Raw genomic sequence first — 72,089 nt, forward strand, 5'->3', positions numbered from 1 at the left:
AAATATCAATTTCCTAATTGGAAAGGATCCTTATTCCCTAAAATGACATGACTGGTCATTAAGCCAAGTCTTGTGGAAATGACCTCCCACTTAGGCTAGGCTTTCAGCTTCCCTTAAAGAGGACTGGAGCAGTTGCCCCGGTCTGGGCCATACTGTTGTTTTGCAGGTCACACCTGTGCTACACATTCACGTTGTTTCGAATATTTCATACAATTTCACACAGTTGTCATAGCCCCTGATGTTTCCGTCCAAATCCCTTCCAGGTCAGAACACCTGGCCATCAGAAGCATATGGGATCATGGGTCCTGCCTGCTGCTTTATTTTAAGACCCAGTGTTGCCCACCGGCTCTCCAACGAGTGTCAGAGTAAAGCAGCAGTATACCATATTGATTAGTCTTTCAAACTTTTCCGCCAGGATGACAGTCCACGTCCCAATTAATAATGCTTATCCAAGTCTCCCTGACCTTCGGAATGACAGCTTCCTGGCTTTGGGGAGGACTCTAGCTGTCTGGTGACATCATCCTCCCCTGGTGAGCAGACGCTACCCTCCCCTGGAGGAAGGACTGGCACAAATGACTTGAGGCTGTTATTGCAGGATCAATGACCTGAGCATAGGGGGTAAACTCCCCTAGAGAATTGGATTCAAGAGACTTGAAGCTTCCCAGGAATCTGAAAGAAGTGGCATTTAGGTTTTCATGGCCCACTAGAGCTGGTTAAAAGGTCAGAAATAAAAGGTTATTGACCTGGGAGATTTTCTTGAGAGAAGGAGGGCAGCGTGACTGCAGCCCCTGGGTCCTTCCAACTCAGGGATCATAAAGGCGTTTGTAGGTTGCTGACTCCAGAGAAAATTAAAGTAGGGAAATGATGGGAAAATGGACTCTACATTTTATTTGATTTTTACCGACGTTAGTAGGTGATGCTCTGCTTCCAGAAAGAATAGGAATATACTTTGTTTGTGTTGGTTTGTCTTGGGTTTTATATTCAAGTCTGCATTGGGACTTGCTGAGATCCACAGAGTTCGGTTCCTGGTCTCCAAGTAAGGAAAGAAGTGTATATCTCACCGGTTCTCTATTATCTCCTAAAAATTACCCCATTGACTTGCAACCAGAACACAGCAAACATAAAACTCTCTTTAGCTTTGATCAAGACGACATACCAGTCATCTGAGACTGCATTTGACGGCGTGGATGTCCAAGAGGAAGTGAACTCGTAAACTGGGTCATGGAATCGGAGAAGAGGAAACAGAAAAAGCTCACTGATCAAAAAGCCATCACAGCAACTAAGATTAAACGTCTCCAGACATGACACTGGACACCCTTTGGGAAAGGTTAGCCTTGCGGAAAGTGCAGCTGTATATTTCCTTAGCATGTTTGAAAAGTTCTCCAGGTCAGAATAATCAGGAGCCTGTGAAAATGCCACTTTCCCTCAGAATCAACAGCAACCTGGAAAAGCCCCGGTCTCGCAATTTATTACACTCAGCCGGAGCCATTAACATGCAGCTTCGCACACTTCTTGGATTTTGACACTGGTTGAACTTGTTTTTCTGGTCCCCTGGGGCAAAAAAACAAGCAATAGCCAACAGTTATTTCACCTTTCCGAATGTCCTTGCCTCTCCCAAACTATTCCCCCAGCAGCATGCAGTACCTGAGCTCATATTCAGAAAAGGGAGACAAATGGCGGTCTGACCCAGCTCAGCGGACAATGGGGCCGTTGGTCACGGACAGCTGGCCACCAGTGACCGGATCAAGAGCAACAAACCCACTCGCACAGGTCTCTGAGCGATCACTCAGGGGACTGACTTCAGGCCGAGTTAGGCTTGAATCAAGGGGCTTGTTAGGGCCTCTCGGTCTGCCCTCAGTCTCCAACCTTAAAGTTTCCCTGTGCCTTTTGATGGTTTCTGAATCGTGCACGATGTCCAAATGCAAGCTTTTCCCTTGGGTACATTAGCAGTGCCAAGGGGCAAAAAGTAAATCTCTTGTTTGCATAGCACTCTATCATGTATATTAGTCGCGTAGATGTCATTCCCATAGCAGCACATCTAGGAAGCTTTACGAGACACAGCCATTCGTGTGTACGTTCACTGCATTCCCTTCTTTCCTCCAGGCATAAAAAGAGAAGCGGTCTTTCTCATCCAGCTCAGTGCATCCGTGGTGTGGAATGAGGGAAATGCATAGAGAGCTGGAGAAAAGCAATGGATGAGCCAGGAAACCAAGGGAGAAGGGAAGGGCTGGCCCAGCTGGGTGGGGGAGAGCTGTTGCTTGCTGGTTGATTGGGGTTATTTTTTCTGGTCAGGAGTTCAGAGTGAGAAGAGAAGGGGGGGTGTGAAGGAACGGCCCCTTTCTGCCAAGCACCCAGGAGTGGCTGAAATAAGAAGACAAGACTTTGAAGATAATCCGGCATACCTTAAGTGTGTCTTTTCTTCTGTCCTTTTGTAGTTTCTCCAGGCATAAGTTAAACATGAACTTAGTTTTATCTTTCTGTTAAGCAACTCTTTCTTTAAACCGCGCCAAGAGTGAGCCACATGGGGCCCCAGTTATAATCAAGTTATCCTGGGAACCAGTAGTAGAAAACAAAGTTCAAATAGGAGGCTGTGGTCATAGCCGACGAGAGGCCCATTCAGGACAGGGACACATTTTTGCCGACATTGCCCATTCTTAACCACTGATAAGAGTAACACCTACATGACTGCTACCCCTTGATGTATTTGAAAGATAAAAGTGTGCCATACCGACAGTGAGCGTATCGTTACACCGATAAAAGTGTTCAATCAACCAGATGTCTGCCTTCGAGTAAACAGAAGATCTAGATGATTAACTGGAATTTTCTTTTCATCTGGAGGTTTGCTGTGAGGGAGAGGTGCTCACTGACATTTCGAGTGTCAAAACCCCGGTAGGTCCGGTGCAAGGCATGCTGGTATCTCAGCAGAGAAATCCACTGAGAATAAAAAGACCAAGTAAGATAGATGACAGGATGGGTCCCCTGGGAGAAAGGAGGGCCACAATCCACGTCACAAGGTTCAAGAAGCACAGTGAGGGCGCCTGGGTGGCACAGCGGTTAAGCGTCTGCCTTCGGCTCAGGGCGTGATCCCGGCGTTATGGGATCGAGCCCCACATCAGGCTCCTCTGCTATGAGCCTGCTTCTTCCTCTCCCACTCCCCCTGCTTGGTGTTCCCTCTCTCGCTGGCTGTCTCTATCTCTGTCGTAAATAAAATCTTTAAAAAAAAAAAAAAAAAGAAGCACAGTGAGCTCAGACTCAGTGCTGGAGGTGGAGTATTTGACATAGTGACCAGGCTTCATGTTTTAACATCTTCACTCTCCTGAATACCAAAAAAATAGTTTTAGTAGTAACCATGAAATAACAGATGGCAAAATAACGATGGCCAGAAAGGAGGCAAAGACAGTTAAACTGTCCTGCGTATAATTGTGCCTCCAAAAATCATCATAATAAAAATACCGTGGAAGTATATAAAAGGCAAAAATGAATGTAATAATACTTCCTATTTTACGTTAGCATATATTTTGGAAAAAGAAACGTGTAAGTACACATGGGTCTGTTACAGTCTATTTCAGTAATGAATCTCACATTCACAATGCATCCCTGTTTAAAATTTTAAACACAAATAAAAGCTCCAACTGATCTTGTTTCTTCATGTTTGCAATCCTGATGCCATCACTGTTTATTTTGAAGCTGCTGTTTAAATGCAGCAATATCTGGTATCACGGGTTGGCGACTCGAACTTGTGACCTAAGCCCAGCGCAAATGGTTTTTTGTTTTTTTTTTTTAAAGATTTTATTTATTCGACAGAGATAGAGACAGCCAGCGAGAGGGAACACAAGCAGGGGGAGTAGGAGAGGAAGAAGCAGGCTCATAGCGGAGGAGCCTGATGTGGGGCTCGATCCCATAAGGCCGGGATCACACCCTGAGCCGAAGGCAGATGCTTAACTGCTGTGCCACCCAGGCGCCCCCCAGCGCAAATGGTTTTGAATTGCTATGAATGTAGGAAACAAACATCAGTTTCCACCTGTGTTGAGGTCCAGCTGGATAGCTAGGAGTCCTCAGAATCAAATCCCATGTTTTCATGGGATATGTATTAAAAGATCATAATATTAAAATGTGTATTACACCACTGTATTAAACTATAATGTGTATTAAACATATGCTCATTTGACACAAATTATTGATTTTTTAATAATTTTATACTAATATTGTTTAGAACTTGGAAAATGTACCACCTTATTTTTTGCACCCTTGGGGAATTGATTCCACTGCCCTGCCCTGAAAATGCAACTATGCAGGCTCCGGCTGGCCTCATCCTGGCTATTCTGACGAAAGACGCCTAGCCTCAGGAATTTCTTGGTAATGTCAAGATGGAGGAAATGGAGTCTAACTCAAAAACTGGGCACACACAATGCAAGTTGTGAAGTTACTGCTTATTAGGCACTCAAGACTGACTCCACTCCTTACATACTCATCGGAATGAGATGTTTAATTTTCTGCCATGTTTGGTCCAGATGGCTCAGGCCCAAGGGGGTGGAGCAGGCCCCTGGGGAAAGTTCTTTGAGCTGAAGTCGAGGCAGGCTAACTCGGGCAGAGCCAGCTTGGAATGGTCCTTCAGGAAGTGTTTTATCAATATCAGACGATGAGTCGAAGACTGCCAAAGCTTCCGCAGTCAAGCAAGTATGTTCACATTATTATTCCCAAGTGTGTTATTTCTAAAGTCGATGTTAATTTTGGGAAGCCCTCATCTGTCTCTTGCACCAAAGAACTGAAGAAATGAAAGGCACAAAGAGAAAGATGGCATGGCACACCATTTCTTCGGCTGCTGTTCCTTGGATTTCTCATGTGGCTACTTTCGAAAAACTTGAGAGCTTTCCCAAGCTGTTATGGGACAGCTGGGCTTCTGGAATCACCCACGCAGCAGGTTCCTGAGCATACCTTGACTTGTAAGGATTGGGACCACCATTTACTGGGCACTAGGTTCCAGGTACTGTGCTAAGCTACATCTGCAAAAGTAATAATAATTGGTCTTTTTGGTACAGATCTACAAAGAGGTCGTTCGCCATCACAAATAAGGGCAAGCAGACAGAAAAGAGCTCAAGGGAATTAGTCATCATCCCAGCTGATAGATATAATCACACCAAAGTATGTCAGAGTCAGGAAATACCAAAAGGTTAAGAAGATTACAAAGGGCAAGGATGACTATAATTACTTACGTTTAACTGAATAGTATAATTGAATCACATAATTCATTTCCATTATTTAAGTTCCTGGCTTAAGAGTGGGATGTGACTATGAATGGGGAATGACCTGTACTCCAGTCTTTGCTAGACAAAGATTACTGGGGAACAGCGGGGTGGTAAATAAGGCTCTCCTGCTCATCTGCCGCCCCCTGAAAATTCTGTGACAAAAGGCAGCGCTGACATTGTAAACTACAATAGGACCAGCCTTTGACTGCTCTAGGGTGTAAAGGATTCTAGGAAGCAACCAGCAAAGCAACCATTTGTATGACAATGCACCTCATCAGGGCTGTGTGTTAGGAAGAGGAGGCCCATGGGAATTGGAGTCTCCATTCACAGGTTTTGGACCCCAGCAAGGTCTCTGCCTCTGAGATCCTGTCTGTAAAATAGTGATGAGTCCTACTTAGCGCACAGGTCACTGGCGAGGATTCCATGCAATGACGCGTGTGAATGCATTTGTGGTGGGTCGTGCAGCCTACAAAAGGAAGAGATCAGCAGCCGCAAATGTATTTCACCTTCCATCCCAAGCGCATGCTAATAACCACAGTTTTTCTGAGCAATCGACAATATCAAATTCAAAATACTCCTTAATAGGACAACTATTTTAGGCAATGCAGTCTTCCTCCTGGTTTTTTTGAAATTATCCTTTATGAGAAAGGTTTAGTCATTTTGCCGTCATGCAATCTGCTTTTAATCTTGCTATGATATTCCGTGGGGCCAAACGCAGAAACAAGAACCTAGCCAAGCAGTGGGAGACTTCACCAGACTCTTGCATTGCTTCAGTCCCACGGAGACCTCTGAGAGAATGCCACAGGTTTCGGGGAGTAGAAGTGAAGGAAATGGAGGAAAAACGGGGGTAGGGGAGGGAGGGGTTGTTTTCCAGCTCTGTGGAAATACCCCCAGCCAGGATAAAAAGTCTCAGAACCTTCTTCAGAGTCCAGAAAAGCAACAGATCAGTGTCCACCTGAGCCCACCACCCCATTCAGTCCTCAGTTCTACTGTTCTTTGACCAGAGTCCAGTTGGAAAGCCCACCCACTGGGCCATAGGACTTGGTGCATTCTGCTGCAGCCCATGGCCTAGAGAGCATTATCAGCCTCAGAAGAGCATGCTTAGTTAGGGAGGGCTGGCTTCCCGAAGAGTAGGCATTTGCTTAAGCCTCAAAGCTCGTTGCATAGATTAGTAGGCAATTTGCTTACCTTGTCAACCATTTGGGCTAGCTCCTTGTTTTGGTGTCCGTGTGCCTTGGTGTTTTGTGCTCATTTGTTTGTGTAGCAGGAGAAGCTGGGGGGGGGGGTTGTAAGCATGGGTGTGTGCGAGGAGGGGGGGTCTCTTGATAAATTATTTCAAATAACGGTTCATTTCAAATAATCTATTTTTAATATAAACTAACACTTTCATTTAGAGGCAATGGGCCACTAACTACATCATATTTCCAGTTCTCCCAAATTCTGCGTGTAAGACTTTTGACCACAGTCACATTTTCTGACCTCCATTTTGCCTTCATACCATAAACATCATCTTGCCTGGGAATATATATTATAGGACAAAGGAAAATAAGTCAGATACTGGACCCTGATTCTCTGTTGTTATTCACCCAACACGATGTGCCCAACACAGATGCCCTAGGATTTAAACAGAGGCATGCACATGTTGGGAAGGAGACCCTGGTTTCTCTTCAACCCCCTCAATTACTCAGCAGGCGGCAAAAGGTAGCCCACTCACCTAGCAGTGACAGAGCTAAGCCCAAAGTTATCATTACAACCATCTTGAGAGTCCTAGAGGAAGGCTCAATACTTGGAAGAGAAACAAAGCATCAGTAGGGCAACTGATTGCCTGTGTTTGAATCCTACTTTTGTTCCTTACTAGCTATTACCCTCAGGCAAGTGCTTAATCTCTTCGCACCTCAGTTTCTCCATCAGTAAATTGGGAACAATCACAGTTGTTTGTTTGTTTTTTTGTTTTTTTTTTAATGTGGTTGTGAGGAGTCACTGATTTAATACTTGTAAAGCAATCAAAACAGTACCTGGGGCATCTGGGTGGCTCAGCAATTAAGCGTCAGACTCTTAATTTTGGCTCAGGTCATGATCTCAGGGTCATGAGATGGAGCCCCATATTGGGCTGGGCATGAAGCCTGCTTAAGATTGTCTCTCTCCCTCTCCCTCTGCCCCACCCCTCCCCCCACCCCCACCTAGCTCACACTCTCTCTAAAAAAAATAAAAATTAAAAAAATTAAAAGAGTACCTAAGTTATAGTAAATGCTCAGTAACCATTACTTATTCTTATTCTTGTTATAATTAGAAAAATATACTATTCAATAATTATACCCCCCCCAAAAAAATCCCCCTCCTATCTCTCTAACCAAAGGGACTAAAACTCAAAAAGGTAGTAATAGGGAAAAATAAGATTTCTGAGCTTATGGGAATATTCAACATGGTAGCCATGATCTTAAAACTCTGTGTAACAGAAGTAAACCCAGACAGAAATTAGCCTTGTGAAAGCAGAGTTCTGAAAAGGAGATACCCATCCCTGCATTTGCCCACTCGGAATTCTGTTGTTGGCTTTCATCATCCTGGAGGATCTACCAAAATCAGACACCCCAATGTAATATTACCTAAGAGTTCTTTAACTCCTGATTTTATGAGGACAAGAAAATATTTTGTTGGGAACAAAAGAACCCACTCTCTGTGAGAATTATGTACAGTTTGGGTATTAGACATTTGTGTGTATTTAATATAAACATAAATGGTATGCAACTGTTCAGTTTTAATATTTCGGTTTTCATTTCTCTTTAGTGCAAAACCAGGAGCAAACCTTTCCTGGCGGGAACCAGGGTGGTTTCCCTAGTGGGAACCAGCGTTAAACAGCACTGGTCCCACCTGGAGCCTCTTCTGTGTTGTCCAAGTTGACTGACAGTGCTGCCTGGTGCACTCCACTGCTTAGGGGCTCTAGTTTCCAACAACATGGAGATCTCAGTTTTCATTTCTTGTTAACCCCAGGAATGGCTGGAAAATGTTAGAGGTGCTGCTCCCCGATTAAGTACTCTCTATCTGTCCTATTGTGTTATTCAGCAAAGGGAAGGGGTGGCAGTTCAATACCTCTTTAGTAAGAAAGAATTTCATTAAGGTGGAAGCTAAGAGCAGATCTCTCATTGTGCAAAGATAGGCTGCCATGACCTCTAGAGCTCTGTTGAGGATCCTTCTGGTCACAATATTGGGATGTTACAATTTTATTTTTCTGGGCCTGATATTGTATGAGTTGCTTGCCTTTCAGGCAGGGTCTCTCCCAGCTTTTTCCTTTCCAGGCTTATGTCAAGGAGAAAAGCTTTCCTAGGTCTTTGTTCCAGATTCACCGCTGGAACCAGACAGTTCCCAAGTTCTCCAAAGAGGCCCTGTAAATCTCAGGGTTTTCAATTTGGAGGACCCTTGAACTTAAGTCCGTGTTCCCATCCTCAGATTTAGCTAAGATGGGGGTGGGAGGCAGGTAGCTGAATTTGATTTAGAAGCGATATGAGCATGGGGCTCAGTCGGTGAAGCAGCTGCCTTTGCTCAGGTCATGATCTCAGGGTCCTGGGATGGAGCCCAAAACTGGGCTCCCCATTCAGTGGCCCCATGCTTCTCCCTCTCTGTCTGCACCCCCCCCCGGCTCATGCTCTCTTTCAAATAAATAAATAAAATCTTAGGAAAAAAAAAAAAAAGAAGCAGTATGAGCCAGACCTCAACTCCATGCTTGAACAAGTTTGTCACTGAAAAGATCAAAAGTAAAGACAATAAAATGGAGAAAAAATAGTCTTTCCAACACATGAAAAAACAACTAGACATCCACATGCAAAAATATGAATCAGATATAGACCTTATACCCTTCACAAAATCAATTCAAAATGGATCATAGACAGAGATGTAAAATAAAATGCAAAACTATAAAACTCCTAGAAGATATCATAGGAGAAAATCTAGACAACCTTGAGTTTGGTGATGACTTTTTAGATATGTCACCAAAAGCATGATCTATGACAGAGCTGCTAAGCTGAACTTCATTAAAATTAAAAACTTGTAATCTGAGAAAAATACTATCAAGAGAATGAAAAGATAAGCCACAGACTGGGGAGAAAATATTTCCAAAAGATATATTGGATAAAGAACTGTTATGCAAAATACACAAAGAACTCTTATAATTCAACAATAAGAAAACAAACAACCTGATTAAAAAATGGGCCAAAGACCTTAACAGACACCTCACCAAAGAACATATATAGATGGCAAGTAAGCACACAAAAAGATGGTCTACATCGTATGTCACCAGAGAAATGTAAATTAAAATCGCAGTGAACTACTAATACACATGTATTAGCATGACCAAAATGCAGAACACTGACAACACCAAATGCTGGTGAGGATGTGGAGCCTCAGGAACTCTCATTCATTGCTGGTGGGAATGCTAATTGGTACATCCACTTTGGAAGACAACTCAGCAATTTCTTACAAAACTAAACATTCTCTTACCCTACGATGCAGCAATCATGATCCTTGGTTTTTATATAAAGTAATGAAAACGTATGACCATACAGAAACCTGACATAGGTATTTGCAGCAGCTTTGTTCATGATTGTCAGAACTTGGAAGCAACTGAGTGCCTGAATGGCTCAGTCAGTTGGGTGTCTGCCCTCAGCTCAGGTTGTAATCTCAGGATCTTGGGATGGAGTCCTGCATCCCTGCATAGGGCTCCCTGCTCAGCGGGAAGTCTGCTTCTCTCTCCCTCTGCCCCTCCCCCTGCTTGTGCTCTCATGCTCTCTCTCTCTCTCTCTCAAATAAACAAATAAAATCTTAAAAAAAACAAAAACAAAAACCTGAGAAGCAGCTAAAACGTCCTTCAGTTGGTGAACAGATAAATAAACTGAGGTATAAACAAAAATGAACTATTACTCAGTGCTGAAAAGAAATTAGCTCTCAGGGCGCGAAAAAATATATAAAGGAAACTTAAATGCATATTACCAAGTGAAAGAAACAATCCGAAAAGTCTGCATACTATATGATCCCAAGCATATGTCATTCTAGAAAAGGCAAAACAAAAAAACAAACAAACAAACAAAAAAAACTATGGAGACAGTAAAAGGATCAGTGGTTGCCAGGAGTTAATGAAAGGGTGGGGGTTAGGGTAATGAACAGGCAGAGCACAAAGGACTTTTAAGGCAGTAGCGAAAATACCCCCTGTGATAGTGTAGTGGGGTCACATACACATTTGTCCAAACCCATAGAATGCACCACTCTAAGGACGAACCCTGGCGTAAGCTACGAGCTTTGGGTGATAACGATGTGTCACTGTAGGCTCCTCGTCTGTAACCAGTGTGCCTCTCTGGTGGGGGATATGATATGGGAGAGGCTATGCCTGCGTGAGGAAGCAGGAGAATCTCGGCATCTTCCTCTTAATTTTGCTGTGAACCTAAAACTTCTCTAAAAAAAATTAAGTCTTTTTTTAAAAAATCAAAATTTGACCTCGCTCTTGAGCTTGAGGCCCTAAGCCGAATGGTTCATCCCTCTCCTCTCTTGTAAGGTCGGTGCATGTTCCCGTACAAATCATCCCCAAGAAAGCCTGTGTAGCAGAAATGGGGATAAAGTAGTGTTTCTTAGCATTTTGAAGAACATAAAACAATAGACTCATTCTCCAGGAAAATTGTACATCACCTATTTGCATGAAATTTTGGGAAGCTATGCTTCCATTACTCCTGTGGCCATCTTGGGCCCCAGAGGTCTGCAGGACTCAAACAAGAGGTGGGAAATCAGAGTTGGGGACATAAAGTATTTGCTACCCTGGGACAAATGGGAAGCTAGCCCCCACCCGTACTCCAAAGCAAGTCTGCCATCCTCTTCTGTACTTGGTTGATTCTTCCTGGAACCCAGCCGTGAAAGACCTCCACTCACAGTAGCAATGGATTTGGTGGCCCACAAGTTTTAGGAAAAGCAATACTGTGATCACCCCACTCTAGAACGAGTCTTCTGTAAGAATCTTCTCAGGGACTTGTGCTGAGGAGAAAGAGCCTTGAACATCCCCGGCCGGCCCAGCACAGAAGGCTTAAGTGACAGTCCTTGGAAACTTTCACTCTCATGCAATCAATCAAGTTCTTATGAAACACATACTCTGTCTCCAGCACACCCTGGGTACTATGAGAAATGGGGCATTTCCCAAAAATGTGTAAGGCACAGTCCCTAACCGCAAACACATTAAAATCTCTTATGGGACTACAAAACAAATACATATCATTTTCTGAGAGAGAGAGAGGGAGGGAGAGGGAGAACGTATTGGAGAGGGAGTGGGGGTGGGGCAGGGAGAGAGAGAAACCAGGTGGTCAAAGGTTCCTCAGAGCCTGAGTGCAGAATATTTTACAAAGGCCAGTGTGCTACCAGAGCTAAAGGCTCATAGACCATAAAAACTCTTCCAGGAAAAAGTGGGGCTTAAACCAGATTTATTTTATGTGTCCCTGTAACTACTGTTCTCCTCAAAATAGACTTTCTTCTACCCACCTCCACCTTCCTCCACTAGAATCCACCTCTCAAGTATTGTCGTAGCAACCCGCTTACTGATTAACACTAACAAGCCCAATAGGCCAGCACGCACACCGACGCTGAAACTCAGACCTGTGGCTCTGAGCTTGTTATACCATCACAGAATTTCAAGGAAAAAGGGGACTGTAGAGGCCACCTAGTCCAAACTCTCTTCTGTTGCTTAGGAATGAGACGTCTGGGGACACATTCTCCAAACGTCTTAGGAGAGTAAACCTGGTAGCTGTGGAAGTCTGGCCAACAAAGTCAGCCTTGTGCCCATGAAGAAGCAGGAGATCTTAGCACACAAAGCACACCAGAACAACCTCACCGGAGTGAGCAGAATGCAATCACCTCAAAGATTCAGGTCGTCATAGTTCTAAATGGTGTAACTATGGCCACACATTGAATTATCCCTTCAACCAACCAAAGGTCACCCGACCAGCCATATGTAGTCATTAGGCCTAAATTTCAAAGTCAGTGTGGAGTTTTGATAGTTCGTACCCATGCAAGTTGTAGCCCAATGAAGAACTCCTTGAGGGTGAGGATGGAGTCTCATGTATTTGGGCATCTCTAGGCCTGGTACAATGCCTCACACTCAGTGGACAGCTCAGCATGGTTTTGGTGAACTGAACTGAAATGCACAAACTAAATTGTACTGAATAATACAGAATGCAACATCATGAGTGAGAACAGTATCACGCACAGAAAATGTGACCATGGGACACCTGGCTGGCTCGGTCGGTGGAGCGTGCAACTTTTGATTTCAAGGTTGTAAGTTCGAGCCCCACATTGGATGTAGAGATTACTGAAAAATAAAAAACATGTATTTTCAAAATAAATAAATAAGAAGAAAACATGACTGCTTTGGAAAGAAATGTTGAGTAAATCACCTGCCCTCCTCAACTCCCGAACCACTTTGGGATCTCTCAATCCAGAGAGAAATATCCATTTCAAATTTGATGAGCTAAAGATACTAATTCCTTCTGGAAATAACATTATAATAATAATATCAATATAGAATAATAATAGGATTGGGACACCTGGGTGGCTCAGTCAGTTACTAAGCATCTGCCTTCAGCTTGGGTCGTGATCCCAGGGTTCTGGGATCCAGACTCTCATTGGGCTCTCTGCTCAGCTGGAAGCCTGCTTCTCCCTCTGCCTGCCCCTCCCATTGCTTGTGCTCTCTCTCTCTCTGTCTTTCTCTGATAAATAAATAAAATCTTAATTATTCTATTCTTCTTTTTTTAAAGTTATGATCAATAAGTATAGAAATGGGATTGGATCTTCTTGGAAGAAGTAGAAATTGAGCTGGGTTTCAAAGGATAGGTAAGATTTTATATCACTATTTGGGTAGAAAAAAAGGAAGAAAGGTGGGAAGATACTATCCAAAGTGTAGGAAGAAAACAAGGACAGAGTGATGTCACAGCAGTGAGGAGGAGGTAGGGCTTCGGGGAGGGAGCTGGAAAAGTTTTGATGGCAACAGATGCAGGAAATTAGACAAGGACTGAACTTACCATCGAATGTACAAATTAGGAGGCCAGAATTGACTTTAGCAGGGGCAATAAGATCAGCTTGGATGGAAGCCAGATTGCAGTGACCAGGACAGGAATAGCAGCCAGAGGCCCCGAGAGGAGACCTGCTTGTAGGTCAGTTGATGAAGGCTGCCTGGGTAGGCACAGAGCAGAATGAAGGAGGGTTCTATGCAATACGAGAAACTTGAGCTTCTTCAGGCGGAAGTGGCAGGAGCCCGTGAAGTCGGAGAGGTTGGGAGTGCAAGAGAAAGAGGAACAGTGTGGATGGAGGGGGATTTGCCTTAGAAAGAGGAAAGAACAGAGAGTCTGGGTGCCTCAGTCGGTTGGGCATCTGCCTTCAGCTTAGGTCATGATCCCAGGGTCCTGGGATGGAACACCGCATAGGGCTCCCTGCTCGGTGGGGAGCCTGCTTCTCTCTGTCCCTCTGCCTGCAGCTCCCCCTGCTTGTTCCCTCTCTCTCTGTGTGTGCCAAGTAAATAAAATCTTAAAGAAAAAAAAAAAGGAAAGAACATGTACACAAAACATCCTGCATATTGGCAACTACCCTCTTTCCATAGCCCATGCACAGATTTTCAAGAAAAAATTAGTTTTGTGTTTTTGCCTTTTAAAAAATGGCAAAACAACAAAACTCATAGTGAGTGAGGACGTATTCTGTGTCAGGCTTTGCGATAGATAGATAATCTGACACTCGGTCATTAGAAAAAGTCTCAGACACTCAGCTGGCTATGGAGGTGAGATGCCAGCCGGGTGACATCTGGTCAGTTCTGTGAGATGAGTTCAGGGCATCAAAAGTGCTTGTGTGGCGGAGCCCTGGCAGAGCGGCCAGCCCACGCCATCTGCACACCGACCATTCCAGGATGGCGAAGAAGAGAGCGCTGAAGTCCCTGGCATTCCCCCAGTGACCTCCTTCTCCGAAAGTCAACTTCTAAGTCGGGCAACTCAGTCACAAAATATTAGCCTCTTTTCTTTCATCTCGTGGAGGAAAATAAAACAGCCTTAGGTATTCTCGACTGGCTTATTCAGGGAACACTTACAAAGCACCTGCTTTATGTCAGGCCACCTCAGGTCGCTTCTGCTGCATAACAACGGCCCCCAAAACAGCAAGCGTGTGTTATTTCTCATGACCTGCGTGCCCAGGTAAAAATCAGGGATTCTGATGAAGGGATAGTACTGCTACAAAGGTGAGAGTAGCCATTTCTGCTCAGGGAGTTCAGGGAAAGCTCTGAAAAGAGAAGCACTTGATGGAGGTCTCAGACCTCAGACATGGGGTACAAGTTCATCAGGCAAAGAAGGAAAGGGGTGGCACTTTTGAAGGAACAGAAACAGCATGTAGAGTGTAGAGCAATGGAAACACCAGAGCAAGTTTGGGGAACTGTCCAGAAATGTATGAGGAGAACACAGGGTGGTAGATGATACAGGAGAAGTGAGAGCAGTCCCATCTTGAGAGATGGTAAGCAAAGCAAGAGTTTTCTTGCTGAACTAAGGGAAAGATGGTGGAGAGTAGGAGACCTTTCTGAGAACTGTTTTGAAGTAGACATGACAGTTGGATGCGGAAAGTCAGTGGGGGGCAGGGTGACGAATCCCAGGTTTTGATCTGTGTTCATGGATGGACAGTAGTACTGTTAGCATAGAAATACAGGAAGAGGAGAACAAGACTAACAGTGATGAATTTGTGGTGCCTCTGGGACATCCTGGAATGGCTGTTCAATGAGTGGTTGTATGCACTGGTTCATAGTTCAAAAAGAAAGTTCTGGGCTGAGAATTTAATTTGCAAGCTGTCAGCATATGTAGTGCTTTAGGGCTATTAGAAAGAATGGAGATCTTAATCATGGATCATCCCAGCTGGCCAAAAAAAAAAAAAAAAGGAAAAGGAAAAGAAGAAGAAAGTAATTTCTTTTTTAAAAAATGAACAATCATTTTCGAATTCTTTTTCTCTTCCCAACAAAGGACTTAGCCAAGGGTCTGTTTCAAGCGATCATCTTTCTCCTTGAATGCAATGGGTAATTCATGAGGCTCTGAAAAATACAGCTGCAGTTTTGCCAATAATTTCCTGTGGCTGTGTAAACAGTACCATATTCTCTGAAGCTTTTTCCTCCTTCAAAAAGGTAAGCCCTGCTTTGCCAATAAGGAGAGGCGGAACAATGTACTCGGTCCCCAAATTCTTTTAGAAGAGTCTTCAGGTATTAACTGTTGTCCTACTTTGGTTCCTTCTTCCCTGGAGAACCGGGTTAGGAAGACGTTCAGGGCAAGCGGCCAGATGCAGTTAGTGGTCATTCCTGGGTAGCTGATAAACAGGGAGAAAGGGGACGATGGTGAATCCTAGCAGCACCGTCCTCCCCCCAACTTCCCGCCCCCCCCCCAAGCATTTCCCAACCTTGTAGTAACTGTTCGCTACTGTTTGAGGAATTATCTGCACCAAAAAGAAAAACAGGCACAGTTTGCCATCAAGTACGTTTGGGGAATACCAGACACTAAATCTTCTCTTAGAAAATTGCAAGAGTGAAGAAATTTGTTTAGCCTTAAGTCAGTGTTTCCCCCCACCTTTAGCTGGCCCAGGAAACTTCATTTCGCGGAGCTCTGATTATGATCTTACGGTCTTCAGAAACACCAACACACGTTTTGGGAAACACTGTCTCCAAGGCGTTCGGCCACCGGCCCTACAGACACCCTAGCTTCCCTCCTGGCGTCTCTGCCCGGGCTGACTCGGATCTGTAAAAGGAGGCGCACGTGTCCCCATCTGCACAGACCCGGGGACAGGATGTCAGCTCTGAGCGGTCTCTCCCTATTTAAATTCTGAATCCAAGGGGCCAAAGCAGCTGCCTCCCCTCCCCCAAACCTGCCCTGCTCTGGAGGGATTCCTATTGAAGAGGAAATCCACCATTTCCTGCCCTAGCAGCGCCTCTGCTCAAGTGGGCCTTTGACCTGCTGAATTGGGGGTCTGTCTCTGGGATTTTTCCAGGACAGAGGAAAAAAACTCCTCTTAGAAAAGATTCTTTGTCCTTGAGTAGCGCACCTCTAGGGAAAAAGGAAAAACGAACAGTCAGATTTTTGTAGCCTTATTTTCTATTTTATTTCATATATTAAGTCTATGAGAAGTACTTTAAAAAAAAAAAAAAAAGCCAAAGCAAAATCCAGTTCAGGAAAAGTAAAAATGTTTATGACAGATTTTTTTTCCCTTTTAGCTATTCTATTCTATTTTACATCCGGAAATACACCATCTGCATCTGTTCTTAAGGATTCTCTTTTTCTTTTCCCATCACCATAGATTTTCTTTTTTGGCTAAAATGTCAGACACTATAAACTCACATGTACCTCTGAACTAACTCTCTGCAAGATGAGACCGAGTGGAGCTGAGGAAAAGTGCTTTTAGAAAATGGGAAGGTGGAAGGAATTGAGAAGGGGGTGCAAACTGGTATCAAAGTTCAGCCACGACAAATAAACACATAAATAAATAAGCAAAGCAACCACTGCTCCGGCTTCATTAGGACGTTCCAGGGGCCGGAGAAGTAGGAAGAGAAAAATGGAGTGAATCAGAGAATGGGCCTGTGAAGGGGGCTGGAGGTGGGGGCAGGGGGCACCTGCAAACACTGTATGAAGTTCTGGCTTTTCATTCTCACTTACCTCGTGCAAAATCACTAGATGGCAACCTTCTTTGTGCATCACTTCCTCATGTGTGTAGAGGAGGCTGGGAATTAATCTTTCTTCTTGGGTCTTTGACTTGTTCCTTCAACCCACACTCTATCATCCGCTCTGTGCTCCGGCCCAAATGTGACCTTCCAGGCTCACACAGATGTTCCAACCCATAGGAGACCCCCAGTGCCACAGTGGACAAGGGAAGGTTGACTGAGTCACTCAACTCAGGAAGACCTTTCTCAAGGCACCTATGAGTGTATGGGATTTATATGGGTTGATCAGGATTGCACTCGGTTTCAAGTAAGCAATTAAGTGGATTAAATACAAAGAAATCTAGAGAGAGGCAGCTGTTGGTTTTGGTCCTGCATCTTCATTTTTTTTTTAATTTTATTATTATATTATGTTAGTCACCATACAGTACATCTCCAGATTCCGATGCAAAGTTCGATGCTTCATTAGTTGCGTATTAACACCCAGTGCACCATGCAATACGTGCCCTCCTTACTACCCATCACCAGTCTATCCCATTCCCCACCCCCTCCCCTCTGAAGTCTTCAGTTTGCTTCTCATAGTCCATAGTCTCTCATGTTTTGGTCCTGCATCTTAACAAAATCAGTCTGATGTCTGCAATTTTTATAGACTTTCTCTTATGGTCATAAAATGATTGCCTCCATTGTAGACATCACATCTGCATTCAGTCTTTCTTTTTGGATCTGAGAAAGAAAAGGAAGTAGGTCTAATGATTTCTTTCCCTTTTATCAGGAAAGAAAGATTTCCCAACCAGTTTTGACTTAGAGTTCATTGGCCAAAACCATGTGACATAGACATGCCTAGCTTCAAGGGGGCTGGAAAAGAGGTATTGAGTTTTCCCAGCCTCCAAAATGGAGGCAACAAGAAGCTTGAGTAGCTCTGTTGGCTTAGACAATTGTCCATTAATTTTATTACTGCTGGACGCTCATTCCTAAAATCAGATCAAGGGGCCCAGCCTGCAGCTAGTAAGGCCACATTCGGCACATCACTTCACTTGACCACTGATAGTGGAGCTATATGGTATGAGTGAACTAATAACTTTGTTCCCATTTAAAATAAGAGCTTTTAAAGTGGTTTAATTTTTTTCAGGACCACTCATGTCTTCCCAAAGCCTCAAGTGTCTTTGGTTTACATCAAAGTCCTATCTAATTTTCTCCCAAGAGGAAACCTACCACAATAGTAAAGTTGTATATTTCCACAGGGATTTTCCCTAAACTGTTAATGAGTTGTGACTTCCTTATATGTACATGCAGACGAGACTGGTGCACTCTTAAGCAGGTAGACAGAATTCGAACCAGATGGTTCAAGGAAAGGAAACTGGATTAGCAGATCATTTCAAACACCTCCATGTGTTGACTGAAATCCATAAGGGGAATGACAAAACATGTACCTTATTTTCTCAACAAACTGTGCACCATATTGAATGTTAAACATTATATTGAGGGAGGTGTGGAGCAAGCTCTGGTTTTTCTTTCCTTGTCACTAGAACCATAAGCCTAGTTTTGCCTAATTAATGTATATAGAGGGGGAAAAAAGAGAGAAAGAAACGCATGGCTGCTTCATAAACTCATACCACTGAGGGACCCCGTGGTAATCCTATAGCAATGGCATTTGAATAAATTGGAGGTGGCAAGGGTGTGTCTAATTTCCATGAGTTCCTGTATGGAAAGCAAATCCCATTTTGCTTGATTTTCCAGTTTAAACAATAAACCATCAGAGTCTCTCATCCCTACCCTTAAACCAGCCTCATTGAAACTGGGGCTGATGCAAATTAAGGCACTTTCCAGTGTTCAGACCTCCAATCCCCTACCCCCAGTTTAATTAAAGCCCAATTTGGTTGAGGAGTAAACTGGTATTTACAAATCAGGAGGAAATCTGGTTCCAGTAATTAAAGGGATTTTCTAAATCTTGTCCTCCGTGTTAGAACACCCGTTTTAATAGTTAATTAAAGACTCCTTAACCATCCTTTGAAGGAAATTTGAAAAAGAAAGATTAGGGACCTACTACAAAGACATTACTGACAATGGGGGCTGAAATTCTTTGTTAGGCCCTTTAGGGAAACCTAAGGTCTTCATTTACCTAAAACACTTTGGGTATGCAAACTTTTTTTTCTTTTAACAAAAGGAGATACTTATTTGCCTTTGTAAATAAATATAATTTGGGAGTAGTCCTGCAAATTTTACAGCTGTTCTGCTAATATAAACCCACTCGCCATCACCGCACCCTCCACCGTTACCATTAGGGCAGGGCGAAAGCCCAGGTGTCTTGTTCCCTTGCTTCCTTTCCCAAGCTACAGCTGTTGTGTCAAAATGTCAGGTTCCTTAGGTCAGGGGGCTCTCCAGGTGCAGGGAAGAGAGCAACATTCCTTCCCAAAGGTTCTGTGTGCTTCTCATATTCGAAATGGATTTAAACTATTTAGACTGATCATTTGACCAACGTTTAACCAGCCTTGTGCTAGGTGCTGGGAGGAATACAGTTGAATACAGTCTAGTCCTGGCTGCTCAGGGACTCGACCCTACTTGAGGAGACAAACGCTTGTCCATGTAATGCTAATGCAAGACATACGGACACAGAAGGTAAGAATAGGGGAAGGGAGAGAGACTGAATGAGTAGCCCTCCTGAAGGCATGAGTCAATCTCATTCTTAATAGGTAGGGAGAAACAGCTATCTGGAGAATAACATCCCTGACAAAGAGAACAAGGACACAGAGGCAGGAAAGGGCAATGCACATTCCGGAAAGAGTCTGGAGGTCCCTGGAGTGGGAGCTCGGAATTCTTGGGGCCTGGGGCTGGGAGGAGGGAAAGAAAGCATGAGGTCAGCACAGACCACATTGTGGAGGGTTTCCCACCTGGTCAAGAAGTTTTTCATTCTATGGGGGAAAAAAAAGGCTTTGAGGGGATGGAAGTATCTGAGTAGGGGGGCATAAAGAGACCGGTAAGAGACCAGTTCAGGGGTTCCTGCTCAACACTGGGGCAGCAGCACCCAAAAGTGCGCTCTAAGGCAAGAGGTCTTCAAATAGTGGTACTCGTGCCCTTGGGGATCCACAGACTTTCCAGGGGGTACGGATGCTAAATAAAACATTTGAAGGGAATCAATTTCTAGATCCTCAACTTCTCTATGTCCTATATGCTGTCTATGTCCTTTTCTGAAACTGCCTGATAACCCAAATCACACTTGAAAAAGAAAGACCTGCCCCTGTCCTAAGCCCAGTCTTTCTGCGGTGGACCAATCATTCATCAAAACTTAGGGCCTTCCTGTCTTATCCTGTCATCTCAGTTTCCTCCGTTAAGAATGAAATTTGAGGGGCGCCTGGGTGGCACAGCGGTTGGGCGTCTGCCTTCGGCTCAGGGCGTGATCCCGGCGTTCTGGGATCGAGCCCCACATCAGGCTCCTCTGCTATGAGCCTGCTTCTTCCTCTCCCACTCCCCCTGCTTGTGTTCCCTCTCTCGCTGGCTGTCTCTATCTCTGTCAAATAAATAAATAAAATCTTTAAAAAAAAAAAAAAAAGAATGAAATTTGACCTTTGAGGGAGGTTCGGAATTCAGAATAATCGATACAGTATAGATTAGTGACACTGATCGTTCAAATGTTCTTGGGATCTTTCCTAGAATTATCAACTTTTTAGAGATAAAACCCACAAGTAAAGATTCTATTCAAATTCTTTCTGATTCAAACAGCATTTCAGGAAGTCACCTAAAATCTATTTTATCAAATCTGTCATAAAATATTTCTTTTTATTTCAAATTATAACATGTTTAATGTTTTCTACCTCCTATTTACGGTGTACTTCTTTAAATACAGGATGATAAATTTCACATGTTAACTTACCAGAGAGTATGTAGGATTTTTTTTTCTTTTTCTTTCTCTTTTTTGTGTTAAGTAGGCGCCACCCCCAGCACGACCCCAACGCAGGACTCGAATTCATGATCGTAAGCTTGAGACCTGAGCCGAGATCAAGAGTCAGACGTTTAACCAATCGAGTCACCCAGGCACCCCGAGAGTCCAGTAGTTTTTGAAAAAACTTCTGGGAGTGCCCAAGCAAATGCGTTTTTAAAAGCCAGTTTTTGAGATGTCATTATGAGCTGGGAAGGCAAACAAAGTAGGGGGAGGTTGGTTTCTGTGGTGAGTGAAGCTTGAGAAATGCTGACTGGAGGTGGAGCCGGCCTCAGATCCTTCTAATACGCTAATGGGGTTAGGGTTCTCTGAGAGCTACACTCTTCAGTTTCTCCCAAGTCTGGACCAGAGGAGAGAGGCAGCCCCAAGGGATAACTTGAGAGCACTTTAACCCTTCCCCTCAAGAATCTCAGTCTCTGTAACCCCCCAGCCACTGCACCCAGAACATACACTGAGTACACACAGTCTGAGCGCTATGACCCTGAGCTAGAACCCTGTACAAACGGGCTCCCACCAGCCATTGAGGCACAACCGGCAAACACAATGTCCTCTGAGAAAACTACCTCTGAGCGGTAGTTCACATCAATCCTGATCATCTAGTGTCATGCAGGAGAAGCAGGCAATTGAAACAAATGTGAGGAAAATGCCAGACTCCCGAAATACCTATGTATTTCCTTTATAATATCCAGATGTGCAAACCGGATATTTTTCCTATTGAATTATCTGGAAATTTGCTTCAGTTCTTAACACCATTTTGTATGAAATCATGCAACTTCTGTTCATAGGACACTTAGACCGTTCCTGATTTGGGCCTTATTCGTGATATAGTCTTCACACCACAAACTGTATAGAAAGAAACGAGTTAGCTAGAGGCATGGATGAGAAGTGGAGACAAACCCCATGACAAAGAATGGCTTCATGTCTCATCACTTAATACTGCAGATCAGATCCTATGTCCTATGTCTGTTTCACACGGTATGGATTTCCAACACAACCCAGAACGCTTACAAGCATTGTCTTTGCCCCTCTTGAACGAGATCCTAAAAGTCCACTTGGTTGTCCATAGAATGCTCCCGAGCACCTCCAATTTAGTTAATTCTCTGAATAAGATGTCTTTTCAATTCCAAAGCTAATAGAATTTCTTGTTTGATATCAATGAATAAGATAAACTATGGATTGACGGAATCTTTGACTTCTCAACGGAGTATTTTGCATCCGATAATGACATACGTCACTGTGTGAAAATGGAAAGGCCATGTGGCAAGAGCTGCTCTGCTGGATAAGGAAGAAAGCCAGTATTCTTACAGCACTCTTGCTCCATACTGAGCTATGTTGAACACTGTAAAAATAAGTTTCCCCAACGAGAAGTGTCCTTCAGATGCCAGCTTCATATCTCCCTTTCCCACCTGCGGTGTCTCTGCTCGATGACGTGTGATTCTGACCTAGCCTTCCCCTGCCTCAGAGTCCCAGAGAGTAGTGTGAAGGATTTGGGTAATTCTCTAATGCAGGGTAAGCAACATATAATTTCAGAAACGAAATGGAAGCCCCTTTTCAAAAGACAGTGTGATCATCTATGAACTTTTTCATTATAACACATCATTACATTATTTTGTAAATACGTGTTTTCCGAACCATCTGTTTCATCTGCCTATCCGAGAGCTCCTCAAGGACATGGGTGGCATGGGCCTTATTTATCTTTAAATCCTGACCAGCCTGCCCAGAGACTGACCCAAAGTGGACGCTCAGTGAATATTAGTTAAATGAATTAGGGGGAAATGGAATGGACAAATAATGAAGGAAGGAAGGAATTCAAGACTTGAGTCTCATTCTTCTTCTGGATGAAGCCGTCTGATAATTCCGAGAACCATGTATTGTCATGAGCTTGTCTGCACCACGGTGTGACAGGCAGCAACCGACATTTCTAGGTCTTAGGAATGCGCTGTGCCCTATATTCTCTGAACAGTGGGACTAACATTTGTAGCCCATTCGATACTGAGCTATCCTAGGCTTAGTTGCACTTTTTGTGCTTTGATATTTAACCTCCCCTTTTTTCCAGATACTATTTTATTTCCGATGATGAGGAACTTGCTTAAACGTGCATTTCTTCCCAACTTATCTTCTCTGTCACTTTTAAGACATGCCAACATTTTCTGTCTTTACTGCCTATGTGTTCTGTACATAGAAAAAATATGTATATCCTTTTTGTTTCCTTTGTTTCTTTTCTGTAAAGTCCTCAGGTCTAAAAGCTGAGCCCTGAACTTGCCCTGAGTTCCCACGCCACTTCCTCAGCTGGTCTGCCTGGCGCTATCTCTAAAACATTCCTAGAATTGCTCCTTGCTGAGATCGAAGGTCCTGTGCACACCTTAATCTCCATTTCTCTTGATGGTTCCAATTCTTCCATATATGGCCCACATACCTCCCTATTGTCTAAAGGTCTGCAGAGGAAAATCCTATGTCTGTTCTACGTCCAAGAAGTGCCTGTATCACTTCGTGGTTGTCCTCCTCTTCCCTGACATTTGGGGACTTTGCTCGGCTAGCTTCCATCTTCAGACCTGATGCCCCTCTTCAAGTTATTTCATGACAACCAAGGATCACATGTGGAGACTTGGGTTTTGTTTTTCCCTAGTTCTGCTACTGACATGATAAAAAGCTGGAGACAGGGTATTGAACCTGACTCTCCCAGTGAGTATAAAGCAGGGATTTAAAAATATTTGGCAACTGTCCTACTTTGGAGTGTAGCTCTAAGGCTGAATGAGTCTATAACCATAGTGAAGAATTTATTATTATGGATCTCTATTAGCAGGACTATAATTTTACTGGTGATTGTAATGGAGCTCATAATAATATAAAGAAATAAATTAGCGGGCATGGAAGCTTAGAAAAGCTCTATTGTCATTGTCTTGAAGAATTATCTACCCACTGTGCTCCCTTCCTTATCTAAACCCTACTGGATTTTTTTTTAGCAAGCATAAAACTGCCCAGCAATTCCTTTTTACCTTACCATATTCTGTGGATTAGCTCTGTCATGAAGAGCCCATAAAACCTTTGGAAATAAGGCTTATGCTTGATCCTTGTCCTGAACTTCTGCAGTACCAGCTCCAGGACAGGTCATGTAAGTTCTCACTAACGTTTTTTTTAAGTTTTATTTATTTATTTGAGAGAGAGAGAGAGAGAGAGCGCTCAAGCAGGGGAGGGGGAAGGGGCAGAGGAAGAAGGAGAAACTCTCAAGCAGACTCCCTGCTCAGTGCGGAGCCCCAACACAGGGCAGGGCTTGATCCCAAGACCCTGAGATCGTGACCTGAGCTGAAATCAAGAGTCAGAGGCTTAACTGACTGAGCCACCCAGGTGCCCCTCATTAATACTTTTTGATTAGTAATATAATATTACCCTAATGATTCCCTTTATCATAGTGAATAAAGGATGGCTTATGACTTCTAATGAGATTGAAAAGTTGAAAAATTACTAAGTTCAATACTTTTTTTTTCTTCTTCTATTTCTGGAAAAGAAATTGCTCCAAACCCTCCCAAAGCCCTGAAGGCAGTCCCAACAATCCCTGGGTATGTAACAAATTCACCAAGAGATCTCCCTGCTCCCCCAGCCCCCTGTCCTCAGGGCTGAGGCTGAGCAGGAACTGTCTCTTGTCAACTCAGCCACATTTTCCTGGCCACATTCCTCCCCAGCCTGCTCCCTTTCATAGGCCAACCCCTGAAAATGCCACATTTCCCAGAGACAAGAGACCCAGTTGGCATAATGACCTCCGCATATACATCTCCACATACAGCTGTGCTGGCCTTGTGGTCTGACGGCTCGTGTCTGCCACTACAGGGAGGGAGGGAGGCATTCGACTTGCCTGAGCACCTGCTCTGGGTTAAGGGACTTCTCTCCTGGTTGCCTTACAACGTGTGTGTGTGTGTGTGTGTGTGTGTGTGTGTGTGCGCATATCTCTTCCCAAATCTCTCACCCTCCCTCTCTTCCTCACCCCTCCCTCCTTCTCTATCCCAGAGGTAGGTTTGGGAAGGTGATAGGCCGGTTAATGTGTACCAACCAATCTGGTGGAGGGAGCCCTGGCCTGTAGCATTGGCAATTGTCGTGGTGTCATGAGTCCCCCCACCCCCTGGCTGATTTTAAGTCATGCATGTGACATCACTGAATGTGGAAGTGAAGAGAGCATACACTGTCAACTGCAGAGAGCAGGATGGAGCAGGCCCTGGTTTGGGGTAAGAATAGGTGGCTCTGCAACTCAAAAGTCTCTTTCCCCAAGTTTCTGTGAAACCAACTCAAAGATTGAGCATAAATTTGGCTTTTTTTTCTACTTCTTCTTTTTCTTTTTCTTTTTCTTTTTTTTTTTTTTTTTTTTTTTTTTTTTTTTTTTTTTTTTTTTTTTTTTTTTTTGCATCTCACTTTTAAAATTTGACTCGGTTCCCTTGTTAAACGTGAAGGTCCAACTATTTACCCCGAAGGTCCGCAGAAAGAATATGCTACTATAAAATCTGCCAGCCTCTGCTTGAGTTCCCTTATGGAAAAAGGTCTGCCTTCACTTGCAAAAAGCATTTTTCTCTAGTTTCTTCAATACAAAGCATGCAGGGCAGATTTAATGAAAGGCACTTAATAAAAAATAAATACTACGTTAAGACCACTCATGCATATGACTTCCTTTCTAGCATATGCTAGAAGTGCCAACTAGCCCATGAGCTAATTATCCTGTAAATTTCCTTTTCTTTCCCAGTGTGGAGGTGAGATCTAATTTGAAAGATTAAAATCTTTGCATGATTACAGTATATGGTAATTGTTAAGCTCTGTAGTTACATGCTCAATAGCTACTAAGTGCAAAGAATTACAGGTGATTTGTGCTTGTAAGGTAAATTCCAAGAATTTTGCTTTTACAAAAGTCAAGGAAGTGGAGATGGCAAATAACAGAGGTGCTAAGTGGAGCAAATCCTTGTGAACTTCAGGAAAGAGGGGCTGAGGGGTCTCTGGATTCACAACACGCCTTCTCATGCATTTCTTAGGTTGTGCTAAGCTTGATTTACATCAAAGCACTGCTCCAGTGGGTCAAGTTAGCTAAGGAGTATATAGCCTCAATTTTGGAGGATTGCCAAATGTCTGCTCTTCTCACAGTAGAGGAGCCAAGCAAACTGTGTCCATCACTTTCAAAGACAAAAAGCCAAGTCTGATCTTCTTGAATTCGATATTAGAGCAATGATATGGTATTATTTATATATATGTGTATGTTTGTTTAAGAAAAAATAAGAAGGCTTTTAGTATTTATGCGTCCAACTCCACCACTCTTTGGTTTTGTGCCAACCATTCTTTCCTTACCTTCGTAGACCACACCGGAAAAGGCATTCATTAAACTAATATTTACGCAGCACCCAGTGCATACCAGGCTCCTGTTCTTGGCACTGGGGACATGATGATAAGTAAAAGAGATAAGGTTTCTGCTCTCATGGACTCAGAGTCCAGCAGGAAAGAAAGATTACTAAGGCTCATAAGGACTACTTCTAAGTCCTAGGAAAGAGAAGGCAATGTGCTAGGGACAGTCTGGTGTCTATCCCAGTTTAGACACCAAGGAAAGCATCTGTGAAGAAGTGATGCTTAATTTGAGACCTTAAGGATGAGGAGGTATGATTAGCACAGAAGAGGGGGAAAGAGCAAAGCCAGGCTTTTCTCCAGGCAAGCAATGCAAAAGGAGTTTACGCAGCTATGAATGCCTTTCTTTTACTGTTTCTCTCCCTCCAAACCACGAAGATCCCCACTGCACTTTGCTTGTTGTAGCTAAGATATCTTTTATTTTTCTAGTTCTAGTTCTGGACGTTCCTGGTAGCTGCAGGCATAATTCTAAGAGAACGAGTAATATCAGACCTGATGAAACTGGGCCTTTATGTGGACAGGCAATAGTGAGTCACTCGAAATTAGAACTCAGAATGGCCTGGGAGTGGCTTGTTCCGGCGTCCATTCTGAGGAGGTATCCGGGAGTCTGGCTTCCCTAGTAAAGAGAAGGGGACACATGAGCAAGCCAAAGAAGGAGGGGCTGGTGGACAGGACAGGGTCAGACTGACCTCACGCAGAACAGGATCAATGGCGGTTCCCAGAACCATTACAGTCGACCTTAAAGGGTAATGGAGAATAAACTCCTTTGGAAGTTCATATATACAAATGATAACTAGATAATTGTCACTTTTATGTCTCGTGTTTTATAGTCATGACACAGCTTAAACCATGTCAACATCCAGAATTTTTGGAAAATTCACCCATTTCCCTTAATGGTAAGATTTTTCATCTGACACCAGAAGAGGGGCCTCACCATTGACTTATCTTCATGTGCAATCATAGCATGCTAGTAATCGTTTTTAAATTTTTAATTTTTGAAGTAGATTTTGTTTTTTAAAGAAAATTAGAAAAGTAGGAAAAAAGGAAACACATGACACATGGGCTATATCATCATCCAAATAAAACCAGAGTTTATATTTGGGTTTTTTTTTCAGCCATTTGTGTTATACACCATTTTTAGGTTTTGCTTTTCCTCCTCCTCCTCCTCCTTCTTATTCTTCAGAGAGAGAGAGAGAGAGAAAGTACGAGGAGCAGAGAGAGAGAGAATTTTAAGCAGGCTCCATGCCCAGTGCAGAGCCCAATGCGGGGCTCAGTCTCATGACCCTGAGATCATGACCAGAGCCGAAATCAAGAGTCAGACGTTTAACTGACTGAGCCACCCAAGGCACCCCTTTCCTTCTTCCTAATATAACTAATTTAATACTCCACATATGACGCTGAGAACTGTTATATTTTTATTTATATGTCTTTATTGAAGCATAGTTGACACACAATGTTACATTAGTCTCCTGTGTACCACGTAGCGATTCCACATCTCTGTGCCACGCTATGCTCACCCCTAGTATAGCTACCACCCATTACCATACATGGTCACGGTACCAGTGACTGTATTCCCTACGCTGTGCCTTTCATCCCCATGAGAACTATTTTATTTTTATTTAACATTCTAACAAACATCTTCTTCTGTTATGACATAACTTTTGGAAACATTACATTTAATGGCTGTACACTATTCCATCAAGTTGATATGCCATTGCTCACTGTCCAAAGTCTTTCACTGGACAATCAGGCCCTGGTGAGTGTTTGTTTTAACCCACATCTTTTTTCAATAATGAGGATTACTTCCGGGATGCACAGGTGTCTCAGTCGGCTGAGTGTCTAACACTTGGTTTCTACTCAGGTCATGATCTCGGGGTTGTGGGATTGAGCCCTGCGTCGGGTTCCACACTTGGCATGGAGCCTACTTGAGATTCTCTCTCCCTGTCCCTCTGCCCCTCCTCCTGCTCTCTCTCTCTCTTTCTAAAATGAATAAATAAATCTTTTAAAAAAAGATGATGAGGATTACTTCCATAGTAAAGACCCTCAGGTGTGGCATAACTGGGTCAAAGTTATCAATATTTAAGGATTCCTAAAATTTGTAGTCTAGATCATATCTTAAAACATTATATCAATTAATACTCCCATTGACAATGTTTAAAAGCACTTGTCCTATCACACTTTTGTCAGTTCTCTCTTTTTCTCTTTCTGTGTCTTAACTTCTACTAATTTGTTAGTAGGGGGAAAAAAATGTCTTAATTTGCATTTCTGTGCGAGTGATCTTTTTCCCATATTTTTTTATTAGCTTCATCCTTGATATACTGTCTGTTCATGTTCTTTGCTCATTTTTAATTAGCCCTCTTTTATGCTTTTGAGGAAAAAAATCACTGTTTTTGCCTTAAAATTGTTTTAACATATAAAACCTTTTCATTTTTTTGCTGTTAATTCTGTACCATGATACATAATGTGATTTCCATTTGAGATGGTATATAAATGCAGCTCCTTTTTGGGACGCCTGGGTGGCTCAGTCGGTTAAGCGTCTGTCTACCTTTGGCTCAGGTCATGATCCCAGCATCCTTGGATCAAGTCCTTCATAGGGCTCCCTGCTCGGCAGGCAGTCTGCTTCTCCCTTTATCTGCTCTGCCTGCTTCTCTCTCTGCTTGTACTCGCTCTCTCTCTCTCCCTCTGTCTGACAAATAAATAAATAAAATCTTTTGAAAAATGCAGCTCCTTTTTACTTCAAATAAACTCAGCTACTCTGAGACAGACTGTATGATGCAGCTTTCCACTCGACTTGTGTCTTTTCTTTTTTTTTTTTTTAAGGTTTATTTATTTATTTGAGAGAGAGGGTGAGGGAGAGAGATCACATAGGAAGGAGGGAGAAGCAGACTTGCCACTGAGCAGGGAGTCCGATATGGGGGCGCAATCCCAGGACTCTGGGATCATGACCTGAGCCAAAGGCAGACGTTTAACCAACTGAGTCACCCAGGCGCCCCAGACTTATGTCTTTTCTTATATTCTTATAGCTTGCTTCCTTACCTTAAATACATGTGGTGCATAAGTGTATATATATTTTTATACTCACGTACAATGTGCAGGTGGAGACAAAAAGAGGGAATAAAATTTCATTTGCTCTCTATTGTTTTAGTCACCAGTTCAATAAAATATTTGGTTAAGTTATAGGTATCAACGGGGCGCCTGGGTGGCACAGCAGTTAAGCATCTGCCTTCGGCTCAGGGCGTGATCCCGGCGTTATGTGATCGAGCCCCACATCAGGCTCTTCCGCTATGAGCCTGCTTCTTCCTCTCCCACTCCCCCTGCTTGTGTTCCCTCTCTCGCTGGCTGCCTCTATCTCTGTTGAATAAATAAATAAAATCTTTAAATAAAAAAAAAGTTATAGGTATCAATTATGTATGATATCCTTGTCCTTAGAAACAGGGAAAGTTGATAATTGAGCATAAAATAAAAATATTAAGTAATGAGAACTTCTAATTATTTTTAAAAAAAAGCAAGCATGTAATTTTTAAAAAATAACTATTTGGAAGGTTGTGTATTGATTTCACTGAAAATATCCTTTGAGACTCTTCATTTGTAATTGCCTTCAGAATTAGTTTCTGAGTCTCCTTCATTTTACCACGTTGATTACAATTCTTAGTCACTTATCTTGATCTAACCTACTTTGAGAGAGTTCCAACGGTAATGTTCCTGTCATCTCAAGGACTAGAAGATTGCCACGATGCATCCACCTATTTCAGTCTATACTCCCAAGAATCTAAGTGCCAATCAAAGACCAAAATAGGGGGAGGTTTTAGGTAACGGAACACCCTTGTAATAAGCATGTGGCATCTAAAGGTGCCTACTTGGACCAAGTCCAGGTTCGTCTGTGGACACTGGTTCTGGTAGAGATCTCCAGGAGCAGGTATGCTGTATGCGCCCAGTACCACCCGATGTGATGGCCCTGCTTCTCGAATGTGTGTTTGAAAAGTCCATTTTGAGTCCTAACGCCCTGAGCCGAAGGCAGACACTTAACGACGGCGCCACCCAGGCGCCCCCGTGTCTCACATTTAGCAAGTACTTACCAAGGGACACATGTATGGTGCGGGGGGGGGGGGAGGACAACACGGAAGAAAGTACTGAGGTGCAGTAATGCTATACGGGACCACTGTTTTACTCACACGTGTGAGGAACAGGCACGTCAGATGTCATATTGAGTCTTTGGTCCTTGCAGCTCATCTGGGGCAAGCAGTGTTTCTGCCTTGTAGGAGAGGGTCTTAAGGTGGAAAGATCCTGAGGAGATCATCTAGTCCAGACGTTCTCGCACCAATCAGATACAGTGCCTCTTTTTTAAACTATAAATATTTAATTTTCCTCTTTACTACCCTAAATTAAACAGATAACATGGACTCCAATGTCCAAAAACCAATGTCAGTTTCCCCAGGAAACAGAAACTGAGGCGGCATTAGGGGGCAGACGTATACTGGACACACCCTCAGGATCGACACACGCAGGAGACAGAGGGAGGCAGGACTAGGGTGAGGGAGAGGTTGGGCTGTGTGTACAATCTCATAAATGACACAGCAGATCCCACAGGGAGCTCTGGACCTGGGGTGATCCTGAAGAACTGTGCCCAACCAGAGCCTTATGAACCCCCAGCGACAGTCAGTGGACGCAGGCAGTGCCTAGGGAGGAGTCGCCCCCCTCCCAAGAGCAGAGCCGCTGGGAAGGGGTGGGGGCACTCAGCTGCGGGCTGTCAGCAGTCAACATTCTAGCAGCTGGGGCAGCCCCGAAGCAAGGCCCTGGAGGGAGCACCCAGGGTCCAGCACAAACTGTAATAGAAAGGAAAAACAATAGGAAAGTAATTCATAATCAAAGCGTATGTATTTCTGGCATGACTAAACTAAAAGATGTTGTGAAGTGGTCCAATACTTAAAATTGTTTGTAACGAATTCATTTGGGCTTAAGGGAAGACAGTACTCAACTGAATATTCTCGACATTTTCTCTTTATATTTGGCATTTTGAAGTAAGGGCTAGGTAAGTATATATGTATGCATACTTGGATGGTGACACATATGCAGACTGATACACTGGCGCTGGAAGTTTACTGAAAAGGTGATCAATTCTTAGTAAAGTTCCCAACAAAGCAAGTATTAATATACAGTGGTTGCATTCTTGGAAAATTTAATGTATATTAAGGCTGTGAAAAAAGTATTTTGTATTTGTATGTTAAATGGAGTAGGTATGAGGCTCAGATAATTTTATCAAGTTTTTCACGTACATAAACAGACATTTATTTGAACTTAATGATGGATATGGGAAAATCCTTTGTCATGGGGACCATTCCCCATACTTCGCAGGGGGTTTACTCTGTCTAGCCCCACCCACTAAATGCTAGCGGTGCCTCCCAGTCAAAACCACAGATTTCCATACTTCCCCAAGGAGTCATATCCCCTCCTTTGAGAACTCAATTAGTTAGTCCTCTGCTTCTAGCCTGAACAGAATTGTTTTCCCTTCTCAAGGTGTTTTAAGGCGAGAGATCTGGCAAGCTCTGTTAAGTCCCTACTTCCACAAAGCTGTCCAAATTAAAGAGACTGCACAGCTCCATGCACACTTGCGATCCCACAGCCTTGAGTACTGGCCCCCTGGCTCTCCCATAAACCCTGAGATGTCACCCTCAAGTGTTTGAACTCCAACCAGAAAGTCAAAGCCACGGTCTAGTTTTTCTATAACTGACTCACTGAGTAACAGCTGGGAAGGGTTCTGTAAATCTTGGGGTCCCTTTACTTAGGAGGATTTTTACTTCCCACTGTGTTTCCTCAATTACTTCTTGTTTTGGCAAAGCTGAATTTCAGGAGAAAACAGCAGATTCATGGGGGGAGGTAATCTGACATACCAACTTATATACAAGCAAGGGACATGGTTGTTTTCTCACAAGCTTGATTTGACCCTTAGTGGGGCAGACTCTGGGTATTTCTTTCCTCCTACATCAAACAGTTGGCCCCAGCAAACACACCAGAAGCAGCCTGCCTAAGGGAAAGGATGAGCAATGTCAGGACAAGGATCATGGAAATGGAATTAGAGATAAGGAGAAGGGTGTCTGGGTGGCTCAGTGAGTTAAGCATCGACTCTTGATTTCAGCTCAAGTCATGATCTCAGGGTCATGAGATCCAGCCCCATGTTGGCTCTGTGCTGGGCATGGAGCCTGCTTAAGATTTTCTCTCCTTTTGCCCTGACCCTCCGCCTGCTCACACACCAGTACACTCTCACTCTGAGAAAAAAAAAAAAAAAAAAGATGAGGAAGATTTCCAGGCTGTTTTGAAATACAAGACAACAGCAACACCAATGGGGAAATCAAAAAGGAAAGTCTTCAATACGAATTATTTTCTGCAGAATGTTTTATGTTAATTCAGATGTTAGGATTTAATTGTAAAGTGCTTATGCGGCAAAACTGCTGACACCAATGATGGTTCAGTCTGTATAAAGAATTACAAGGCTCTGGAAATGACTGCCGGAGCCTTAAGAGTAATTTGCATCAAGAAGAATCGATGCTAAGGAGATGGATGTGTTTTATCTGTGCACCGGAATAACATACAGACAAGTGTTAGTCATTCGTTTATGAATATTTTCCATTACCAGTCATCTCTCAGCATATGGCAAGCATTTCTTGCTGTTTTGTTCTGTCCCCTCTTCTATGGGCCTCAGAAACAGTTGGCACATATCATTTTATAATTTTGCCGATGACTTTTCTGATGCACTGGGTTTCTTCTTGTGATTAGAGAGAAAAAATATTGACCTTCTAAACACATTAGTTCATTGCTGCTGGGAGGCCAAGAGTGTTTTTTTAAATGAATAATCAATCACACTGCTGATTCCACCTCAAAATATGAGCATCTTAGGAATTTCTGAACAAATGTGTATTGACCTAAGTGCCATTCTATACTCAAAGGACTGCAGTGTGATAATTTTCTAAATCACGGCATTACACTTTTGTAGGCTTGACTCGTTCCATTTCGTTAGAAAAAGGAGTGCTCAAAATTGTGTGCACACAGTTAATTGTAGCAAGACCTTGTTAAATCCTATATTATGTAGCCTAATTTCAGTTTTATCTTGAATTTATGCAACTTTTCTTAGTTTTTGAAAACATAATAAAAACGTTAGGACTCTGGGGCGCTTGGGTGGCACAGCAGGTAAGTGTCTGCCTTCGGCTCAAGGCATGATCCCAGGGTTATGGGATCGAGCCCCACATCAGGCTCCTCCGCTATGAGCCTGCTTCTTCCTCTCCCACTCCCCCTGCTTGTGTTCCCTCTCTCGCTGGCTGTCTTAAAAATAAATAAATAAATAAATAAATAAATAAATAAATAAATAAATAAATGTGAGACACAGACACAACCCGGCTGGGCCTGCCCTCCGACTTTCCTGCTGCCTCCACAGCCAAATGGCTATGTGCATCTTTAGCTCTGAGAGACGGCGGCTGCCCAGGAAGATGATAACCTGGGTCAGTAGCACCAGGCGCTTTGTCCTCTGAGATGTTTTTTAGATGAAAGATGGTTTTAACTTAATTCTTAATATCGTAGTATTGGGGTCCTCCTTTAACTGTCAACTGAAAAAGACCCACACAGCCAGAGCAGAGCTGGAGTGTGCATGTGTGTGTGTGTGTGTGCACGCACGCACGTGTGATGAGAGAGAGAGACGCGTGAGCAAGCTTTCATCATCCGAACGAACTACAGAGGAGGACAATCCAAAAGCAAGATGAGTAAGCGCTCATTTGGTCTAACTTTCTGATCAGGCTGCCCCAAACCGGTGACTCAGAATCCTCTGACGTTGCTTCATGTTCCCTGGTACACGGAGAATGTTCTTCTTTACTCAGTAAAACCAGCGTGAGGATGACGGACCTGGTTCTTGACTCCATTTGAATCCGTTGTTGACACACTACCTCAGGGTGCCTCAGGCTCACCAGCCGCCTCAGTCCCCAGACATTCAACACAGAAACACAGACCAGGATCTCTGAGTCTGACCCCAGTGACTCGGTGCCGGCACATGTGCTGCCTCCAGGCCTCGGAGGCCGTCTGCCTAGTCACGCAGTAGCCTTGCCTTTTAACTCCTTCACCTGTAATACTGGGATGCTGGTCAGAGTTTCCACCTCTGGCTCCTCGTAGGGGTGTGGTGGTAATTAAAGCAATAATGTTTTTCAAGTCCAGAGATATTCCAGATTAAAGACACTGCATAATGGAACACATTCGGCAGCTAGTGACAGAGGCTGGTGTAATTGCACACTAGGAAAGTCCGATGAAGCCAGGTGACCCTGCTACGGTACCCGTGATGCTTGCCTTCCTCTCATGACTGACAGCCTCCTGCCACAATATAAAAAAAGGCCCTAGTCCCCAAGAAAGACATCAGTTTAAGAAAGAAACACTTTTATCCACTCAATTTTCATTTCATCGGGAAACAAATAGGTACATTTTTATTGCAGTCAATTCAAAGCTAAAAATAGAGTTAAAAAAGAAATGGCTCATCTCTTTGTTCATCAAGTCATTTGTACGTCAGAGAGAGCTTGTATAAAAATATTCATGATGCTGTTAAAAGCAGGAAGGCTGCCCACGGTCTACCAGTTAACCTAGGCAGAGGCTTTGCACGTTCGTTTCGTTCTCTCCCGTGGACGACAGCATACTGTTCTGTTCCACGGCTGCTCCGCTGCTCGGGGCTTCAGCTCTTCACTGAACATCTTGCATCCATGACACCAGGGATCCACAGAGATCCTGCCACACCCGTGGGAGAGGCGGAGCAGCACCGAGGCTCCAGACCACAATGGTGGCATCAAAAGCGTTGCAAAGGTATCAAGTAGAGTGGTTTGGAGGTCTAAGCACGTTGCCAACAGACTGCTTCTGTAAAATAAAGCTCATGAGAGTTTGTATTAAGAAGTTATGTCCAGGGGCACCTGGGTGGTACAGCTGGTTTAGCGTTGGACTTTTGGTTTATGCTCAGGTTGTGAGATCAAGCCCCACGTTGGGCTCAGCGCTCAGCGTGGTGTCTGCTGGAGACTTTCTCACCCTCTCCCTCTGCCCCTTCCCACTGTGCACTCACTCAGGACCGTGCTCTCTCTCCAATAAATAAATAAATACATCTTTTTTAAAAAAGTTCTGTCCATAGCCAAGCCACTGAGAATGTATTTGCTGATTGCATCCATTCAAATATAATTGGAACCCAGATCTAAACTGGCAAAGGACCCAAACGAGGCAGTTAGAAGTGAAGTACATGCGTTTATGGGGCAGCTGGGATTGAGGAGGCCAATAGAATGTGAAACAGGAAAGAACAAGGAGTGTTTCTGGTTGGATATATCTGCTGATTGAGTAATACATAAGCCAGACCAGGCCACCTACCTATTCCTAGTGTCCAAATATCCAGCCCCCTTTCAGAGGAAAAGAGAACAAGATTCAGAGGACATTCTCAGCAAAAGAACTGAATGACATAGTAAGAGAAAAATGCAAGTTGCCAATTAATATGTGTAGTAGGATTGATCCTCCCCGCTCCACCCCTACACCAAGTTCATCAGAAACCAAGCGTGTGTGCTACTAGGGGTCAACTACATTTCGATCACACAATTTTAGGGGCCAGTGCAAAAACTACACTCATCAAGGTTACCACCCTCTCTGGAAAGATGGGCCTCAAATTTCAAACAATTTTTGCTTATCAGCTTTTAAAAGTAAGTCATTCTTAAAGGCTTTCAAAAATCTGTTACATAATAAATGGCTTCACTGAGGATCTACCCTGATTCCGATTTTTTAAAAGCTGGGTGGTTACTTCCTAGTGGCAAGCTAACATGCTCTCTTCTCTTCCTCTGGGCCTTGGGCGCATTTCTGCAGACCCTCCCATCGTGCCACATAAAGACCCAAGCCTCACCTCAAAAAGTACTTCCTCAAATTCCCTGGAAAATCTTCCCATCTGGAATTAGGCTTATCCAGTTAAATAACAGTGGAGTGTTTATTACTACTTAAAGGAATCTAGTTTTCTGCACTGCGGTATAAAAGGAATAGCCCAAGTTATTTGGATGTTTTAATTTTGGTAAAAAAAACAACAACAACAAGAAGAAGCTTGGAATTATTTTTATCAAGCTAAAACGTGAAAACTCTCTAGTCAACTTTTTCTGCATTTAAAAAACTTCTTCATCAGCTGTCATTTCTCCTTCAGTTCAGTTCTAAGGATGAATTTGCAGCAAGGCGTGTGGCTGTCAGTGTTTCTATTTTCGCTCCTCGGTAACACTTCAAGTGGGTGAAGGACAGCACTCTGAGTGGGTTTAACTTGTCTCTTGCTGTTAACATTTCAACAGAAGGGGCTCTCGGTGGGATCATTTAATAACTCTCAAATTACAAATAACTTTATGACATTAAAAGGGAAGCCCCAAAGGTTTCTTTTCTTTTTTTTTTCCTGTGACTAATTTGGTTTCTTCTCCTTTCTTAAGACATTGAAGTGAATCACAGAGATGAGCTAAAGGCTGAAAACAATGTGTCAGCTTTTTAATGAGCTTTCATTGTCACCGCAGCAAATTAAGCACAGGCCCAGAGTCAAGATTCAAGGTCAACTACCAGGCCCAGACTGATGATCAGCTCTGATTCCATGATATTGTGAGAGCTTTGTCTTGGGGTAAAGAACGGGTTCAGAGAAAACCTGCATGGAGTGCTAAAAAGGAACTTTTTAGCCAACTTTTCGGTTGGGCCCCAGCTCAGATGACTTTCCGCCATTTCCTACCCCATCACGTCTGGCCAAAGGACCTGAAAGCAGGGTGGCGCAGCCCGCAGTGAAGGCTGATAGGCTCTTCGCTGGCCCTGGCCAACAGTGACAAGAGAGTGGCATCAGTTGCTGTCTTCTCCAAGTCACTGTCCTTTGGTTAGCCCCTAAAACTGTATACCAGAAATAGAGAGCTGATCTTGAAGAAAGACACTTGGTGTGGGGTCGGGATACCTAATAAACAGAAGATGACCAACCTGGGCTTCCTGTAGCTTCCAAAGCAGGGAGACGCTTGCAGATTCATTCAGTCAGCGTACTTTTCCTGAGGAACATAATAGCAGTTTGGGGGCGGGGGGAAGAATGGGAGGAGAAATAACTATGGAGCTCAGTGTGCTCGCTACCTATTTAATAACAATGCCCAAAGGTCCCCGTTGGAAAATCTTGAATAGATGAGTTTTTTAAACTCATGCTTAAAGCACGTTGTGCTTTTTAAATGATCAGAGAGTGCTGGGCCACCATGCTGGTACGGAACCACATTATTTTAAAATCCCCATTCAATGGTTCCCAAATCCTTTGGTTCAAAATTTCCAGATTTAAAAAAAAAAAAAAAGTAGTTTCTACTAAGAAACCACTACTTCCTCCTCAGAGAATAAGCTTTTAGAGCTGGTAAGACATTAGCAAATCACCCATCTGAGCTACAAAGAAAAATAATGGTTTTGTTTTGCTAGCGTGGAGAAGTGCCATTAGCTTTAAGGCTTCGTTCTAGATGGCTCCGGGATGATTGCTACTGCTGCTAACCAGAGTGTTCTAATTGGAGATTAGCTCATTTACAGGCCAGAGTGAGGAAGTTTTTGCCCAGGTGACTTGTAACAAAATGAAATAAGCAGATGTTATGTGGCCTGAAATTACTGCCAAGTTTTCATGAGTTGTTCAGGGCTGAGATGCTCTGCAAATTCTGCCTAAAATTGCAGCTCAGTCGTGAACAGAGCAATCATATCATCGTGCTCAGGCAGATCGTTGCCAAATGCTAAGAAATTTTCACAAACAGTTCGTCATCTCCCCAAATATAAAAAAGAAAGTGAAGAAACCGGCCCTTTGTAAGGAAGATGCTAAAAGCTGGGCCACTGGGGCGATCACATCTCTTCCAAAAAATCTCCTGCAGCCACCTGCGTGTGTCCTGCCCACAGGAAATGACAGGGCCACAGACAGGACGATGCGTGGACAGTGTTTTCAGTCTTAGTCTTGAACTATAAGCCTCTTGAGTTCATTTGGATCCCGAAGGGCAGATGTCAGGATGAGAATAGACCAGCAAGAGACGTCTAGAGAGAAAGACTGTGCTGAATAAGGAGAGGGCCAGAGAAGGCAGGGAGGGTGCTCAGACCACAGTGCGGGCAGACCCCTGTGACTTAAGGGAGGAAGGATGTGGAGCGCTCTTCTGAACGCTGCTGTCGCCCCGTGGTGATGGTGCTTCCACACTGTGTATGAGCCACTCCGTCTGTCAGCTCTCTTACCTTACCTTCCTTGCAGGTTCTGTTCAGTCCCACAGATTACAGAATCTAACGCAATGTCCAGCATAGACTCTCTCATGCCTTTCCATGCCCACCTCTGAACAAGAGTGGTGAGCGCATAAGCCAACCTGGAGAGCACAGAGTTGGGCAGATCGTCGTTCTCTGTCTCAGATTCTCTCCCTTTTGCTCCCCATTGAGGGCTGATGCCTGGCCCCTGGTTTCCAGGTACAACTGTAGCAGCCCTTCCCCACCTCAAAGGTAGCTCTTTCCTCCCTGGTTCTGAGCGCTCCTACACTCTCAGTGATGAAGAGAAAGGAGTCATGCCCATCCCTTATCCTCAGGGGTTAGACAAGACCTACTAATGACAGCTATCACCCTGAGGAACACCCCAAATGCCGCATGTCTGAGCACAAGCAGAGCCAACCAAGACACCTCAGGACTCCATGGTTCTCTGCCTTTATCATGAGTCTTGGAGGGCAGGAGAAGCCAGGAGTGTCATTCGGAGATTGCAAAGGCAGTCACTGTCCTACGTAAATTCCTCCTCTCAACCTTCTTTCCAGTGTGCTGGAAGCAAAGGACAGCCAGCAGTGTCTACCCCATCCACTGTGCCTCCACGGCCCACCACACTTTTCTACCCTTAGGGATATTGAGGCCAAAAGGTGCCTCTTCACAGAAAGATCAAGGAGCTGTGCCCTAGCACTGGTCATCAAGGCCAACCTACTGACATCCAAGAGAAACACTCTGCTTCCCTCTGAGCTACCTATAATCAGCTCTAGGAAAACTTTTTGAAACACCCATTTTTCTTCCCAAATGGTTTGGTTTATCTCTTTGAACATTTCTACACTTCCAGCAAATGGAATTATATTTTTTCCCCAGCAAATAAACCAATGAATGAAGAAATGAATTTCTAGTCACACATGGGCATTTGTACACCCATTCAGCCATTTACAAAATTAGTTTTCTGCACCAGAGAAATACCTGAAAAGGGAAATTAAAATCTATTACAGTAACTGAATTTTGAATGCTAAGTATTATGGAGGAAAGACTTTGGCAGAAATAAAGTCTCTGAATCAGCATTTACGCTGTGAGTGCAGATATCACGTACAGGTATTGGCCAAAATATAGACTGTCATTAAGTTATGAGCGAGTTGGTTCCGAGAGTCTGAGTTGTCAGTTGGTAGTTCGGAACGTGGGACACGTAGCCTCCTCACGGCGATGTTATGATTGGTGGTTGGGTCATGAATAGCCACCGTGACTCCGTTTTCGGAGTCTGCACGAGTGTCGGCCTGATTCTGGGTCCTGGGACAACAATATATATATACTGTATGCTTTATTACATTAAATAACTTATTTGACACTCCCAAAAGACGCCTTTTGTTTCTAATTTTTCGGCATTTAATAAACAGTTTTTAGAGGAGTTTTAGGTTCCCAGCCAGAATGAGAGCAGAGGGTAGGGTAGGGTTGTCACCACCCCCCACCCCACACACACATGAACACACACTCCCTCCCCCTCTCCCAACATCTGGTACCACAGTGGTGCTTCTGTTACGACCTACGTCTGTGAGGCCCCTGCACCAGCACATTATCACCCGGAGCCCATGGTTTGCATGAGGGGTCACTCTTGGTGCTGTACCTTCTCTGGGTTTTGACAAACGTATAATGACAGGTATGCACCTGCATAGCTTCATACAGAAGAGTTTCATGGCCTTAAACATCTTCTGTGCTCTACTTATTCATCCTCCCCTCCTCCCTAACCATAATATTTTTTTTTAAAGATTTTATTTGTTTATTTGACAGAGATAGAGACAGCCAGTGAGAGAGGGAACACAAGCAGGGGGAGTGGGAGAGGAAGAAGCAGGCTCATAGTGGAGGAGCCTGATGTGGGGCTCGATCCCATAACACCGGGACCACGCCCTGAGCTGAAGGCAGATGCTTAACCGCTGTGCCACCCAGGCGCCCCCCTAACCATAATATTTTGGGAGTAAAGTGTTGCCTCTCTCATTCTTCTCCCACCTACAGGCTTCCTAACTCCTGGGGCTCTCCTGGGGACGCCTCCGTGTCTGAGTCCCATTCAGGTAAGGTCCTGCCCGGGTTCCCTGAGGCAGTTTGTCAGCACTCCCCACCTGCGCCTACCCTTCAGACTGGCCAGATTCATATAAATGTGTGAATGACTAACAGCCCCCCAAAAGAGGGTGTTCGCTGACCCCCGTCCGTCTCCTCGGCAAATGCGCTCTCAGGAACTACCAGAAAGCGACGTGAAGTGGGCCACCACCCACCAGACACATCTCCCTGGGGTGTCCTCCACCTTCTTCCTCTTTCTCCCTTCCTTTCCTTCATAGTGTACAAATGATTTCAAAATTCCAAGATTCCTTCTCTCAGAATGGTTCTCCTGGCAGTGATGCCTTGGCCAGAATGTACGTGGGTGGCTGAGAGGGACCAGCGGTGTTTGCAATTTAGAACTTGTGTATATATATTAGTTAGAACCTCAGAGACAGAGACATTTATTATTATGTTTTTAAGTAATCTCTGTGCCCAACATGGGACTTGAACTCACAACCCAGAGATCAAGAGTCGCATGCTCCACAGACTGAGCCAGGCAGGCGCCCCAAGGGACACTGTAGTTCTCACTTTGCAGGTGCCTAGTTTGTGTCCACCAAGAGGGTGATTTCCTCTTCTTTGTGGTTACAGTGTTACATGGAAACATTCTCTCAGGCTTTCCAGGATATCCAATAAACAACCCCCCAGTACCACCTAAAAAGTGGGTGTAAAATAACTTTTTGTGACAAAACAAATCATTTGATAAGGCAGGAGAAAGATTAGTGAGAGAGTTTGCTGAAATTCCAACTGCCTTTTCTCAATGCAGACCTCCATCTTTCTTCAGATAAAGATTAGGTTGCCAAGGAAACAGGACCAGAGAGAGAGAGAGAGAGAGAGAGAGAGAGAGGGAGGGAGGGAGAAACTTTGTCTTCTTTGGTTCCCCTGAAATCACAAAGCAAGCTGGGCTGTAAACAGAGCTGGACAAGATTACGGTGGATTTATAATTTACTCAGTCAAATTACTTTTAATTCATAGTCATGCCTCAGCATACATTTTTTTCCTCTATAAGTTAGGTCTTAAACTTAGTGGTCCAATGTCTGACAAATAACAGAGCTTTAAAATTCATTGTCTATGATTAAACTCAAATGCAGGACAGATGGCTGTCTGAGTATGTGTCAGACAGGCGAAGCACTTAAGATTTGTGACAGGCACGACCAGGAATTAACTGCTAAGTTTTTGCATTTATTCATACATTCACGGGCACCATGGCTATGGCTGTAAAAGTGACTTAAGTGTTCTTGCTTTATTCAAAATATCCCCAAACGAAGCACCTGCCCTCCTTGCGGCAAACCAGATGCCCTCGTCTCAACCCCATTAACCCAAAATCCATTTTTCTCACACTGTGTGAATTGTGCACGTTTCATTCTATTCCGACATTCAGGATAAAACAGCACCCTTCTGAAAACCCGGTTTACCCAGAACCCGCACCGTTGGTCCCCGCTTCATTTTTATGAACCTTTTTATTGAAATATTTAATTATTTTATGAAACAAATATTTGTCTGTGGGAGTAAACAAAGACGAGCCACATGCGAGCAGGCAAGCCTCTTTATTCAGAGCTCACTACAGCAAGAGTCGGCCACTGTCAGTGGGGTTTTGGCAGATACTCAAAGGCAGACTGAGGAGTGGGAAAGCTTTAGAGCGGAGGAAAGGGAAGGCTTCGGATATGCCCTGATGGAGGCAGGTGGCGCGGGGAAGCTGCAGGTGGGCTAATTAAAAGTAGGGCCTCCTGTGTGATGGTTGGGGGGGCATATTGGGCTGTCTCTGGCTGGTCCTCCGTTGGAAGCAAGGACAAAAAGTACGAAGATTTCCATTATTAACCAAAATCCTAGCCATTTTGAGCCAATTATCACATCGGTTACTGTTTGGCTGAACCAGTTGCTAGAGATAGTGGTCTGATTTCCTGCAAGTCTGACTTCTCAATTGCACACCGGCCACCTTGGATTTTGGTTTCCTGGATTGGTTGCTGCAGATCGTGGGTCAGAGTTGTTCTCTTCCTGTTACGCTCTGGCTATTGTCCAGTGTATATTCAATCTCTCAGTAAATAAAACTTGTACAAATAGAAAAGTACACATCGCAGAAGTGCATACAGCTCAATGAATTATCAAATTTAACAACCACCTGGGGGGGCATTTATTTTTAAATTCTCCACAATCTTATCTTCAGAACATGTTGTCAAGGAACATTTTGAGTCACAAGGCCGAGTCCTTCCATGCGCTTCTTTAGTTCTCATGTCTGGGGGCAGGACTCACCAGCGGCAGCTTCCTTGGTTCTTCTTCTAAAGTCAAGTCTTCCTCGACGTAATGGACACAAAGAGCCCTGGGTTTGCCGCAGTTCGGCTCAGCTCTGTGAGTCACTTTTCCTCCACATTCCTGGACAGAGATGAGCAGGTCCGAGAGCATGCCTTGAAACCCAGGCTCCACCATTCCCTTGGGCAAGTCAGATAATCTCTCAGAACCTGTTTCTTCATCTACAAAATGAGGGTAATAATAGTGCCTACTATCAGGGTTTCTATGTTCCGGGTGAGGCGATGGGCATTCAGACCTTTAACACAAGCCCTTGCAGGGAATAAACACTTAGATTCTGCAGATGTATCTCTCCCAGTAGTGTTGAAAAAATAATGGCTGAAAACCATTGAGAACCTACTATGTGCCAGGCACGGAGCTTAGTCCTTTCTCTCAAATTTTATTTTATTTTATTATTAAATCTTTCTATTAGAGAGTATGAATCCGTATTTTATAAATGAAGGAGCTGAGGCTCAGAGATGTTAAGAAAGCTCTGTATTTACCAACCTTTGTTATGAGGATGAAGAAATGATTGTAAAACCCGTCTCTGCGTAGTCCCAGCACATCTTAATCACTCAATCAATGGGGCTACGGTTTAAAGTGACCCTTTGATTATCCACCAGAACAGGTGCTGGGCAGTTGTCAACCCATCCACCCCGCCCTTCATCCTTACTAACAAAATCACATTTCCGTGTGGGGTGACAATGTGTCCCAACGAAAAGAGCCCTCTCCTCAGTATTCCTTATTTCTTTGGAAGTTCACGTGAGCTAGTAGTAGCCACGAGAGGTTAAGTGTAGATATCCTAGGTGGGTCTTTTGGGAAAACCATCGCTGTCCCAAGAGAAGGGAAGAGCATCATCTGGCATGTACTTATTCCCCCTTGTCTGTCCCCATTTTTGCCAACCTGAAAGCCATGAGCTACACCTGCTCTCCTGCAGGCACGAGACCCCAAGACCCATGTCCAGGATGGCAAAGTAGGCACAGCCCCGAACCTCCATGGCCTCATAGGGGTGCCGTGCCAGCCCCGGACTGCCAGCTTCCCGACAGTCTCATCATTGTGGCTAAACCACCACCGTCGCCAGATTCCTCTTACATGCAACCCGAGGCAATCCAAAGCAATACAGCCACCATTTAGGGCAATCGGAATGTCTGAATGAAATGAAATGTCCAAATTAATGAAAATTAAGGATTCGAAGTATCTTCTTTACCCCAATCTGTTGACATGTCCCAATTAAGATGATAAAAAGAACTCCAGGGATTGAAAGGTGGATTTCCAATCATCTCTCTAGGAATCATTCTCAACCCTTCTAAAGATCGACAGCAAGGTTTTTTCTGAATATCCAAGCCCCACGTGTCAACTCCTAGTTGCTAACTTTCCCTTCTTCCCAGTCATATGTTGTATGAGGGGTCATCAACAGGGTTTCCACGGGTCATCAGCACTGTGCCCATGGGATCTGAAGACTCCAAGACTTGGCACTAGACCAGACTCACCCAGCACAGAACTGCGTGACCCTTCTGTAAAACCTGAGGCATCTGCTCTGGCATTTTGGTCAAAGTCCAAAGGCTGTAATTGCATTCTGCCTGCTGTGGGCTCTCCTAGAGTTCTAATTAGGTAGTATTTATTTTCTATCCAAAAAAAAAAAGATTATGCCTGACATTGCTCTACACATTGAAACAGAAAGGGGCCCAACCCAAGTGATAAAAGAGCACCTTATTTTGACAGGAAATGATCGCGGGGGCGGGGGTGAGGAGCTTCCTGTCTTTACCCTGAGCCAGCCAGGACAGTGGCTTTCAGCTTGGAGGAGGCGAAATATATCAGAGGCGTTAAACTTGTGCTTTTCTGTGCCATTACAGGGAAATAACATGCACATATTCCCACTTATTTTAATGTTTTCTAAGGCATGTCAGGTGAAAAGGGGACTCAACTCCAGCCTCTTCTCTCGCAGCTTTCCTGTCAAAATATAACCCACAGAAGGATGCTAAAAACAAAATTCTTTCTGTGTATCACCTATGCTGTCTTACCATCGCATGGTACGTGACCTTTTATATCCTAAGCTATGAATACCCCAGAATTGGGGTGTTCGGCACTGCTTAAGGAAATATCCTACATGGCCAAAAATTTTAATTATTCAAACACGCAAAACCACTTTCCTGAATCTATCTGACTCGATGGTGAAATAAACACATTCAGAAAATGTCTGAGATGATCCTCAGAAAAGGCACCAGCTTTCGGTAGATTAAATTATGTTGTATTAAAATAAAGACACACACACACAGTGAAGAGAAAATCTCTAATAATTTATTTGACCTTCAGTTTCACATTGTGAAAAAAAAATAACAGTTTTACAAAACCTCAAAAATGTAGCAGTAGCAAACAAGCACATATGAACATGAACACTTTACTTCAACTTACACAGAGTTTTGTACGTGAACCACATATTCAATAGCCAAGAGAGGGATATTATTCAGCTCTAATCACTCTTATTCAGACAGGTGTCAAGCCCAGAGAAAAGGGGGCTACACAATTATACCAGAAGTGGAAGGCTGCCCTTTGTTATCTGTTTCCACAGCAACCAGTCCACAGAATAAGAAGAACCTTCTCTGTCTTATGCCAAGGTTTTTGTGTGCACTGTGCTGTGAATTGTATTTGCTTCAAAGTGGGGACGTTTCACAGGGTGAGAATGGTCAAGTAGTGAGCCCAAATGCCTACATCAATTCAAAGAGCGGGAGTCCAGAAAGTTCCCTGCAGGCTGGGGGCCCACCCTGACCACGGCTCCCTCTGGCTCACACACGGTAATTAATAGAGGATTCAAGGACAGACCACAACTTTGAAACAGCTGCAGAAAATTCATCCTGCTTTCAGAAGTCGCGCAGTGACACACACATCTCTGCAGATTTGCATCATAAACTAGAGAGCCGTAGCTGCTACAATGTAACGCCGCTATGCCGCCAGCGTACAATCAGACATTTGCATTGCTTAGAACACATCTAGGAGCGAGCAACTGACTACTGGAAAAGTATTGTGATGCTTTTATTCCAATGGCTCATTTATTTCGGTCCAACTCTAGCCCACTTATTCATGGCACGAACGGACATGTACAATTAGTCTAAAGTATTCAGGTAAAGAGAAATGTTAAGGATTTATCTGTCACGAGACAATGCAAACACACTCACAATGTAAAAGGTTGTTATCAGTCTTAAGCCCTATTTTCTAAACTACAGTAATGTGAGAAACGTCGATGAAAGCGGTGCGAGTTGCAAACTCTGGTCTTCCCCAGGCACCTCTGAGCAAGCACCTAATTGAGTCTAGCACTAATACCTATCACGGCACATGGTTAGAAAACAAGCACTGGAACTAGCAAAGAATGTATTCACAACAGATTCCCAACGATCCCGGAAAACCTCTCAACAGGGGCCACTGCTCATCATTCTTTGGTGTTTCCTGGCCCAATGTGTCACTTCTGTGCACCAAAGAGTTCTTTTTTAGAGACTTACCCAAGGGTGAGCACTAAAGTATACACTGTACCCATGTGAATATGGTCTTGGAGAATTGCTAACACTTGCTAAATCGTACATCAAGAAGAGAGAACAATGAATCCACCAGGTCAAGCAACCTGGTGAGTGAATTAATTTACGTCTGTGACAACTCAGCTTTTTCCTGTTAACTGTGGGTGTGGCAAAGCCTTCTCACGGGGTAATAAATAAATAAATAAACTTTGGACAATGCCTTTAACCTGTGCCCTATATACAGAACTATTCCATAGAATTTTCCAGGATTTCAGGATATTACACAAAGGAAAAAACTGCAAAGCGACTTGGTCCTTTCCAAATTTCAGTAGCTGAGATTGAAGCAGGTGACTCAGATGGGAAGCAACAGGGTAGTGAAGCCTTCCCTCACCCCACGAGCCATCAGCGTCGTGACCAGAGCCCATGAAACCTCATTAAAAGTTAGTGAATCTAAGAAAAGTGATCTCCATGCTTTCTCTACCTCTACGATGTTGTTTCTGTCTTGTACTCCTTCCCTGTCTTGACATTTACAAAATCTCCCCTTCCCAACCCACCCTCTAGTTATACGCCAAATTGTAACTCCCAAGTTTTCATTTTTGTGCAGCAAAGCACTTCACAACAGCTACAAAATTGTGCAAAACATACAACCATACACACACATCCATACACGTGAAGACAATCGTAAGCATTGTTTCAGCATGCAGGCATCAAACAATAAATAGCTAAATCTATAACAAATTTCTTAACAGCCGAGGGAAAGTTTAAAGTCACTTATAAATAGAAAAGAACATCTACCAAACGCCTACCAACAATGTCCCCATTGTTCAGAACCTTCCTGGGGAGCACAACCCCTCAGAGATTAGTGGAGAGTCCAGTGGTCCTCACTCTGCAGCCGGCCAAGCCAGCTTCCCTCCTGGCCCCACAGTTGGGCTTTCAATCTCCAACAGCAGCTGGTGCGGAGGCTTCAGGCTTGCTCCTCAGAGAGGTGACAACCATTTCAAATTTTACACATAAATGGTGGAGCCCATGGAAATCAAATGCTGAATATGGTACAGCAAGGGAAAAGGGCCGGCTTTTCTCTCCCTTTGAGGGGCTGATTAACGCTGACATTAATCCACAATTACAAGACAAGGACTAGATCACAGGTTCATTCATTCATATTTAAACCATGTGCTACTTGCACTGAAAATCCCACCCCCTCCCCCACCCCCTCCTTCATGTCCAGTTAGAGAATTTACAAGGTGCAGTGCATTGTATTGGAGTCTTGTAGCAACTTCTTGTCCTTTTTCTTTTCTCTCTCTTCATTAAATTTGGCCTCTCCAAAGCAGAAATCTCATTTTGTCTCACCGAGTGACGGAGTGAGCTAAAAACAGGGAGAAAAAAAGATTCTCGTTAGTAGCCTCGAAATCTAAAAGAAAATTAAAATCGGGACAGAGCTGGTCAATATTGCTTCTAAAAGTCTTAATGACATGTTCAGCAGCAAGTGTGCAAAGATTAAGTGCATCCATGTGCATGCACGGATACACATGACTGGCTCGACAGAAACGACGGTGTCCAAAGAAACGTCTTCGTTTCTTTATTACAGCTTCAACCCGTACGTGTGCAAATGCAAACTTCTACGCCCAGGCGCTGCTATGAATTGCCACCTTCTGCTTCCAACATTCAAACTTCATCTCCATGGCCTAAACAGAGCCACTGTGAAGCGATCACCAGAAGGTCAAAAAAGATTCCTGAGCAAACCCTCCTTGCCCCATTTACCATAAAGGACTCCAAATTCAATTTATTCACCATATAGAAGGCAGACATATTAATCCTCTTATTGAAATGCATCTCTGCTACTCATTATGGCAGAAATCAGTCTCGCTTCCTTTCACACGACAGCATCGCAGGCCTCCACAGCCCAAGGCTGGAGTTTATTCTCCCAGTTCATCAGTCCGCACTTGGGGGACGCCAGCTATGGTATGCACTTATTATATGCAGAATCCACCGACGTCAAGCGTGAATATAAATTCAAGGTGCCCGAACCACAAAGCCGGCACATTTCACGGAAGCTGGTGTTTCCCCACATGACTCACCATTCCCAGCCCGTTCGTCTACTTTGACGCGGGGAAATCTTGCAGACGGCTTTTGTCTCTCCAACACTCACCCTAACTGTTCATAGAGCACGTTTCCAGCCCAGTGTAGGAATCTCATCCCTGCTGCTCTAACTCTAAGTGGAGACAAAGGGAATTCAGGGAATTCTGCTCCTTACTTGCATTGAATTCTTCTCACTTTTGTGTGTTCAGAAGTCAGATTCATTTCATGAGCTGTTTCTTTTGGCAGCTTCATAACAGTGATTCAAGCTTTCAAGGCATTCCTTAGACTGGTGTCATCCTCCCACCCCCACCTCCTGGTAACCTCTGTATCAACACGAGGCCAAAAGAATGTATTTTGTAATTGTAATAATATGAAATTTCATGATGGTGCATACTCAAACAGAAAAAGAAAGAAAAGAAAAGAAAAAAAAGAAAAGGAAGGAAAGGAAGGAGGGAGGGAGGGAGGGAGAGAGAAAGAAAGAAAGAAAGAAAGAAAGAAAGAAAGAAAGAAAGAAAGAAAGAAAGAAAAGAAAAACTCCGAAAAGGGAAGAAACAAAGCACACTGAGATCCGAGCGCCGTCCGGCTGGGGCCACACAGAGCCATGAAAATGGGAGAGTAATCAAAAGTAATTTCCTTTTTGTCCTTCCCACCCACTGAAAGAGCAGCAGGAGACAGTTAAAATCTCCCCGGTGAATGAGCTTTTAGACCTAGGGAAACTTCTTGTTAACACTGTATTAATTTGGTTAGCACCTACGTTTGGAGATCAAAGAGATGTCCCGGAAGGTTCTGCAGCTTAGGGCTGATACCTGCACAGCACCTCTTTTAAAGTCATTCCATTCAACTCAAGTGTTTTAACACTATCTCGTGTGTAGAAAACTTTAGAAATTTAAACCAACATGCTCCCTATCAGAAACCGCAAGAGTGGCTTTGATGAGGCCCACACCGCCCTTTCAGAAGGCGAACCCGGCCCTGTCCAATTCTGCTGTTCCATGCTCCACTCTGGGGGGGTGGCACCAAGGGCAGGGAGGTGGTTGGTGTTTCCCATGTGACCTAACACTTTATTTGCTTGGTTCCCAGGACTGGAAGTATGTGATTAGGCTCAAACACCCAGGATAGGGCGAATTCAAGCGTTTGCCAACATACTCTGGGCTGCGAGAGAAGGCACCAAAAACGAAGAGTAAAGATAACAAGCAGATAATAATCAAAGAAGCCTCACTTTCCTGCCACACACAAAGCTAATTCCGTGGTTGGCTAAGGTCTCAACTGAAGGAGGAAAGGAACCTCAGAGCATTGAACACTTCATATCGGCCAGACGCAGGGCAAGGTATCTTTCTCCTCTTTTCCCCCTTCATTTATCAATTCGCCCAAGTCTGACTGGGGACAGAGCTCCGAGAGACGAAATTCAAATCAGTCATTGGGCAAAGGAGGGATCTGAAGTACAGAAAGGTCCAGAGTCCACAGCTTTGAACCCGGAACCAGAATGCACACGTGGTCTCTTCCTGCCTCTGCCTCCTTACCTTGCCCCAAAGACGCCAGCCCATCTACCACTCACCATTTTGAGGTCCCACCACCAAAACTGGCAATTTTTCTGGCTCTCCTATGCAAATATATCAGTTCTGGACTAACACCAAACTTAGTGTGCTCTTAATTGATGCTTTCGCCCAGAAGGTTCTTTAAACCTGCTTGAGAGGTGAGTCATGCACGCATATCGCAGATGAAATAACCACGTTCAGAGCATGTGTTTACTCAGGATTACTGAGATGCCAGCAAGGCTGCAAAAACCAGTTTGGTTTGGGACGCTGTCAGCCCAGTCGCTCCCCACAGAGGTTTCTGACTGTTCTCGCTCCTCTGAAGGGGTTTCATTCCAAGGTTATGTTCTGTTACTAAGAACCGTGCTAACTGTTAAGAGATAAGAGACGGGAGGAGACAACTGAACCAATGAAAAAACAAAAAAGATTCACTGTAACAGGGAGGCCAATTTTAGCAGTGTTTTTAAATGAGCTGTAAGAAAGGTGGAAAGAAAAGACAAAGAAGTCAAAAATCCCTCTTTGCTTAGCTCACAAAGACTCCCCAGATTTCCTTTTTTCCCTCTGAAAGTCCTCTTCCAAAGTGTGAAACAAACTAGGGAAAACAGAGCCAAGTCTCCAGGTAATGAGTTAGTTTTCATTGTACTTCCTCCAAAGCCGAGTTTTAATTTTACTCTCTTATGATTAGTAATAAGCCCATGATTTACCAAAACAAATCAACACATTCCACGTGTTCCATGCTACACTCAGACAAGCTTAAGTGGTTCCTGGGGCCAATGCTAAAGATGCTTAACGGCAGCAAAGCGGCCATTAGCTTCACGAACACTCAACTGTGTAGGCCTATTAATTATTTGAGCCAAGAGTATTATATACTCTTAAGTACACAAGACGACCATTATGGACTCAGATATATGACACAGAAAGACAACTTTTGTTAGCCCTGACAATAGGGTCAGCCTGTCTGATTAACTCTGAAAGGCTGCAGTGGAAGGCCATCTAGATGGCTCAGTGTGCCACGTATCTGACGAGTTTATACAACGCAGGCACAACCTTTTTACAAGGACAGACCTTGATTTCCCTCTGAAGTTAATAAATGCCCTAAAGGGGGTTATCTTCCCCCCACCCAGGAAAAATTTTTAAATAAGCGATAAATAATTTGGGAGGGAACAAACTAGGAATAAACTTAAGGATTCCGTTTTTTACACCCTACTTCGTTCCAGAAAGGGTTTAAGGGATCTAAGTTTGCATATCAACAAATATCTCCTGGGGTGAGACAAATAGGAAGCTCAGGTTTCTTAAGTAGCAGTTCAGCATGGTGCTCAAGGGCTCTCTCCGGAACCAGAGTGCCTGAGTTGATTTTTGGACCAACTCTTCCACCTACAAAGCTCTAGGACCTTGGGCAACTGACTTAACCTCTATAGGCATCAGTGGTTTTCGTCTACAAAATGCTCTAGTAATAATATCTCACGAGGTCGATGTCAGGATCACGTGAAATGATCCATGTGAGACACGGCCCTACTCCAGGCAGGGCTCAGTAAACACGCGTTGGCATTATTAAACCCAGGGCAGGGGTTCTCAGCCCGGCTGTAGATCAGCATCACTAGAAAACTTTCTAAAAATGCTGATGCCTGGGACCCACCCGGACCACATGAAATCAGATCTCTGGGATGGGCCATTTTTGAAAAGCTCTTTGGGGGAGCGGGAGGTCAGTCGAGGCTGAGAACCTCTGGCTTCTCTTGCGGGTGGAGAGTGGCAGCTGTGGTCAACACAAGTGCTTTCGGGTCTGGGGTGCAAATTCTTTTTAATGGTTTCTGTAGCCCTACTTGTACAGGACGAGCTACATCGATCCCGTCTCAGGCTCCTCGGGAACTTGCTCAGCCAGCTTACCCAGGTGCATACTCACAGCCACCCTGACCTCTCACCTCACGCTCAGCTTCTTGAAGGTGTACTGTTTAAGAAGGCAGATGCTTCCAGGTGCTGACAAACGCGGTAGGAATCAGCGAGTACGGGACTGTGGTGATGCTGTTCCACACGTCTAACGTCGGGTCGTAACAGTCCAAAGTTTTGCAGCGCTGAATGCCAAAGTACCCTCCAACCACATAGAGCTTGTTTCCGGAGGCCACAGCGTGGCAGCTCATGCGCTTTGCTGTCACGTCTCCCACCTTGGTCCACTGGTAAGTCTCACTGTTGAATTTGTAAGCAGAGCAGGCAGAGAACTCCGTATCTCCCCCCATAATAAAAATCTGGTTACCCAGCACCGCTGCTGCTGTGTAACGCCAGGGCTGGGGACAGGTGGCTGGTACCGTCCACCTGTTTTCACACTGATCGTAACACTGAACCTTCGGGAGCTTGTCATGACTGACGCTGGTACCTCCGAAAGCAAACAACTTGAGTTTGGCACTCACTACTGCAGCGTTGCTAACGCCTTCTCGGAGGGGGGCCACCATGGTCCATTTGTTGGTTGTGGGGTCATAGTGTTCTACTTGCTTTAGAGAGACCGAGGGGGAGGCTGGGAGGCAGCCCGTGGCGGCTGTGTGCCCCCCGACCACGTACAGACAGTGCTTCAGTTCAGCTGAGCCATGGCCGAACCTGGCCACCAACATGGGGGCGGCTTTGGACCACTCTTCATGCAGGGTATCGTAAACCCAGACATCTTTTGAGACTCCATTTTCAGAGCCCCGCCCCCCAGTAATGTATACTTTGCAGCCAATTGCACACGCACTGAACTCTTTTCTTGGGCTGGGGATGTCAGCCTTGGGAATTATTTCTTTGGCCTTCTGGTCTACCAGATACAGCTTGTCGCACATGAAGGTCTGCCCTCCCAAGAGGAAGAGAGCATGGCCGGTCTTCCGAGGCCGGGCACAGAGGCTGGTTACCACACCATCGTTCTGCAGGATTTTTAGTTTGCACCTGATGGCCTCTTCCACAATCTCCTTGCTCTTTCTCTGCTTGGTAATGAGTTCCTCCATGGCCACATTCTCCATGAGATAAATGGCTGGCAGCAGAGCCAGCCTCACTGTCTGCAACAGCTCTGGGAGGTAGCAATAGCGCTTCTTCAGGTCATAGCTGATCCAGTTAATTGCAGACTCGTACACAAGCCTTTCATCTTCTGTCTCCAGCTCCTCGCTGGACAAGAGCTGCACTACCATGTCCTGGGGCAACTGGAGGAAATCTTCGTTCTTCCTGATGGTTTGGAAATTGCTGAGACACATTCTCCAGGAGAGTTCGTACAGCTTAGTGCACTGGTGGGCATCGGAGAGCAGCAGCATGCCCAGGCAGTTGGTGGGATGCAGATTCTTCTCTAGGAACTCTGCACACGCATCCCGGATGTCCTGAAACTCCAGCATGTCGCCAGCTTCCAGAAGTGATTCTGCATTTTCTTCATTAATGATGACCCGGGAGGAGTACGCATAGTCAAGAAGTAGCTCCAAAACCTCTGGGTGGATGGAGTTGTCGAAGTTGACCTCACTGTCCTGGCTCTCTTTCAGGCCGCCGCTGAACATGGCTTCAAAGTAGCGGCTGCACGCGGCCAGCACTGCCCGGTGACAGGGGAAGGTCCTATTCCCAGCGTGGAGAAGGACATCGGTGAAGAGGCGCTGCTGGCGTAAAAGGTTCAAGTGTGTGAGGACGCTGTCGGCGTAGGAAGACTTGTGAAACAGATAGATGTTAATGGAGCCACTGCTGGCCCTGGACTTGCGGTTCTCGTGCACACTGACTGACATTTTGTTTCCACTCCTACAACAAAAACAAAACAAAACAAACCATTGAACGTGACGCTCCTGATGTTCAGAACAGCAGAACAAAGCAAAACAAATCGTTGTGAACAGAGAAAACAGAACACTTTGCCGTTAGCCTTGCCGCCTACTGCTCGGAATAATGGATAGCCTGCGCCTGTACAAAGTCAGAGACAACCACCCATAAGGAAAGGCATTCACTGGAACACCGTTCAGCTATTTGAACACTGTTCAAAAGAAAAAAAAAATCACTGCTTGCAAGCAGGTTCATCTTGGAAAACCTGACTGCCAACTTTCAGGATACTGAAGTCCTTGCGAATGTAAGCCAGCAAAACCCAAGACGAGGGAGGTCTCACTCTCACAGCTCCCTGCCCTTGTCCAGCTGATTCACTGCAGGCCAGTTAAAATGCTGGGCTTCCAGCTCTCGTAACGCCGGGACGGGCACCAGCTTTTATGCCCCATGCAACAAAAAGCCATGTGTAAAACAAATACCTACTAATTAATTCCATTAAGAATTCCTTTAGTAAGATCCAGTCCCGGTGTATCACAGTAAATGGGCAACGTAACCTTAAAATCATAGGCTTAGGCCAACTTCTTCCATGATCAGATCTTTATTAAAATGTTACAAACAATTTCTTTTTTTTTTTTTAAAGACTTTATTTATTTATTCGACAGAGATAGAGACAGCCAGTGAGAGAGGGAACACAAGCAGGGGGAGTGGGAGAGGAAGAAGCAGGCTCATAGCAGAGGAGCCTGATGTGGGGCTCGATCCCGCAACGCCGGGATCACGCCCTGAGCCGAAGGCAGACGCCTAACCGCTGTGCCACCCAGGCGCCCCTACAAACAATTTCTAAACAGACAGTTCTAACACACCAGAGTCCTCAAAGAGCACCGATATAAACCTTACCACATACTGATCAGCAGGCTTTTGTGAAAACACAGAACAGATCCTGGCCACGATCGCCACGCATCTTTCCTGCTCTGGACAGCTTCCAAAACTAGGATTTGCACACATAAAAGGAAGAATATTTTGAGTAGCGCACTCATCGCTGCTGTTTTTCTGTTCTTCCTGCTTTTTATCAATTCTTGGAAAACCAGTTCCAAGAACAAAGGATCTATCCATCCCTCTCTTTTGATTCAACAGTGCATCCCCAGGACCATTCCTGTGTCCCTGCAAACACAGGCACGTGCATGGAAGGAGTTCAAAGTGCAAATCCAGCTTTATGTAAATCAAAAGCACTCACACCTATGTGAGTCTGTGTGTGTGTGTGTTGCCAGCCATTGTTAATTTAGGGCCACCCTAGAATTTATTTGCTGACTAAAGTACTTTCCTCTGTATTATTGAAATTATAGCAAAACCTAATGCTGTCTTTGACCTTCTTCAGTAAGTAAACTGTAGGTTAAAGACATAGGACATATCTATCACCTATCTTCAAAAACTGAATCACACGCTTCTCTCTCTTTTTTTTTTTTCTCTTTTAACCCTCTCCCTTCTGCTACTTCAAAGGAATAAAGCCTTCAAGGACCTGCCTGTCAAAGGATTCCTAGGGAAGCTGTTTACGCCAGGAGGGTAAACAACTGTGTAAGTTACAGCATCTGTTCCAAACACAGAACAGCCAGTTTTCACAGGCAGCTGAAACCTACCAGCTCCTCGTTTCCTTCAACCAGATTTTTATTTTTTTAATTTATATTGTAGCAATTACTAATAAACACAAACGAGGGATTTCCCACAGATTCACAGGCTAGCTCCCAAGCAGCACTTCCTGACCAGCTGTGGCACAGCACACAACAAAGGCAGGTGCCATCCGTGCCTGTGACACGCCGGCCACATAGCATTCGGTGATGCAACTTGTTTTCTTTTAGTTTTGGAATGTAACTTTTCACTAGCAGTCATCATGGCTTAGTGAAAGAAAGTAACAATGTTCTAGGGCTCTGGTGTTAGGAAGACAACATGAGTGTCCACAGCAACTCTAGGATAGGACAAATGGCGAGGAGCCCCGCAGACAAAGGTGAGGAGTGCCCCTGTCACCCTTCCTACCTCAAGTGCCTCTACAGTCCAGCCCATGGGAACCAACGCCCAGGGCTCTGGAGAACCACCCAACTCGACACTATGTGAGTGCACCAAGTCTCCAAAGCCTCAGAACACGTATTAGCATCCCCGATGCTCTGCCGTTGTGAGTTAGTACATTCAATCTCAAGTACTTGGAGGAAGATTTTAAGCTTAAACCTCAAAAAATGCTATGAATACTCTGATGCCTTATATAGAAACTAACAAACATTGCAAATGAGTAGTTCTGCTTTCTTTTTAAAGCCAATGCTTCCAAGGCACCCTCAAAAGCTGAATTCTCTCAAGCTGAGAGTGAACACACCTCTAGCTGAAGAATGAGGCTCCCTGCACAAGGTACATGACACCAAAGCGCCTGCACCCTGAGTGGGAATCACACGGGGCCCAGACCGTGTTTCCCTGAGCATTGGATTCCAGACGGGGTAAAACAGCATTCACAGCGAGGCTGACGCTTGAGAAAACGGTTTGTTTAGAAGACCTTAGGATATTGGATCTGCATCCCTATGCCTCCTGTGTTGATGCTCCTGCCTCCTCCAGGTTGGTGCACAAAACCAGAAGGAGGAGGCTAGCCTGTCACCTTGGATACCGTCCAGATAGGTAAGCATGTCGCAGGCAAGATCCAACATTCTTGCAGCAATACTTGCTTAAAAGGTAAACTTAAAGACCCAAGGGAAACGACTACTTTCTGGGTTAAAATTACGCAAACAGCAAGATATCAGCAGAAGCCATTTATACAGTCACAAAACACACCTTCAACATAAAATGAATCACCCTTCCGGCATTTTTTAAGCCCCCAGAGAAGTAATATGTGCATGCCAAGTAAGTAGCCAAAAAAAAAAAAAAAGGCCATTTATACTTAACCTATGCCTACAAAAAAGACGGAGAAAGGGCTGCTATTACCGTGAACATCAAAAGGGCTTCTAGTTACAGTAACTTCAGTTCACTTAATGCTCCGCACTCAAGCTCCCTGCTGCCAGTACTTTGCGTCCCGTCACACCTCCTTAGGTTCTGAACCTGGTCTCAATGCACTCATAGGAGAAACTAGCAGATTTTCTTGGCCATTTACCTTATTGCTAACAATGGAACATTAGAAAGACACTGTTAACAAGAAAACCAACTGACCATACAGCCTTCTTTAACACTTGCAACCCTCTTCGACACGCGGACCATACCTGTGAGGGCAACCCGAAATTACACGCTGAACAAGTTTCAAGGTCGTCTCCACCACGCCCACCACTTCCTATCCTTTGAAACTCATTAAGGTCACACCAAAGGCCAAATACTTGCAGAAGAAATGGATTTCTCAGAAAATTTTCATTCATTCGCCACAGACATTCCGCCGCAGTGAACGTGCCCTCGTGAAGGGTGTGTGCGCGCGGGCCCGGCGCTCCCCTGTGCCGGGCAGCGTGGAACGCGGGCCGACAATCCCCGGCGCTCTGCCCTGGGGGCTGCCAAGTGTGAGGCAGAGCGACAGCCACCCCCAGCGAAGCGCCGCTTTCGGCCGAGGAAGGACACTGGTCCTACCCCGCCTCGGCTCTCCGATCCCCAGCAGCTCGCCCGGGGGCCGGCGGCGAGCCGGACGAGAGGAGATCCCTCCGGCGATGGCCAGCGTCTGCACGCTGTGGGAGGGCAGCGGCGGCCACCGAGGTCTCCGCCCCGAGAGCAGTTCCCCCACCTCCGCCCAAGCCGGAGTTCCAGCCTCCGGGGCGAACGCACGCCTCGGGCGAACACACCCCCGCAGGCCAAGCGGCCCCGGCCAGCGGCGCCGGCCGCAACAGGTCCAGGGCGGCGGGGAAAACTTACGGCGGCCGCGACCGGCGTCAGCGCACGACCAGCTGGGTTCTCTCGCCTAGGTCACCGGGCGGGAGGCGACAAGGCGGACGTCTCAGCCCCGGGGAGCGGCGGCGACTGCCTGGGCGAAAGGAGCGAGCATGGGGCGCCCGCCCGGGAGAGGACAGCGCCTCGCGACCCGCAGAGCGTCTCCCGGAGCGCGACTCGGGAAGGTAGGGCGAGCCTGCGGCTGCCGGCGCCGCGCAGGGAGGCTGGCTGTGCACTCCGGGGAGGGAACTCGAAAGCGCTGGTGCGCGCCGGCGGCCGCCTGGCGTCTGGACTCGGTCTCCGCAGCGCCACCGCCGCGCCGCCTCCTCTCTGGCTGCCCAAGCAGTCTGCGCCCAGCGACCGCGCGCCGGGCTATAAGCGGCGCGGCGCGGCGGGAGGGGAGGGGAGGGAAGAGGAGGGAGGAGAGGGTGCGGATGCAGAGTGACACCAAGGGAAGGAGGGAGGAAGCGCGTGAATGCCGCCTGCCGAGGAGGAGGAGGAGGAAGGGGAGGAGGAGGCGACGGGGGAAGAGCTGGAGAAGAGCGTGTCGGGGGAGTTATTCGAGAGAGGAAGCGGGGGAGGGGGGCTGCGGAGAGTGGAGAGAGACAAAGCGGACGCCGTGCCTAAAGCCACTAGCAGCTGCAATCCTCAGGGGCGGCGAGTAGAACAAGTTTGGCCGGGTCGGAGTGCCTGCGCCTCTAGCCCAGCCCGGTTAAAGGACAGCCCCGGAGCTGAGGGACCCTCCGCGGCGGAGGCGCCTGGCTGCGCTCTCCGCGATGCCGGAGTCCGCGAGATGCTCAGGAAAGGGGAGCGAGGGGGCGAGCTGGGTGTCCGCCGCACGCGCCCTTGGCGGAACACCTGGAGCGGGGAGCGGGGCAAGGGCTGGGGCACAAGTTTGGTCACTGCGGGGACACTGCAGGTTGGGCATTGCCGGGACATCGGGTTTCTCGCTGGCGGAGGGCAGACAGACTCTAGCCCTTGGCGTTTCGCCTGCGTACTACCTCCCCACCCCAGCGGGTGCGGCACCAGCGACCGGACTCTGCCCCACGCAGCAGGGAGCTGCAGCCGCCGAGCGCTGTCCCGCGGGGCGCGCACCACGTGCTTCGCAGCCAATCGCGGCCGGCGCTTGATTCAAAGCGAGCTGCTCAAAGGAGCGGCCACGCCGCCCCCTTTCCCTAGAGATACAGCCTCAGTCGCCCTCTCGGGCTGGGCCCTTCCTGTCTTTTATCGCTCTGTTTTGTTAGTTTGGAGTTCGGCAAAGAAATGACCCAGGACACAAGTTTGAAGCGCCGCGTGCCGGGGGAAAGGAAGGCAATTCGAAAAATAGTCTCGCACGGCGATCACTCTTGACGAAAGCCATTATTGATCTTTGCACTAAGGGCTGTATTTCCACTGGGACCGAAATTTAATGCTTGTTTGGTTTTTATTAGATATTTGGAATAAAATCTGTGACTGAACTGCAGAGACCACCGTCCCAGCCGTTTTGCAGGTTAGGAAAGTGAGGCCCAGGGAGATGGGATTGTCCAGCTCGAGGTCACACGACCGCTTAGCAGAGGCTGGGCTCTGCAGCTCGAGTAGGGATCCACCGAAGAGTTTTCTCCCTTCCCCAACTCCCCCACCTCCTCGCTTTCCTCTACACACTAGATGCAGGACTGGTTTATGGTTTAGGCTGAGGGGGCTCCACCTAGCGCTCCGGTGTCCAGACACTGCCTCAACCAAGGCTGTCGGTGCTTTATTCCAACCACACTTGTCTTTACCCCGGTCCCTCCTGGTATGCGCTGAGAAATTTCGCTCCTTGCAAGCAAAGAAAGACAGTGCCCTCTGAAGTCCTTTGTTAGCATTAACTCGTCAGCCTCACCGTGAGACTTTACAGATCTGTTTCATATTTAATTTTTGAGGTAGACTCTCAGCCCCAGACTGCTTAACAAAGCCAGAAACAGCTGGCTCCATTAACAGTAAGAATCACGCGTAGCGATTCTGGGGGTTCGCCAGGTGAAGAGAGGAGCGGGGCAAGCCGACCCTGTTCCTGAAGGAGATGTGGATAAAAACCCAGACGGAACGTATAGCAACGCTGTAGACGCCAGAGATGGGTGCTGAAAAGGAGGGAGGTGGAAATGTGGAGCTAGTACACATCTGTCTTTTAAACACCTGTTTCCGTAGCCTGTGGCAATGTGCGGAGGAAGCCCAGTGGGGCAAGCTCAAGGACACCTCCTAGAAGCGCTTTGTCCTTGTTGTGCGCTCCAAGTAAGCCCGTTGCTTTGGAAGACCAGATGGGAATGTCCTCCTTTGGGGGAAATGTTCTGTTTAAATGAAGAAATAACACTTTTTCTCACTGAGAAGTCTTTCTTACTTCGGTCCCTTAGCACAACTACGTGGCACTGTACCTAGATGATCCTGCCGATAAGTAAAACACGTGCCCAGCTCCGTTGGGTGGCTGGCGGTTTTGTCACAGGAAGCCACTGAGTTGGGAACAGGCAGTCTGTTTCTCTTGCACCTTCCTCACCTGGAAAGGCAGTGTCCTTCACCATGGGGACAGCAGCATCTGTTCCTCCTTGCCCGGGACTCTGCTAAGAGGGCAGGGGGTCCTTGTCATCCACGGATGCCATTTTCCTGGTCTTTTCTCCCTAATGTTGCCATCTTTCTGGGCTTCAAGGAAAGAGACGGGGGGGAAAAGTCGTAGCTTTGGGAGATCTTGAATTGTGTTCAGTGACCATTGGCTTCATCTGCCTCAGGGAGATAAGCAACAGGAGGCAGGGGAAAGAAATTAGCTTCTGGAGGGTGTAAGAGTGGAAAACATTTTCCTGCTGCGAGACAGAGGAACTAAACTTACATTTGGGGGAAAATGTGTGTGCTTTCAGTGACCTCCTACAAACCACACTGGTTTGCTTGAACCAATGTCTGACAGGCTTTCAGGCCTGTGGGCCCTAATGTTTATTTCACAGCTGAAAGGGATTAGCAAGTTACCTTATTTCTGACCACAGCAACTCAAACTGTTATTATCGCAGCACCCCTCAGCCAAGCCTAAAGGTAATCCTTAACACTCTGCTCCCAGGATGAGAAGGTGAGCAAGCGTGGATGTGTATGGGAAGAACTCTCTAGACAGGCCTGTGATCCAGCTGGACAGCCATACACATAGTCGATGCCTGAGTCATAAACAGGTCAGGAAATGCTATGGTTCTGTGTCGTACAGCGACCACCACCCGACTCAAGATGTTAGCCCATTCCCATAGGCCCCCGGGAGCTGGTCTTCGCCTCTGCCTTGTGACACCAAACCAAGGTCTCATTTTTAATGCTATTAAGAAGCTGAGCCCAAGGCTTTGGCCTTGTTATCTCCCTTAACAACGTTATTTTGTTAGGCTGCAAAATAAGCCGCACGGGGTTAAATGTATTAGCTGCCTTCAAACCTAATTTATCTTCATTCCTTCCTAATTTACACTCGGGCTGAATTAATGAGAATGATTTAATTAACACAGTGCGACCATGGTACCAGGGCCAGGACAGCTCAGGGGATTAGACCAAACAGTGGGCTAAGCAGCTGCCATCCTGCCTCCTGTGGTTCCCCCCCGAAGCCCCACCCAAATTTCAGACATGTTCCCTGCCAGTCTTCCAAGTGTCTTCTTTGTTCTTTGATCCACTTCCTGAATCTGTGTGAGGAAAATGGCACTGTTTTCCTTCCTCGCGTTATTTCTAAGAGGGCTTCACGGCTGTGGTCTGTAGAATCAGTGTGGCAGAGGGGCCCAGTGCTCACCGGAGATTTATGCTCTTCCTCCCCCAGTGTCAAGTTTGTGCTGGGAAATGGACACCGAGCCATGGACAGAAGCCCCTGGCTGCGCTTGTCCTGGGATCAACACCTGTGGAAGGAAAGGGAGGGAAGGAAGCAGAATGGGCAAAGGGAGTTTAGCTGGGATCCGATCTCATCTGAGACCTTGGGTGGCCCATGGTGAGCCTTGGAGTGGAAATGACCCTGCAGAGTTGTCCCCAGTAGAAGCGAGAAGGCCAGGTTTTATATGGTTGCTGAGTACATCACCCAGCGAAGGGATCAGGGCTTGGTCAAGGCGGCACTCTTCCACAGAGGTCTCAGTTCTGAAGAGGGCAGGTGGCTGAGTGCCTTCTGCTGCCAGCACCCCCAGCAGCTGGGGGAAGAAGTCCTTCAAGGACTTGAGGAAGGAGTTGAGGGACTCAGCGCAGTACCCACGTCAATACTTTCCCTTGACAGAGATACAAACCTAGAGAAATGAGACCTCAACTCCTACCAGCAAGCCTCTTACTTTCAAAAAGAGGGGATTTTTTTTTTTAAACCTGGCTATTTATTAAAAAGACAAGGAAAACTAAAGAGTCAGGTAGTCAGTACGAGAAGCTATCAACGTTGTATAAGTCAGTTGTTTTTCTCTGGGAACAAACAAGAAGTCTGAACTGATAGTTTCCTAAATTTTGATTTGCTGCCTTCTGCATTTATGTCTTTTCAACTGTATTCATGTTAAATATTTGTTATGATAAACCTTGAGAATATTCCTAAAATTGTATCCGAAATTGACATGGTCATGTTTAAAATTTCAGTTGCTTCCTACATCCATTATGTGTGTTACCTGTATTTTGTGAATTACATTGGACTGTAGTATTACTTTTTAATTTCAAATTCCCATTGTTCATGGCTGATCTATACAGATACAATGGACTTTTGTATTATGATTTTTTTTTAAAACATCTAGTTATTTGAGAGACAGTGCACATGCCCCCATGTGAGGGGAGGGGCAGAGGGAGAGAAGCTCTAGCAGCAGCCTCCAGGCTGAGCGGGGCTCCATCCCACGACCCTGAGATCATAACCTGAGCAAAAACCCAGAGTCAGGTCACTCAACCGGCTGAGCCACCCAGCTCCCCTGTATTATGACTTTTAATAGAAAGTTGTGTGTGAACGGGAATTTGTGTCCTTGGAGGGCTGAGCCAGCCAACCTGTTGAACTCTGTTCAGAGTTGTTACAGCGGGAAAATTGACTCTTCCTTTGAGACACTGTCCATCACCTCGTAGGGCCCCAGGTGACATTGCAGGGGGTAGACAGTTTAGTGAAGGCCCACGGGACCGCGGAGGGATACATGAGTCACTTTTCCTTGGTGTTAGTCTATAAAGTCTGGTCGTCAGTGAATAGAGCAACCAGGGCTATGTGTGGTTTTTCTACTCCGGTGCCCTTCAGCGCAGTGATCTTCACAGTGATAGATTTAAGGGTCAGAATTTTAAAGCAGCATTTATTATTTTTTCTCTGATTATAAAAGCAATACGCGGTAGAAATTTGGGGGGGAACAGAAAAGTAAAAGAAAATTAACTGCAAACCCGCCATTTGGAGGTAATGACATTTGGCATTTCAGTTCCAGTCTTTCTAGATCCACATAGTATCTGATTTTTAGCAGTTAAATGGTTAAGGGCAGAGACTAGAATCAAGCTGGAATTTCCGCTTCTACACGCACTAGCTGGGTGTTGGAGGGGCAAGCATTGTAGCATCTTGGTGCCTTAATTTCCCAGTCCGCCTAGTGAGGTCAGATGAGCACCTGGCTCGGAGCATTGTTTTGCTGATTAAATAAACTAGCATATGTAAAACACACAGAGCAGTGCCCAGCTTGTGGTGAGTGCTGCCTAGGACCTGCCTTTCTGATTCCTTCCTAAGCTGTTTAAGGAGAATGGTATTCCTACAACCCTATAGCTCTGTGCTCTTAACCCTCCTAAATGAAAATGCCTTGAATCTGTATCAAAGTTCCTATTTCTACATTTGCCCAGTGGCAATGGCTTAAGGGACACTTCCTGACTTGAACGAAATTACAGACTCTGTTTGCAGTCTGTGTTTGAGGCTCTGCTCCTCTTACACACCCAGGAACCTGACAGCATGTGCAATGAAAGCTCAGATTCATGGGATTTGCCTTTGTGCCTCCTTCCATCTCTTATTGATACCGTCTTCGTGTTTTATACTGGGGCTGTCGGTCTTCAGTTGATGATGGAGAAATTATTCTTTACTCTCCACTACCTTAAGAAGCTAAGCTGCTGCAAAGGGACAAGTATTGAAGAAGCCACACATTTTAAAAAGAAGCAGCTAGCTATATTTAGAAGGTAGCCTGGCCCACACAGAGCGTGGGTGGAATATAGGCTCCTACTTTTTCCTGCCCTGAAGATCTTGTGGGGTGTACTTGGTAAACGCTGTCTCTCATATATATCAGAATCACACTAGGCTCTGTGGGGTGTGGCTTTTTACAACTCAGGGGCATCTTAAATTATTCCCCACCCCCTATTTTCCATAATCTTTGAGTGCCCCAAGGCTCCTGGATCTAAACTCTTAATTTGTTCTAAGTAATTACATTAAAGAATTGACCGTTGTTCCAAGCAGTGAAAATGAGGGTTTTGTTTGGCCTATATGCCTTGCTTCCAGGGCAAAATGCCAAGTCTTTGAGCATGCCTGGGCATGAAGAAGGGACCAGAAGAAGGGACCTTTGTGGTCTAAGAGCTTGTACCTTCAAATGAATAATAAAAGGATTTTATGGCCCTCTGTGAGCACAGACTTTACCCACTGCCTAGAGTTCAGCTGGGACAGGAGTCTGGAAGAAAAAACAACAACAAAAAACAAGAAGCTGTAAGTTAACATGACCAGTATGAAGAAAGAAAGGAAACAGAGAAATGCTGTTGAGCTTGCTGTCTTAAAGTTCCCACAACTGTTTCTCATGATTTTGAAAATATAGCATGGGTGAGGATATAAACTCACATACATTCATGTACACAAATTTCCTTTAGCCTCGTGAATAATTTTGGAAAGCATTCACTATAAAATCCCAAATAAAGTCGAAAGACTTGCTATTCCCTTATTTGAGGATACCTGCAAAAATTTAAATATCAGGAGGAAGTGGTAACAATTTTTTTAAAAATCATGTACATTCAAATAGTTATCAGTTTTCACACCCACAATTATCTTCAGAAGTTAGTGGTGTCATTGAGCCAATCATTCATTCACCCAGCAAATACTGACTTACAGGCATCATATTAATACTTGGTGCTGGGGATATTCTCCAGTTCCACTAGATTTTCTCAGCCCTACACTGTGATTTTACACAGTTGTAGGCTTGGCTTGCCATCAGTATACTTGTATTTGCATTTCGGATGTCTCTTCGTTCCAGCTCTGAAGCCATGGAAAGAAATCACATATAGGGAAACTTGAGAGGAGTAGGGGGAAAGAACATAAACATAGGCCAAAGCAGAGCTCAATTTCTGTCACCCTTATTAGACTGCTTGTCTGAAAGAGAACCACGAGAACGCAGACCGCCTGGGTTGTGAAATGGTCTTCTTCAATTGCCATTTTTCACCCAAGGATTATAAATAAAGCCATTATTGCCTCATTAAAAACTGGCCTGTTAAAAATGGTAAAGTGGCTCCTAATGGCATTCGCCAAGAAAGGAAAAGGCAAACCTTATAGGCAGAAGCAGGGGTGAGTGTCAACGTTGCACCCTCCTTGCTCTTAACAAAGACTTCTCTTTTCAGGAGATTATGAATTTTGCCACAGTAGGAGGAAACATCCCAGAGTTCCCCAAAACTGCACGTCAATTTCTTCTGTCTTTTCCGGGTCACTTATGATGCCAAAAATGAGCAGGAACGCCAAATTGCACTCTAATTTTTCAGACAGTGGTTTCAGCAAGTCGAAACCTTGATCAGTTTCAAAGAATGCATTTTCTCTGTTGCACTTGTGTATTTTTAAAAATCCCATGCACGACTTTGCATGATTTCAAAAATTTTTAATGTTTGTCGAGTATCAAGTTTTCATATATGTCCTGCTACAGACAAAGGTTTTGTGTTGTTTTATTTCCCTGCTGGGTTCCTGAGGAATGAAATTGCTGCCCCCAACAAAACCAGAAGTGAGACGCTGTGGCACAGAACACAGATGCATCGCCCTGCAGACCACAGTGCAGAATTTGGGTAAAGCAACAGTGCCCTCTTCTGGCTACAATAAAGAACTAGTTACAGAAGAGTGACAAAATTTAAGGTGAATAAATCCTCGAGATCTGTATGCATAGTAGCTATACAGATAACGCCATTGTATTGTGTTATGCCAGTAGGGTGAGTCTTGTGTTAAGTGTTATCATCACAATAATAATAATAAATAAAGAAGGTGGGAGGAAACTTTCGGAAGTGATGGATATGTTGATGGCCTATGTGTGGTGATGATTCCACCCGTCTATACTTATCCCCAGACTGACCAAGTTGTATGTATGAAATCCGTACAGTTTTTTGTATTGTCAACCACACTTCAATAGAGTGGTGTTTTTTTTTAAGTAAAAAGGTTTGTTTTTTTTTTAAAGGCCCAACATACTGAAAAAGAAAAGGTGAACACGGTGTGGAAACTCCTTGTGGAAACTTTTGAGCAGCTACGTAGCCATAAAGGTTATGCCTCAAATGAGCAACGCCAAGTGTAATGCAAGGTCTGGCCAGTGCACAACAATGCAATGTGACTTCTGTGCCCTACAGACTGGCCAGCCGAGGGCACCACTGAGCCATCTGTCTCCTCAGCGTGGGCTGGGCCATGCATACAATACTAACAGAAGTTGTCCTCAAAGCTGCTGGACAGGGACGCATGTGTCCACTGGGCTGGTCTTGGAGCTAATAAGAATGACTAGAAACCCTCACATGTATTTAGTCTTATTGGATGCTAAGCACTATATACCCATCTCGTCTAATCCCCACAGCAACCCTAGAAGACTGAAGATCTCATGGTTGAAGCCAGAACCCAAAGTGGTTTTTACGCGACCAGAGTCGAGTTCCTAACCACTGACCTACACTGCCTCCTCTGTTCTCCTGAGTAACTAGGGTCTCTGCTTTTCTGTCCCCTGGAATCCCAGCCTCAGACACCCAGCACCTTTGCGATAAACTTACAAGAAAAGAAGAAATGAGTTGCTCAGTTTGTTAGGCTTTGTGTTGACGGGTCTGATAAAGGTGTGACAAATGAGAAGCTGAAATCAACTGATTAAAATTAAGTGTCTTTTTAAATCAATTTTTACCCTTAAGCCATAGTTGATTAAATGTCTCCCTAGATCGATCATTCTTTCGTTCTGGTACACTATACCCACTAGAGTTTGGTACATCAACTCATAAGCAAATGTCCTAATCACGTTTTCTCTGTTAAATTTAGTTCAGACGCCGTTTTTTAACTATGAAATAAAGCGCTTTTTCCCCAGCAATGATGAAGCTCCAAATATTGACGGTCTCATCTTTTACTCGCTGCAGTGTCTACAGTCCGAGTGTCTGGGGAGCTCCGAGTGTCCTCCTGGAAGGATTTGGGGAGAAAGTGCAATGGAAAATAAGGGAAGCATTTCCTCTCTTGGTTGTATTCAGCAACTGTGACGTTATGGTTAAAAACCCAGGATACACGGATTATGCTAAAGTTTGAAATCTTCATAGAGCACGACGGTTCACAGAAGGGAGGGATGTTGTCCGTGAGCAAGCGTGGAGTCTCCTTGAGCATGGGATGGTGGTTTTCAGCCCTTTAAGGAGCCAAACAAAATAAAACCTCGATTGTATGGAAGCCAACTCACTAGAATGATAAATAAGACATTTTTCCTATACTGAACTTTTAGAGGAAAGATACTAAACACAAGAAAAGAAGTCCCTGTTGGAGCTTTCTTTTAAAAGTAAACGATATTGGGGCACCTGGGCGGCTCAGTCCATTAAGCGTCTGCCTTTGGCTCAGGTCATGATCTCAGGGTCCTGGGATCAAGCCCCATATTGGGCTCCCTGCTCAGCGGGGAGCCTGCTTCTCCTTCTCCCTTTGCCTGCTGCTCCCCTTGCTTGCGTGCTCACTCTCTCTCTCAAATAAATAAAATCTTAAAAAAAAAAAAGTAAGTGATATCTACCTAAACAACAAATCACTAAGTAATATCTCAAATGTTTAAAGAAGCAGTACTGTAGGGGTGATACTGACAGACATAGGGTGCAGCAGTGGCCCCACGAGACTGGCTCTACGCTGCGGGTACACTGGAAGGGCTTACAGAACCTGGGACAGCTGCTCTCCTCTCATCCTTCTGGGCTGTGTGTGTCCGCCTGTATTCACTACTTCAATTAATATTAGAAATATGTTAAAGTCAATAACAATAATAAAAGAAAAATATTTTGGAGAGACACCCATGTAGGATCTCACAGTGGGGCAGAAGTCCCAGCAAAGAGGGGCTCCACTGGCTCCTCGGCTCAGGACCTCCCAAGTCTGAAGTCTGGGTTCGGCCAACCTGGGGTCTTCCCTAGAGGCTCTGTGGAAGATTCCACTTGTAAACTCATTTCAGGTTGTTGACAGAATTCAGTTCCTTGAGGTTGGAGCACGGTGATCCCCATTTCCTTGACACCTGACCCCCTTCATCTTCAAGCCAACGATGGTACCTGGGCCCCCTCTCATGCTTGGCATCTCCAACTTTGCCTTTTGCTACACCTGTCTGATTTCCTCTTCTGGCTTCCTTTTCTGCTTCTAAGGGCTCCTGTGATTACTTTAGGCCTACCTGGATAATACGGGATAATCCCCCTATCTTAAGGCCAGCTGTTTAGTGACCTTGATTTTATCGGCAACATCCCTTTTTCCAATTAATATAGCCGTGGGTATGACATCAGAGGGCAGAGATAATGAGGGCCAAAATTCTGCCTGCCGTGCACCCTCAAATAGGAAGATAAAATCCAGTTCTTGGAAATGGATCGAAGGGACAATAATTATGTTCTTCCTTGAAGACAGATTCAAGTGGAGAGAAGTTACAGCCCCATTTCAGCGGACAGGCTACTGTCACTCGTCAGCTAGTATTGTCCTGTGTTTTGTAGGTAGGGGACACAATCTGAGTATTATAAGACCTGGTCAGAGGAACAGGACTGACTGAGCTCCAGTCCCAGCTCTGTGCGTTGTCAAAAACAAGACAGCGGGTCCAGAAGGAAGTTGCTTGTGCTAAACCCCGTGTCATCAAACCGAGACTTCACTCCTTCGAGTTTCAACTCTCCCAGTAATGGAATCTGAAACCAGCCCATCAGGACTCTCCTGACGAGTGCGCTGGTTAGGTCCTCGGCCTGACAGACCCCTGCTGTCCCCTAAAGGAAAATAACTTTGCAATAACTGGCCTGCTTTGTGTGTAGTATGATTTCCTTGTTCCTGCTCCCTTCTGTCTATAAAAGTTTTTCATTTTTTGTTCAGCATCTTAGAGCTGGTGTTTTCCTATCGGCTGGATTGGAAGCTGTCCAATGTCGATCAGCTTGTGCTCAAATAAACTCTTGAGATTTTTAATATGCCTCAGTTTATCTGTTAACAGTCAGTCGAGCAGGTCAGTCCCCCTCTCGAGGCCTTGGTTTTCTAATTTGTAAAAGGAAGGAATTGAACCAGATAGTTTCTTTCCCCCCCAAAATGTTATTGTTAATACAATATAGGATCCACATAAAAATGACTTCATTCCTTAAAGTGATATAATGGTTTGGGTCATTTCGAATGATTTTCATAAAGCAAGGCAAGATTCTCAGTCGTCAAATCGCGTGACCGTTCATAGAGAACTGCAGTTTTTAGAGTGTTTTATGCTTTATGAATCCTCAAATGTCCTTGGCAAGCTAAATATTAGAGTTCTTGGACCCCATTTTCCTGATGAGAAACTGAGAGAGGATAAAGAACTTGCCTGGGGTCACATAGTTGCTAGGTGGTGGTGTTGCGGTCTGAACACAGGTTCTGTCGGCCTCCTTTAGACGGTTAGACTGTCTCCATCTTTTCACCACCACGTGGCCAGCCCCTAGTCCAGAACTCAGTAGTAATACAATAGATATTTGTGGAAAGAACAAATGAATGGTTTAACGAATGAATGAGTGACTCTTTCAACTGTACCACAAAGAAATATCCAAAATACACTCACAGCCCTGTACTCGCTAAGGCAAGAAAGTCTAACAAAGCATTTAAAATAGATTTTCAACTTGGGCTAAACCCAGATGATTGCCTTACCTTCTCTGGAAAACCCCATTTCCACAACAGTTTGCATAATCGGAGTTTCACTGGATACCTTAAGAAATAGGACCGCAGTCAGGGCGACGAACTGGAAGAAAATTCCCCCAAACCTCCAAGCGGGAACCATCAACGGCATAGGATGAATGCGTCTTTGCAATAACTTGGGTCTCCTTGGAAGCATGGACCATTCGCATTGTGAACTAACCAGCCCCTCTGTGCTTTTCCTCTAGAGATACGAAGTGCCTGGGTGGCTCAGTTGTTAAGCGTCTGCCTTCGGCTCAGGTCATGACCCCAGGGTCCTGGAGTCGAGCCCCACATCGGGCTCCCTGCTCAGCAGGAAACCTGTTTCCCCCCTCCCACTCCCCCTGCTTGTGTTCCTTCTCACGCTGTCCCTCTCTCTGTCTCTTAAAAAAAAGAAGTGCTAAATCACCCAAACAGCAAGTCACCCAAAGGTGAGGTCATTTATTTCTGCTCCTTGGTGATTAATGGGTCTGTATTCTTTGGTGCTAGAAACGATAAGACTTGGGTAATGGAAAACCGGAGCACGTCTCCCCGGTGGGAGAGCTTCTCAGCAAGTAGTGGGTTGTTGATCCGAATGTGCTGGAATCTTCCTGCAGGGCCTGTGGTTTGGTAGGTAGTCTGTTCCCCAGCTCTGTGTAACATTACTCTCATGCCACACAGACTCGGAATTCCCTAAAAGTCTAACCCTAAATTATTTTGCTTGGTTTGATACTTACCTCTGGAGTAAGGAGTCTCCACAGAAATTAAACTAATGCTCTCTTTTATGTCTGTAGGTAATACATACACAGGGAGCATCTATAAACAATAATTAATGTCCATTTATAATCACACCATGGCTTGCAGAGCGGGTTGAATTCTCTTAGTCATCCTGTGCGGTAGATACTGTCATTATCCCCATTTTGTTGATGAGGAAACAGGAGCAACAACACGATTTAACTTGTCCAAGAGTCCACAGGTTGTAAATAGCAAACTCCGGACCCCAGACTTTCTCTATTCAGAACCTGTGTTCCTCCTGGTCTAAGGGCCTACTGATCAGCAAATCTAATCGTGTGGGAAGCAGGCACGTCCTGAATACAGGGTAGCTTTAGGCCTTCATGTCTTTTCTCAATCCGTGGCTGCTAAAACTGCAGCAGCTCTCATGCTTGGGGACATTCTGCAAAGATTTTTATATTGAAAAAGGGCTTTATACTTGGGTAATAATTATGACTGTTAGGACACAAACTTAAAAATGTAAGAAATGTAATTTTATTTTTCTAGAGCAGAACTTCATTTTTATTATAAGCTTCTAATCTGCTTGTTTGGTGGAGAACTCTTTAGAGTCATTTAAATGATTCCCTCCCTCACCCCTCTCCACTTTTCCCCAGGGCTTCTGTCTAAGTTCCAAAGCGCTTTTGAGGAGCCAAAAGGTCAAGAATGGATCGCACCTGTCCTCCCCACCATCTGCCCACAGCAGCACCCCTAGGACAACCCTCGCCCCTTCTGGTCATCACCAGGTAGTTACCAACGAACTTGTGGACCCATCTCAGTTACCCTGCATCATTTTGCTGCCCCAGTCCTTGCTGGAAACTCTGTGAGGTTGTCTGAGACCCTTTCTGCCTCAGCACACCACACAGCCTCCTCCCTCTAGGGTCTTGCCACAGTCCCAGGCCCATTCCACGAGGAGGAAGGGGGAAGAGTCTCCTTCTCAGGGAACTACCCACAGCTACACCAGTGACACAATGTCCCTTTTATAGCAATCATTTTTAATGTCCACTTTGCCTTCCAGACTTGGAATTTACAGACAATGTAATCTACCAAGTAGAACTTCAAAAAACTCACTAAAATCCCCTCACTGTAGTATAAAGGAGAAACAAATGGACAATTGTAATAAAATCATATGCCCTTAAATACGTAAATGCCCTAACGTAACCACACTAAAGAACGTGATAAAGGAGTCAGTCACACGCGAACGCAGAATCATTGTGAGCTCATACCTCCAAATGTAAACTGAAACCGGGGCACCTGGGTGGCTCAGTCGGTTAGGCGTCTGTCTTAGGCTCAAGTCATGGTCCCCGTTCCCAGACTTCTGTGGAGACGGAATTATTTCTGTTAAAATTGGTGGGATTGGACGCAGTGCTGACTGGAGAGGTGTGAGAAGGCACAATGTGCCCAAATCCAACCATGAACATTTACTGAGCTCCCACCATCTGTCTGGTTCCAGAGGCCAGCAGGACACCTTTGGGGAACACAGAGACTCGTAGGGTGTGCTCTAGTCCCAGTCTGAATCAGCATAAGGCCACCTCGTGCCGGACATCTCAGTTTCCTATGCAACAAAAGATGGAGATATCCCGTAGATACCAGCCCAGGCGGCTGCAGGAAAAGATGGCGAGCCCTCCCCGCTCCCTCCTGGTGAAGCTGCCTTTGCTCCCTTTGCCCCACCCGGGCATCTGCTTGTGGACCCGGTGCCACTTTACACCGGTTGCCGGAACGAGTACTGGGGAGCCGATCATCTCTGGAATCTAGTCCATCTCAAACACTGCTCCCCAGGACCCAGCAGG

At 45.2% G+C, this 72,089-nt stretch overlaps 1 protein-coding gene across 2 annotated transcripts; it reads right to left on the minus strand.

Moving 5' to 3' along the window:
* Window positions 1–45,114: 45,114 nt before the first annotated feature.
* ENC1 (ectodermal-neural cortex 1) lies at window positions 45,115–57,686 on the minus strand. Of its 2 annotated transcripts, none has more exons than XM_002917207.4 (3): window positions 57,549–57,686; window positions 51,869–53,681; window positions 45,115–47,707 (listed from the first exon to the last, which is right to left on the minus strand). In XM_002917207.4, exon 2 carries the CDS (start codon window positions 53,666–53,668, stop codon window positions 51,899–51,901), a length of 1,770 nt encoding a protein of 589 aa, XP_002917253.1. In that variant the 5' UTR covers window positions 53,669–53,681; window positions 57,549–57,686; the 3' UTR covers window positions 45,115–47,707; window positions 51,869–51,898. The 2 variants fall into 2 exon arrangements, with proteins under 2 accessions (XP_002917253.1, XP_034512252.1); XM_034656361.1 differs by lacking the exon at window positions 57,549–57,686 and adding an exon at window positions 56,918–57,196.
* Between the last annotated feature and the right edge of the window lie 14,403 nt (window positions 57,687–72,089).

The sequence above is a fragment of the Ailuropoda melanoleuca genome, chromosome 3, assembly GCF_002007445.2.
Source record: "Ailuropoda melanoleuca isolate Jingjing chromosome 3, ASM200744v2, whole genome shotgun sequence".
In the NCBI taxonomy this organism is placed as follows: Eukaryota; Metazoa; Chordata; class Mammalia; order Carnivora; family Ursidae; genus Ailuropoda; species Ailuropoda melanoleuca.

What these genes read in the sequence shown, in the direction of transcription:
- ENC1 (XM_002917207.4), bottom strand. Translation starts at nt 53,668, where the DNA reads ATGTCAGTCAGTGTGCACGAGAACCGCAAGTCCAGGGCCAGCAGTGGC.